Genomic DNA, 66,802 nt, shown 5'->3' on the forward strand with positions numbered 1-66,802 from the left:
TGCTGCTATTTGCATTTGATATAGCGCCTTATTACTGTACAGGGTTAATATAACTTAGCGAGTGCTGCATGAGATGATTTTAGGAGGTTAAGTTCTGTAAGATTAATAATAATCCCTCCAAAAAATAAATCACTCAATCTGTGACTGTTTGTGGGACGCTGCTGTGCGCAATTGGCTGCCGCGTTTTGCCCACAAAAATACAGTAACTACACTTTACAGTATATTCTGTGAAGTGCTTTGAAATGTCTCAACAACGTGATAAGGCGCTGTAACAAATGCAAGGATTATTATTATTATCTGCGAGACTGTTGGCTAGGACACGGCGAGGAACTTCCTTGTGTTTTGGAACAGCATCATGGGATTGGTACAGGCAAAGCTGGGTCCTCGACTCAAGGTTTACCCAAAGGCCAGTAACTCTAACAATGCTGTGCACCACCAGGACTGCACTGGTTAACCAGGTCAGTGAGCTCAACATCCCGCACGTGACTTGGGAATATAGTGGAACCTCACTAATCAGGTCACTTAGTGACTGGGCAAAAGTGACCTACTTTGTGAGGTGACCAATTTACCAAAACAGGATTATATAGGATGAACATTCAACTACCATACTTTGCAATCTCATTAAAATAAAGGCATTAACATATTTGAAACAGATGTTAGGTTTACACAACCTCCTGACCCAGAAGCTAGAGTGTTCCAAGCTGAGCAAGACTCAGCTGTTGGTAAAACCAAATCATTCAAGCTCTCTGAGACGCTACCCTTCATGGAGGGCGCTATGTAAGTACAAGTTGTTGTTGTTATTACTAGCGACACGCATCAGTAGAAATATATAATAAACACCAAGTTATATTATCCTACCAGGAACCCCGACTATTGCAAGAATGGGATGGAAAATTGCTTCAACTTCATAAACCGTTACATATTCCATGTTTTCAGTTTGACAAACATTTGTGGGTTACTTCTGCAAGGCAGCGGGTTCAACAAGTATCTGAGATGGCAGCTTCCTAGAATCTCTTTATTATAACAATCCAAATCTCCAGGGAGGATTGAAGTCTTATCTTCTGTAGGTTTATTTACAGTCACTGAACAAACATATCACATGCACATCATCTCTCTGACATGCAACAAAAATAATCAAAACATAATTATAAATTATCCACTTAGATTTCAGTCTTCAGTTTTGTATTTAATTTTTAAAATATAATGTCATAAAACTTTCTTTTCTAGGTTTACATTCTTCAACTACATTATTTGACCTGAATATGAAAATGATGTTCACACATGATCACTGAAAATATAAAAACATCTAATTCTCTAAAATCCATCCCAAAAATATTGCCTTTCAAAACTGGGGAATACTCACTTCAGGTACTGTTCCTATTGTTAAATGGGGACCAAAATATTCCGTCAATTCAGCAAATGAAAAATCCTCATGTGTATCTGAAATAATGCATTGCCTGTGAACTTCATTCAATAAAACTGTACCAGCTTTTCAATCAGAGTTTTTTTTACGAGTTAACTGCTTCAAATACATAGGGAATATCATACCAAGAAATACATGAACCCAAGTATTTTCATAGCAGAATAACATAAACAAAAAACAACCACAGTCTGTCTCAGATTCAACTCCCTTTCAGGGTGTCATGGTCACCCACCCCCTCCCTTTTACATAACCTGTCTGTCTTTAATAATGATATTTTCTGTTTAATGAATGCGTTGGAAACATTAACCTGTTGAAAGTGTTTAATGTTTCTATTATGTAGTTTAAAGCATTGATTGCTTAAATGTGGTTATTGTCTGACCTGAATGCGCTCATGTAAACCCGTACAAAGACCAAAAGTTTGGAAAAGAACGAGTGCATATCGGTTTTCAATGTAATATTCCTTTAACTACATTCTTAATGTATTTAAATAAGATTGTGACAAGATGGTGCCATCAAGTCTCCAAAGGCATCAACAGTTTGACGGGTGACTTACAACAACAACAAAATTACATTTGTATAGCACCTTTCACGTCAGGAGGACGTCTCCAGGCGCTGGGCAGACAGAGTTACGGACCCAAGCTGGGGAATGGCGTGGGGGGGAGGGGGGAGGGCGGGGGGGAGGGGGGAGCAGGGTAAGCGAAAGCACGGTCGAAGAGGAGGGTCTTTAGGTGGGTCTTGAAGGAGGAGAGGGAGGGGGTGAGACGGAGGGACTGGGGGCTGGGGTTCCAGAGGGTGGGGGCAGAGTGGCGGAAGGCCCGCCCGCTGATAGTGGGGTGAACGAGGCGGGGGATGTGAAGCAGGCCGGAGCCCGCTGAGTGGAAGGAGTGAACAGGGTGGTAGGGGGTGAGGAGGTCGGAGAGCTCGGGGGGAGCGAGACCATGGAGGGCTTTGAAGGTGACTTACCAACCTAATATGCAAATGAAGGATTGGGCAACTGAGGGGAGGATTCTGATTACATCCAGTAATTAGTGCAATCAATTACCATTAGGGGAATTACCCTATTTCAGGGAGGGGCTCAATACCCATAAAAGAACAAGCTTCAGGTGCTTGCAGTTGCTTTTACTTGACAACACAGAAAAGTCTGTGTCTTGACAACAACAACAACAAGATTCCATTTATAAAGGACAAGCTAAAGGTACACACCCTCTGAGTCAAGAATTGGTTTAGTGCACATACATTCAAGTCATATTTAATAGGCTGCTAGTTAGTATTTGTTAAAGTTGATTAGTTATTTGTATAATTCATTGTTATTTGTCAATATTACTCGAAAACTATTTCCGAGGAGTTTGGGATTCTGAACGAACTGTAATAAAAATACCATTGAGTTTTCTTAACCGTATCTCATTCGAGCTCTCTGTTAATTTTGAATATAAGAGGGAGTAACACAAACCGGTTCAGCCTAGGTCACAGAGATTTTCATAAATAAACCTCTGATTGACTGAAGCTTCCCAGCTTGCACTAATTAAAAAGCAATCTGGTAGCATTTGCCATTGTGAAACAAATTCAATTAGCAAGAAACACTTGTTAGTGAGAATTGATTACAGAGGCCACCCAGTACCCTCTCAAGGGGGGAGTGAGCCATATTGTGGAAGTACAAATTAAGATGTAAAATCATCTCAAGGGTCAACCTCTTGGTTATTCTAATTTCTTTACAAAGGAATCCAGCTCCCCCATATCCCACCAGAAGGAATCTACAAGTGTCAGGTGGGTCTATGACCTTTGAATTAGAGGGTCCATGATTCCAGCTCACGTATGTAGCTTTGAGCTAATAGTCCAGGCTGACATTTCAGTGCACTATTGTGTCCATTATATTATATACAATACAAATTATTTGTATATAATACAAATTTACATTGATACAACAACAAAAATTACATGTTTATATAATAATAATCCTTGCATTTGATATAGCGCTTGTCACATCTTCTCGACGTCTCAAAGCGCTTCACAGAATATCCTGTAAAGTGAATTGACTGTATATTTTGGGTGAAACGCGGCAGCCAATTGCATACAGCAGCGTCCCACAAACAGTCATGGATTGAAAATTTTTATCATTGTTTTTGTTTTTTGGAGGGTGTATAGCGCCTTTGACATTGGGAGGACGTCCCAAGGCGCTGGACAATCAGTGTTTCGGACCCGAGCTGGGGGTCGGGATTGCAGGGTGGGGGAAGGAGGGTGATCAAAACCATGGTCGAAGAGGAGGGTCTTGAAGGCGGTGAAGGAGGGACAGCGGGATGGAGTTCCAGAGGGTGGAGGCATAGTGGCAGAAGGCCCACCCACCAATAGTGGGGCAGATGAAGTTGGGGATGTGAAGCAGGCCGGAGCCCGCCGAGCAGAGGGTGTGGGCAGGTCGTTAGGAGGTCACAGAGGTAGGGGGGAGCGAGGCCATGGAGCCCTTTGAATGTGAGGACCAGGATCTTGAACTGTATCCTCTGTGTGATGGGAAGCCAGTGGAGTTGGGTGAGGATGGGGACGATAGGGTCACAGAGCCTAGTGCAGGAGAGGACACGAGCTGCAGAGTTCTGGATGATCTGCATCCTGTGGAGGGAGGAGTTGGGGACCGACAAGCAGGGAGTTTGCTCAGTCAAGCCTGGATATTATGAAAACGTCTATGAAGGTCTTGGGGGCCTGCGGTGTGAACAGTGCCGGAGCCGGGTGATGTTGTGGAGGTGGTGGAAGGCAGAGCGGGTCATGGCGTGGATGTGGAGTAGACAGGACAGTTGAGCGTCAAACAAGACCCCAAGGTTCGGGACTGGCTCAGTGAGGGGGAGTGAGCCCCATGGATGGTGATGCTGTCAGCGCCTGAGGTGAGGAGGCGCTGACGGGAGCCAATCAGGAGCCTCGGTCTAGTTGACGTTCAACTGAAGAAAGTTAGCTCTCATCCAGGGCTTGATGTCTGACAGACATTGTGTCAGGATAGCAGTGGGTCCTGGAGGCAAGCGTGGAGACAGAGAGGGAGAGTTGGGTGTCATCTGCATACATGTGGAAGTTGACCCCATGTCTGCGGATGATGTCACATATAGATGTTGAAGGGGAGGGGACCAAGGACAGAGCCTTGAGGTACGCCGCACGAGACAGTGGGGGGAGATAGAGGAGAAGCCGTTTGTGGAGATAATAATAATAATAATAATCCTTGCATTTGATATAGCGCTTTTCACGTCGGGAGGACGTCCCAAAGCGCTTTACAGAACACACTGTAAAGTGAATTGACTGTATATTTGTGGGCGAACGCGGCAGCCAATTGCGCACAGCAATGTCCCACAAACAGTCGTAGATTGAAAATGACCAATTTATTATTGTTTTTGTTTTTTGGAGGGATTATTATTAGGCTCTGTGTGGAGTAAGGAAACTTGCCCAAGGTTTCGCCCTCTGCCTGGAATTGAACTCAGGTCTCTTGCTTGCTTGCTTGCTTGCAAAGTGAGTGCTCTCACCACTGAGCTACAGGACTCCATGTGTAGGCGGATGAAGTGTAGGCGGTGTGTGAGGTATGATCTGAAACAGTCAAGGACAGAACCATGAACATTGAGGTGAGAGGAGAGGCAGTGGAGGAGGATAGAGTGGTCAATTATGTCGAAGTCAGTGGAAAGGTCAAAGAGGACGAGGAGGCAGAGGGAATCGTGGTCGCAGATGGACAGAATGTCACTTTGACCAGGGCTGTTTCTATGCTGTGGGCAGCACAGAAACCCGATTGGACGGGTTCATGAAGGGAGGGCGGGAGAGGAAGGAGCGAAGCTGGTTAGCAACAACTCATTCCAGGACCTTGGGGAGGAAGGGGAAGTTGGAGATGGGGCGGTAGTTTGAGCGTAGAAATGGGTCCAGGGAGGATTTTTTAAGGATAGGAGTGATGATAGCTGTTTCTAAAGGGGTGGGAACCATACCAGAGGACAGGGAGAGGTTTATGATGTCTGTGAGTAGAGGGGCAAGGATGTGGAGCTGGGAGGTAAGGAGAGGGGTAGGAATGAGGTCGATGGAGCAGGTGGTTGGTTTCATGTGGGTTGTAATGGTGGTGAGAGAGGATGGGTGGGGGCCGGGGTGGGAGCGGGAGATGGGGAGGATGGGGATCTGTCTTCAGATCACACATAGAATCATAGAAGGCCATTCTGCTCATTGTGCCTGTGCTTGCTCTTTGAAAGAGCTATCCAATTAGTCCCACTCCCTGCTCTTTCCCCATCGCCTGCAAATTTGTTTTCTTCCAATTCCTGTTTGAAAGTTATTATTGAATCTGCTTCCATCACTCATTCAGACAAATCACACCAGAAACTCGCTGAGTAAAAATCAGTCTCCTTGTCTCCCCTCTGGTTCATTTGCCAAATATCTTAAACCTGTGTCCTCTGGTGATCAACAGACCTGCCAGAGGAAACATTTCCCCCTTATTTTCTCTATCAAAACACCTCATAATTTTGAACACTTTATTAAATCTCCTCGTAATCTTCACTGCTCCAAGGAGAGCCATCCCATCTACTCCCGTCTCTCCACATAACTGAAGTCCCTCATTCCTTCCTCTTTGACCTTGCAAATCGTCACCTTGCTCTGAGATGATTCCCTGTGTGAAGGGCGCTACATAGGAGCCAAAGAGGGTAGGGTGGGTAAAGGTGACAGAAAGTGCAGTTAAAAGTTACGTCTTGAAAACATTACAATGCTTTGGAATAGTTTTACAATATAGAACTTTGATTTGTTTAGCTAATTTCATGTTTAGTTTTGAAATCATCGCTGACTACAAAAAAGTCACAAGAAACTGAAAAATGAGTACTGACAACCTTGAGGACCTTTGATTTATATTGTAATATCAGGCAGACGTGTGGAAAATTCTGAAATTTCAGTCTCAGTATTTGGAGCTTTGCTCTTTACGACTGATAGAAAAAAAACAGCTCCCGATTAAGAGTGAATTTAGAAATGTTCCAAACTACTCGGTGATGTTAAACTCTAACCCCAGAAGATCTCAGCTGAAGGTTTAGTCCGTGGGATAGTATTGCAGAGACACGTTTACAGAACAGTTGGTGTTGCAGATGCTGTGCGAGGCACTGGGTGGGAGTCTGTCCTCCCTTGTGGGGTGCTTGGGATGGGTTCCCGTGTGGGGTGCTTGGGATGGGTTCCCGTGTGGGGTGCTTGGGATGGGTTCCCATGTGGGGTGTTTGGGATGGGTTTCCATGTGGGGTGTTTGGGATGGGTTCCCGTGTGGGGTGTTTGGGATGGGCTCCGTGTGGGGTGTTTGGGATGGGTTCCCGTGTGGGGTATTTGGGATGGGTTCCCGTGGGTGTGGCTTCACCGGGAGCGGGACTCCTGTCGGGATCACCGGGTGATCTTCATGTTGGCGCAGCAGCTGAACTTCTCCAAACCTCTGAGAGGGGATTTACACTCAGAGCCTCGACGTTTATAACTCGTTACAGTTCTGTAATGTTTGTGATGTGCGACCGACGCCGTCCACCGTAACACAGAGCCCAGTGGTCCCGGGAGGGGTGGTTCCCGGTTCTCTGCCTCCCGCCCCGCAGTGTAATGTGTGGAACCGTCAGAGCGTTTACAGCAAATCAACACGAACCGAATCAAAGGGTTTGCTCAATCTGCTCAAACAGTGAATGCCATCCTCTCGGTGGCTGCAAGTCATTTCTTTCCTAAAACAGCACAAACCCTGTCAGTGTAAATATAAGGGAACATTTTCCAAACAGAATAAACCGTCAATCCCTGTATTCCCGGTATTCCAGCTATTCCCGGTATTCCCGCCCGCGGCAATATTATCCTTCCAGTTTCTGACAACAAATGGCTATGAAGCGATCAAAGGTGCGACAGAAGAACAGTCTGAGGAGACCTGCGGACAATCAGCAAATCTGCCGCAGAATCACATCAGAGAAAATCCCATCAGATCAGCACCGCCGCGGTCCAGGGAGTGAGCGGGTCATCCACTTGGACAGACCGCACATTTCGTGGTCACAATCGCCAGGATATTAACTGCAAAAAAGAAAAGCATTGAATTTAATAATCAACATTAATTGTGTGGGAAAATGTATCTAATTGCTGACCAGTCATAGAATAGGATATTACTGCACAGAAAGAGGCCATTCAACCCATCCTGCCTGTGCTCTTGCCGCCCAATCAGCCCCACTCTCTCCCCATATCTTTACAAACATTTCCTTGTTAAGTCCCTGTCCAATTCTCTTGTGAAAGTTGTTATTTGAATCTGTTTCAGACGCCCTCAGAATCACTGAACCCGGCACAACTTAGGCGTCAGGTTTGATCCCCAACTTTCCTTTCCACCCCACATCCGCTCCCTGATCAGGACCTCACACCCACAGCAGACGAAACCCTCGTCCACTCCTTTGTCACCTCCCGGCCTCCTCGCTGGTCTCCCCAGCTTCACCGTACACAAAATACATTTAATTCAGAACTCCTCCGCCCGGATACTCACCCACATAAACCTCCGTGCCCCACCACTCCAGTCCTTGCCAGGCTCCACTGAATTACTGAACGTATCGACATCAAGATCCTCGCACTCATTTTCACATCCCTTCGTGCCCTCACACCTCCCTACCTCTCCGATTTGCTCCCCCCCCCCACCCCACTCCACCACCCACTGCCACCACTCAGCCTCCTGTTCATCCCTCGCCCCCTCCGCTTCCCCCCCCCCATCCCACTCCACCACCCACTGCCACCACTCAGCCTCCTGTTCATCCCTCGCCCCCTCCGCTCCACCAGCGGAGACCGTGCTTACACCCCGAAACTCTGGAACTGTCTTCCTCAATTCCTCCACCTCGCCCCCTCCCTCCCCAATTTCAAATCTAGCCTAAAGACCTTTTTTTGATTGTGCTTACGGTCACCTTCCCCCTCCCACTGCACTTGGCTTGGGGTCAGTCTCTACCCCGCGTGAACAGCACTATATAAATGCAAGTTGTTGTTTCCACCACTCTTTCAGGGAATGCATTCAAGACTGTCACAACTCTCTGTGTAAAGAAAATTCTCATCTCCCCTCTGGTTCTTTTGCTAATTATCTTGAATCCATGTCCTCTGGTTACAGACCCACTGGCCAGTAGAAACAATTTCTCCCTATTTACTCTATCAAAACCCTTCATAATTGTGAACACCTCTATTAAATCTCCCCTTAACCTTCTTTGTTCTAAGGAGAACAATTGGGCAGTATTCATCTGCAAAATAAATAATAAGTACTCTTTACACTAAATCCTAAAATAAAACAAAATCACTCACAAAATTTACAGAATCAAAGTGCTTCACAGAATACCCTTTACAGTATATCCTGTGAAGCGCTTTGAGACTTCTCCAAGACTTGAAAAGGCGCTATATCAAATACAAGGATTATTATTATTGTCAAAGGCAGTTTATAAAAGGCACATATTACTTTTATTATGACAGTAAAATGAATTAATTGACAACAAACCTTATTAGCTGCTCCATGTGGAGAAATGTTTCCAATATTAAATGAAAATTGTATATAAGAATACAAATGAAAGTATCAAAGACTTAGATCAAATAAAGTAAAAAATTAAAGGTTTAATGACATATTATTGCATACAATTATATCATCACAGAAGAAGCCAATAGTCCTGTTGTGTCTATATTGGTTCTTTGAAAGCCCCATCCATTGAGATGCATTTATTTTCCTTTTATTTTTACCCCTACAGATTAATCCTCTCTCAATTTCTACATTATTTTTTAAAAGCTGTTACGATTCCTCCTTCAAGTGCAACACATAGTGCGACACTTTCCAAAGGTTAGCAAAACCTCTATAAAATAATTCCCATTTCTTTGTTTGCTCACGACATGAAATTCATGCTCCCTCCAGGTGGAAATAATTCCTGTCAGTCTCTTTCAAAACCATTCTTGTTTAAATATCTTTATCAAGTCTTGCTTCAACCTTCTCTGTTCCAACTAAAATCAGCTCAGTTCTTCCAGTAGCAGTTCATACATCAACCCACTCATCAATAATAAAATATGCTTCAAAACTTTGGTTACACCCTCTCTATGTGTAAAATATTCTTCCTAATGTGGAAAGACCAAAACTGGTCAAAAGTGCACAAGTTGGGGTTAACCAATTATGTATGTATGTTAAGAATTACCTGTGCAGGATTTTGTAGTAATTATGGCATGACTCACATTGAGATAGAATAACCTGGTGTGCTCTGCTTACAATCACCAGATTAAAATTTCTCATTCACTTCATTGATGTTATGGGACATTGTTACGTACAAATAATAATCCCTCCAAAACCAAAACCAATAATAAATTGGTCATTTTCAATCTACGACTGTTTGTGGGACATTGCTGTGCGCAATTGGCTGCCGCGTTCGCCCACAAATATACAGTCAATTCACTTTACAGTGTGTTCTGTGAAGCGCTTTGGGACGTCCTCCCGACGTGAAAAGCGCTATATCAAATGCAAGGATTATTATTATTATTAAATTGACAGCCACAAATTGAGTATTTGTTGCCTACAAATACTCAATCACTAAACTTCATAGAAAATTCCATTAAATGCTTTGAGACGTTCTTGAAGTTTTAGGGATATTAAGGGATAAGGAAATGTTACTTTTTAAGCAAAGAGCAAACTTTACAATAAAAGTTACAATTCTCTAAATCTAAAATATAGTGAATTCACCAACATCTCCTTTATATCCATAAAGCACCAGGTAAAGCAGACTATAATTTCAGTAACAACAAACATATTTAGTAAAACAATTTTGGATCGATGTGATATTACAGCAATAAGGTTTCTGGCCATTGATATTGTTCAAACTCTGTGGTAAAATATACTTTAAAATGTACATTTTACACTCTCCAGCATCCAGCGAGAAGATAAATATAAACAACTTGTGCGATACAGAAAAAATAATAATTATAAAGACACACCTGGAACTCCAACAGCTGCAAGAACAGGATAACAAATAACTTGTTCTTCCAGCAATCTTGATCGTCTGTGCATTCCTGAAAACTGCAATGGCCTTTCTTATGATGACAGGTTCGCCTTTTGCACACTGAGCTAATGAAACCATCCTTTTTATAGAATGTAGGAAGCTCCCGAGAGCCTGTTAGATGGTTTCATCATCATGTTAGTTACAGATGGTAGAACAAATAACCTCAGTATCAATTAGATAACACTTTCCAAAAACTGATATCAATATATAATTTAAAATTCCATTTAATGGAACACATTTCCATTCAATCAAGATCATCTTATTGATAAGCATTAGTTATGTATGCATGAGGGCGAGAGCCAATACTTTTCTCGATACGTTATGTCACTGAGGCTGGATTATATCAATCAATCTGATACCTGCCCTGTGCTACCCGCTACAACAGGACAGTTTTTAGATTAATTCCCAAAAGGCAAGTGTTGATTTTCAGGGATCACGGCCAAATCTGAGGCAAATCTGACTTAAGAAACTTCCTCATTCATTGCCAGCAGATGTCACTGAATGTGACCTTAAGTGGCTGATATTCCTTTCTCGTGGTTATGCGCTCTGGGACACTCCCTGTGTGAAGGGCGCTATATAAATGCAAGTTGTTGTCGTCATGGTCACCAGCAGCACAAAGGGCTTCATAGTCTGACAACAGGAGTTCTGTACACTCCAGAAACAGAGATTGTGATAATTAGGTTTGAGTATTTGCTTCTGCACAACAACTATAGATAGTTTGAGTTCATAAAATGAATGTATCCCAAAGTGGTTAGAACCCTCACCTTGCAAGCAACAGGACATGGATTTGATTCTCGGGTCAGGGCGAAACATTGGGCAAGTTTCCTTACTCCACACGCCTCTGTTTACCAGCAGTAAGTAGGAACCCAGTTATTAGTCGATTGGCTTTTCCTTCAAAAAAAATTATAATAATAATTTGGTCACTTAATCCACGACTGTTTGTGGGACTTTGCGGTGCGCAATTGGCTGCCACGTTTTGCCCATAAGAAATGTACAGTCAATTCATTTTATAATATAATCTGTGAAGCACTTTGAGGCGTCTAGAAGATGTGATAATCGAATGCAAGGATTATTATTATTTAGATTTTTTTCCTTTTAAGATAGTATTGGAGCAATTTGCCTTATATAGAATCACAGAACAATAGACATTTATAGCCCAGCACAAGGCCTTTCAGCTTATTGTATCTGTGCTGAAACACAGCAATTTATTCAGTTCCAACCATCTGCCTTTCCTTATTCCCTTGAAAATTCTTCCTTTCTAGAAACATTGTATGTCAGCCTGGCTAAATGTGTAGCACTCTCTTCCCATATCCAGATTTGAACTCACAGAGTCTAAGCTCACACTCCAATGGGATTTGTATTGTAGGAGGTGCATCCATTGGATGAGATGTCATAGAATCATGGAATCATAGGCTTATACAGCACACAAGGACTCCATTTGGCCCATCATGGATCCAAAGCCACTATTCAAAAAGAGAAGGAATGGAGTTTATTCCGGTGTCCTAGCAAATCCCAGCAATTCTGCCAAATAGAAATTGTTGATTTGTTTCATCGCTGGTGGAGTGTCGGTCAGACATCAAGTCTTGGATGAGAGCTTGTGTAGTCCTGTAGCTCAACGGTTAGAGCACTCGCTTTGCAAGCGAGAGACCTGAGTTCAATTTCCGGCAGAGGGCAAAACCTTGGGCAAGTTTCCTTACTCCACACAGAGCCTAATAATAATCCCTCCAAAACCAAAACGATAATAAATTGGTCATATTCAATCTACGACTGTTTGTGGGACATTGCTGTGCGCAATTGGCTGCCGCGTTCGCCCACAAATATACAATCAATTCACTTTACAGTGTGTACTGTGAAGCGCTTTGGGACGTCCTCCCGGCGTGAAAAGCGCTATATCAAATGCAAGGATTATTATTATTATTAAAAAGAGATTTGCAGATAATACAAAGATAGAAAAAGTAGTAAACAGTAAGGAGGATAGTAACAGACTGCAAGAGGACATAGACAGACTGGTAACGTGGGCAGACACGGGGCAGATGAAGTTTAATGTGGAGAAATGCGAAGTGATGCCTTTTGGGAGGAAGAATGAGGAGAGGCAATATACGCTGATGATCCAATCTTAAAGGGGGTGAAGGAACAGAGAGACCTGGGAGTCCACATCAGCAAATCTCTGAAGGTGGCCGGACAGGGAGGTACAGCTGTTAAAAAAGCATAGGGATACTATAAAAATAGGGGCAAAGAATACAACAGTCAGGAAGTTATGATGAACCTTTATATAAAACACTGGTTAGGCCTCAGCGAGAGACTGGGTTCAGTTCTGGGCCCCACACGTTAGGAAGGATGTCAAGGCATTGGAGAGGGTGCAAAGGAGATTGACCAGAATGGCACCAGGAATGAGGGACTTCAGTGATCAGGAGAGGCGAGAGAGGCGAGGATTATTCTCCTTGGGGCAGAGAAGATTAAGAGGAGACTTAATAGAAGTTTTCAAAACGATGAGGGGATTCGATCGAGTGAACAGGGAGACACTATTCCCACTGGCGGGTGGGTCGGTAACCCGAGGGCACCAATTGAAAATAGTTGTTAAAAGAAACAGAGGGGAGGGGAGGAGAAATGTCTTCACACAGCGAGTTGTTGGGATCTGGAATGCGTTGCCTGAAAGGCCGGTGGGAACCGATTCTATAACAACTATGATTTTCCAGGCCTTGGGACGTCCTCCTGATGCAAAAGGTGCCATGTAAATGTAATTTGTTGTTGGTGCTGTTACTCCATTTTTATTAATGACTTGAATACCTTGCTGATAATTGACGTTTAAATGACCGGTCTGAGGTTTCCTGGATTAGCTCTGCAAACCCCCTGGTTAGCTCTGCAACCTCCTGGATTACAATAACAAGATTACATTTGTATAACGCCTTTCATGTCGGGAGGACATCCCAAGGCGCTGGACAGAGTATAGCATTTCAGACCTGAGCTGGGGTCAGGAGGGGAGGGGAAGGGGGGTGGCGATGGCATGGTTAAAGAGGAGGTTCTTGAGGCGGGACTTGAAGGCTAAGGAGGGGGTGAGGCGGAGTGACTGGGGGATGGAATTTCAGAGGTTGGGGGCAGAGTGGCCGAAGGCTCTCCCACCAATGGTGGGGCGGGTGGGTCGGGGGACATGGAGCAGCCAGAGCTGGCTGAGCGGAAGGAATAGGCGGCTTGGTAGGGGGTTAGGAGGTCGCAGAGGTAGGGTGGGGCGAGGCCATGGAGGGCTTTGTAGGTGAGGACCAGGATCTTGAACTGGATCCTCTGAAGGATAGGGAGCCGATGGAGTCGGGCGAGAGTGGGGGAGATGGGGTCACGGAGTTTGGTCCGGGAGAGGACACGGGCTGCAGAGTTAGTTCTGGATTATCTGCAACTGTGGAGGGAGGAGTTGGGAAGGCCGACACGCAGAGTGTTTGCATAGTCGAGTCTGGAGGTGATGAAGGCGTGAACAAGAGTTTCAGCGGCCTGAGGGGTGAGGTAGTGGCGGAGTCGGGTGATGTTACGTAGGTGAGGGGAGGCAGAGCGGGTCATGGGTTGAATGTGGGGAAGAAAAGACAGTTGAGAATCGAACAAGACACCGAGGTTCCTGACTGGCGGTGAGTTGGTGAGTTGAAGTGTGCAACCATGGAGGTTGATGCTGCCGGAGCCTGAGGTGCGAAGGCGCTGGTTTGAGCTAATCAGGAGGGCCTCAGTCTTGTTCACATTCAACTGTAGGAAGTTTGCCCTTATCCAGGACTTGGTGTCCGACAGACAGTCTGTCAGGACAGCAGTGGTCCTGGAGTTGAGGGTGGGGGCAGAAAGATAGAGTTGTGTGTCATCCGCATACATGTGGAAGTTGACCCCATGTCTGCGGATGATGTCACCGAGGGGGACCATGTAGATATTAAAGAGGAGAGAAGGACAGAGCCCTGGGGGACACCAGACATGACAGTGCGGGGACTGGAGGAGAATCTGTTAGAGGCAACAAAGCGGAGATGGTGAGAGAGATAGGAATCGAACCAGACAAGGGGCAGGTCCGCGAAGATTGAGTGAGGAGGAGATGCGGTGTATGAGTATGGAATGGTTGACAGTTAGCTCTATAACTTCCTGGATTAGCTCTGTACCCTCCCAGGTTAGCTCTGTAACCTCCCGGGTTAGCTCTGTAACCTCCCGGGTTAGCTCTGTAACCTCCCGGGTTAGCTCTGTAACCTCCCGGGTTAGCTCTGTAACCTCCCGGGTTAGCTCTGTAACCTCCCGGGTTAGCTCTGTAACCTCCCGGGTTAGCTCTGTAACCTCCCGGGTTAGCTCTGTAACCTCCCGGGTTAGCTCTGTAACCTCCCGGGTTAGCTCTGTAACCTCCCGGGTTAGCTCTGTAACCTCCCGGGTTAGCTCTGTAACCTCCCGGGTTAGCTCTGTAACCTCCTGATTGATTGATTGGTCGGTCAGCTTTTTAAAAATAGGTATTATATTGTCCATCCTTTGACACAATTTTTTTCTCTACAGAATTCACAAACATATACATCAGTTATCTCCTTACCCGTTTCTCTAAGGATCCTTGGATACAGTCGATGAACTCTAAAGCCCTTAAGCCAATGAGCTACTCGTCCATTTCTGCAGTTTCAATTGTTAAAATTGGCAATATTAAAAACTGGGTGCTTATCGATTTGTTTCACATTCTCAGAATTTTTTAACAACCTTCACAATGATCTTATAGAGCAAACGTAGTTCTTTCGTCACAAAGCTTTCCATTTAATCAGTTGGCAGGGCTGTGGCAGACACATGTGGAAGCAACAGTCAAGAATCAAACCTGGCTCACGAGAATGGGAATTGTGGACAATGCCACTAAATCATTGCCACTGTAATCACACATTTTACCCTATCGAAATAGCCATTTCCTACATTCATGTCAGCCTGATCATTTACCAGTTCGAAAACATAGTTGTATTGATAACTGTGGGAAATAAGAGCAGGCTTCCCCAGGACTTGAACTGGGAGCTCTCTCAATTCTTATTCAATTGCCCATCTCCAAAGTCAGAATCATTACCCGAGATCCAAGAGGCACACATCCACAAGTGGTTGCAAATTTAACGGATATAATTGGCAACAGCAAAATAGACAGATTCTGGTGATCTTTGAAACCATTGTCACCATCAAATCAAATCCCCAACAGAATTGGAATGTTTAAATAGTGCTGATTTTCTAGTATTTTAGGATGTCAGTATGGCTCAGTTGGAATTGCTCCTCCCTCACTTCTGGGTTAGAAGGTTGTGAGCTCAAAGCCCAATATTGGGTCTTGAGATTAATAGTCTAGACTAACAGTCCAGTGAAATGTCTAGTGAATGCTGAATTATCAGAGGTGCGTCCACCGACTTTTGGGATAGAGAAAAGATCTCTTTTTTGTGCCTATTTTAGAATTCGTTAGAATATTTGTGGAGTCCTGTAGCTCAGTGGGTAGAGCACTTGCCTCTCAAGCGAGAGACCTGGGTTTGATTCCCACCAGGATGAAACCTTTGGCAAATTTCCTTACCCCAAACACCTAATAATAATCTCTCAAGAAAAAAATAATAAATTGGTCACTTCAATCCACAACTCTTTGTGGGACGCTGCTGTGCGCAATTGGCTGCTGCTTTTCGCCCACAAAGCAAAATACTTGCTTTGAAATATTGGATAGGACAGACAGATATCATCACTGCTCCAGCCTGGAATCAAACCCGCTCACAAGAATGAGAATCTTGTATGACCACTGCACTTACTTAATTCCCCAGTTGAATTGACCACTCATATTAATCCTTGCATTTGATATAGCGTTTTTCAAGTTATCTAGAGTCTCAAAGTGCTTCACATTTTCTGCATTGATCTCAGCAGGATTTGTTTCAATAATAATAATAATAATAATAATTCTTGCATTTGATATAGCGCTTTTCATGTCAGGAGGATGTCCCAAAGCGCTTCACAGAATATGCTGTAAAGTGAATTGACTGTATATTTGTAGGCGAACGCGGCAGCCATTGGCGCACAGCAATGTCTCACAAACAGTCATGGATTGAAAGTGACCAATTTTTTATTATTGTTTTTGGTTTTTTGGAGGGATTATTATTAGGCTCTGTGTGGAGTAAGGAAACTTGCCCAAGGTTTTGCCCTCTGCCTGGGATTGAACTCAGGTCTCTCACTTGCAAAGCGAGTGCTCTAACCACTGAGCTACAGGACTCCATTATACAATACACAGTCTAGTGAGAAAAGTAGCTTAAAACGTGGGTTCGTCTGAGATTTAAACCCAGGACCTCTTACAACTTTATTCAGTTGATAATCTCACCGCGAGAATCATACCCCACAGGCCACATATGCATGATATAGTTGCAATTTCAATGGATAAACTTGGCAATCTAAAAATGAAGGTTTAATTGTTGATTTCTTCACATCTATCAGAAATCATCATAATCTTCAGACAAATAACAATATTAATCCTTGCATTTGATACAGCGCCTTATCACATCTTCGAGACGTCTCAAAGCGGTTTACAGGATACACTGTAAGTCAATTGACTGTATATTTTGTGGGCGAAATGCAGCAACCAATTATGCACAGCAACGTCCCACAAACAGTTGTGGATTGAGTGATCAATTTTTTTTAAGGAATTATTACCCCCGGAAAAATGATCTGCCAATCGACTAACAACTGAGTTCCTACTGACTGCTGGTAAACAGACGTATGGAGTAAGTGCCCAACATTTCTCCTTGCCAGGGATGAAACCCAGATTTCTCACTTGCCAGGCGAGTGCTCTAACCACTGAGATATAGGAGTTTACAACAACAACAACAATGACTCTAGTGTGTTTAAGGTGGTGAAGATGTCTGAAAGTTCTTGAAAAAACTCTGGTGTAGAGTTCCATTAGATTGGGAGCAGAATGACTGAGAGCTCCCCCAGCAATGGTGGGACAGATCAGGTGGGGAACATGAAACAGGCCGATGATTGTTGGGCAGAGGGAATGGCTGGTCAGATCTAGGGTGGAGATGATTCCATGGAGGGATTTCAAACTGAGGTATTCAATTCTCTTGTGCATGGATATGGAGGCTGTATGGGTGAGATTGAATGGCTGAGCCTGTTGTGAGAGAGGACGTGAGCTGCCGCCACAAGCTAAAGTTAATGTTACAGCTGCATTGCAACATTTGGCATTCTAAGATTTTTAAAACTTTCTTTCCTTTCCTTTGTTTAAGCTCTGAGATGCTAACCTGACTGAAGGGGAACCAAATTATTATTTTACATTTATTTTGAAGGAATTATTACCTCCGGAAAAGCGATCCACCATTCGACGTAACAACTGGGTTCATACCTATTGCTGGTAAACAGAGGCGTGTGGAGTAAGGAAACTTGCCCAACGTTTCGCCCTGCTCGGGAATCAAACTCAGGCTTGCGAGGCGAGTGCTCTAACTGAGTCCTGGAGCTAAGTGGTTAGTGCACTCATCTTGCAAATGATCAAACAGTGCTCTTTATTCACTTAGACTTAGTGTGACAAGAACCAACATCCGTCAGTTAATGAACTGACATAAACATTTCATTACAAATAAGTTGTTGGCTTATTGCTAAAGAGTTGATTAGGTTATTTTATTGCATTGATTTTTAAAATAGTGTCAGTCTAGCTAAGTTGCTTCAGATCTCACAAGATGCATCACCCTGCTACCTAAACATCCAATGTCTGCAATTTTTTTAAATTTAACGGAAATTAAATCAAATGTGGATTTAATAAACGAGACTCGGTGATAACCATAAAAAATTACTCTGCAACCTCCATTGTTGTTCACAGATGCAACTCACTAAATCTGTAAACCTGTTGGCAAAATAAATGGAATGAAAAGTTCTACTCTAGAGGATCGAATTCACAACTTTGAAACTTCTCAAGGAAGTCCTATCATGTAAGTACCGCTCACTAACCTATTACACCACTTAGAGATTCTTTAATATGTACATTAGTTCATTATTTTAGAGTTTTGTTTTCAACAACACCTTCCATTTTATATCAAGCCTTTCACCTGAGGTTGGGGCTTAGGCCGTTAGGGGCAGAGGTCGTTTGATTGTTATAAGATGGTCAAAAGGGTCATTTGTTGTGTTTTCAGAATCATTTAGATGCCAACAGTTATGCTGAATATGTTTGATTTCACAGTTTTTTAGTTGTGGAGGGGATAGAGTGGTAGAGCATCTGACTGAAGATCAAAAAGTCTTTGGTTCAAATCCAGGCGTCCCCTCATATTTGGACCATTTTGCCCCCCAAAAATTCTGTCCTGTGGTCATATTTTGACATGACCAACAGATGATTGGAGAAAACAAGGGAACTCCAGGACCTCGAACATCAACATTATGTGCACTTATCAAAGCAGCATATGGCCTGTAGAGGGAATGGACCAGCGACATTGATGATGATATGATATTATTTATTAAATCAACTAGCCTTACACCAGCATATATGTCATCCACATCACTCCCACCCTCGCTCGCCTCCACTGGCTCCCCATCCCCCAGAGGATTGATTTCAAGATCCTCATCCTCACCTACAAGGCCATTCACGGCCTTGCTCCCTCCTACCTCTCCAACCTACTATCCCCCTACCTACCTGCCCGTACCCTCCGTTCCTCTGGCTCTGGTCTGCTCCACGTCCCCCGCCCCAACCGCCCTACCATCGGTGGTCGGGCCTTCAGCCTCTCAGCCCCCAGGCTCTGGAACTCCATCCCCCAGTGCCTTCGCCTTGCTTCCTCCCTTTCCTACTTCAAGGCCGGTCTCAAAACCTTTCTCTTTGACCGTGCCTTCAGCTCCCCTCTCGACTCTCTTCCCCCTCCTCGCTCCCTCCCTTCCCTCCCCTCACCCTGACCATTTCCCCCTCCTCGCTCCCTCCCTTCCCTCACCCTGACCATTTCCCCCCTGCTCGGGTCATGACCCAACTGTGCAGCGCCTTGGGACGTCCTCCTGACGTGAAAGGCGCTTTATAAATGGAATCTTGTTGTTGTTGTTGTTGTCATACTGAATATTAATGACTAATTTACAACAGGCAACTTTCATCAAAGTACAATCCTTCGGGATCTGTTGTGCACAGGGAACCACATCCCTGCTCAATCCTTCCAAAAGGCCACAACATAACCATAGTCCACTTACTGTTGATATTAAGAGACGTTGTTACAACATGCATTTCAGGTTGTGTGTTCTATGTGTTGGGCTTAACTTTTCAACACATTTTTGCCAGTTTCTTTCATTCTAGTTTGATTGTTTACCCAAAATGCTTCGTTTGTTAACAAATTTGAGCAGTCATGTTTCAGTCAGGAAATGTAATTCATGTTTGTTGTTTATGTGCAAAGTCACAATGTCAAAACTCCTAAGAAAACATTTTTTGGTAATTTTTAATAATAAAAAAATAATTTGTTAACATTGAAATTAAGCTCTTTTCAAAGAGTCGGCACGGACACGGTGGGCCAAATAGCCTCCTTCTGTGCAGTATAATTCTACGATTCTATGAAATAATGTTGATGAAGAGATTTTATGATTGCTGACATGAGAAATACTGATATGTAATCTGGTTAAATGGCAGTCGGTGACTGATTGTTCAGGCATCAGCCTGGCTCAGTTGGTAAAACTTCAACAAATAATCCTGTTGCAATTTTGATTTTGATTTGGGAACCACACCTCAGAAAAGATATGTTTGCCCGAGAGGGAATGTAGTGCAGATTCACCAAAATGATACCAGTTCTTAAAGAGTTAAATTATGAGGACAGGTTGCATAATTTGGTCTCTACTCTACTCAAAACTCTGCTTTGAGTTTAGAAGATTGGGGGGTGATCTGATTGAGGTGTTTAAAATGATAAAGGAATTTGAGAGGGTAGATCCAAAGAAAGTATTTCCTCTGGTGGGGAATCCAGAACAAGGGGGGCATCATCTTACAATTAAGGCTAGGCCATTTAGGAGTGAAATCAGGAGGATAGATGTTTGTCAGGTCAGGGTATCATGGGGCAAAGGAGGGTAAATGGAGTTGAGGTACGGATCAACCATGGTCTAAAGGAATGGCTGAACAGGCTTGAGGGGCTGAATGGCCTCCTCCTGTTCCTATGATCCTAGGAAAACAGGAGTTGGGAAGTGAGGTCAGGGTGAAGGGGAGGCGAAGAATGCTGGATAATTGGCCAAGACAGCAGGACACACGTTTTGAATAGTAGCGTGACCCTTTCAAAATCAACCTGAGCAAGGAATGATCTTCTTGTCCAGCAATTCCTCAGCTCCTAATGATGGCAGCAAGGACTGGGGTGATGGGTAGGCAGATTGTGGTGGGGTGAGGATATGGGCGGCAGAGTTTGGATCAACAAAACAATACTTCATAGAATCATCGAATTATACAGCACAGAAGGAGGCCATTCGGCCCATCGTGTCCATGCCAACTCTTTGAAAAGAGCTTCCAATTCAATCCAACTCCCCGCGCTCTCCCCATAGCCCTGATCAACCCCACTCCCCTGCTTTCTCCCCATAGCCCTGATCAACCCCACTCCCCCACTCTCTCACCATAGCCCTGATCAACCCCGCTCTCTCCCCATAGCCCTGATCAACCCCACTCCCCACTCTCTCCCCACAGCCCTGATCAACCCCACTCCCCCGCTCTCTCCCCATAGCCCTGTTCCCTGGCAAGCCTTGTGCAACCCCATCTCAATCGTTCCATTTACCCTTTCTACCTTCCCTGAGCTTTAGGGATGGTAGGTGTGGTACATGCATGTTATGTTTGATGCCAAATTGCTGCATGACTTCCTGGGTTAATGTTATAATAATAATAATAATAATCCTTGCATTTGATATAGCGCTTTTCACGTCGGGAGGACGTCCCAAAGCGCTTCACAGAACACACTGTAAAGTGAATTGACTGTATATTTATGGGCGAACGCGGCAGCCAATTGCGCACAGCAATGTTCCCGTGAAATGTGAATTTATCAGATTCCATAATAGTCATCATGTTGAGGTATGATGGTCCCCACTAATTGTTCAGCCACTGTTTAAGCAGCACAATGTTTACAGAGAGTTACCCCCACATATCCTGACATCTGGTCTACAAGAACCAAGATGTATTTGTTTCCTTTCCTTGTTGTAGGCAGAGGACCTACAAAATCCATGTGTACATGATACCACACTGGCCCATATGGTGCATGTTCATATTGTTTGGTTGGTTTCCCAGATTTATAATCAAGTATCTGTGGCAGTCATCAATAATTATTTAAATTGCCAATTGTTCCTTTTGCCAATTATACCTGCACCACAGGTAATCCATAATAAATAATAAATAATAAAGGTAATCCAGAACTCTGCAGCCTGTGTCCTCTCCCACACCAAACTCCGTGACCCCATCTACCCCACTCTCCCCGACTCCATTGGCTCCCTATCCTTTAGAGGATCCAGTTCAAGATCCTGGTCCTCACACAACATAACATAACATAACATAATAATAATAATAATAATCCTTGCATTTGATATAGCGCTTTTCACGTCGGGAGGACGTCCCAAAGCGCTTAACATAACATAACATAACATAACATAACATAACATAACATAACATAACATAACATGTAGGAGCAGGAGTAGGCCATTCGGCCCTTCGAGGCTGCCCCGCCATTCAATCATGGCTGATCTTCTAATCTAACTCCAGCTAATAACCTAACCCTACCTTACCCCCATATCACCCCCCCCCCATTTCACCCCCCGCCCCCCCCCACCCCCCCGCCTTATCCCCATATCCCTTAATCCCTTTTGCAACAAGAAATCTATCTATTTCAGTCTTGAATATGTTCATGGACTGAGCGTCAACAGCCCTTTGGGGTAGTGAGTTCCATACATTCACTGCCCTTTGAGTGAAGAAGTTCTTCTTCAACTCAGTGCGAAAGGGTTTTAATTTTAAGGTTGTGACCCCTGGTTTTAGTTTCTCCAAACAGGGGAAACAATCTCCCACTATCTACTCTAACATGCCCTTTGATGATCTTATAGGTTTCTATAGAGAATATAGGCCCAAATTGGTCAGCCTATCCTCGTACCTCAACCCCTTTATCCCTGGTCCTAACCTAGTAAATCTACGCTGCACCCCCTCCACGGCGAGTACATCCTTCCTTAAATGAGGAGACCAAAACTGGACACAGTATTCCAGGTGTGGTCTCACCAGGCCCCTATACAGTTGCAGCAAGACTTCCCTACTCTTATACTCTAATCCTTTCATAATGAATGCTAACATACCGTTCGCCTTTCTAATTGCTGCTACACCTGCAGACTAACTTTCTGTGATTGGTGTACAAGGACACCCAAGTCTCTCTGGGCGCCAACACATTCCAATCTCTCCCCTTCTAAAAAATAACCCGCTCTACTGTTTTTGCTCCCGAGGTGGATGACTTCGCACTTCCCTACATTATACTTCATGAGCCACCTACCTGCCCAAACACCTAACCTATCTATGTCTCGCTGCATTTTTTTAATGTCGTCCTCTGTGTTGACACTTCCTCCTAGTTTTGTGTCATCCATGAATTTAGATATATTAACTTTGATGTCCTCATCTAGATCGTTCATGTAGATGGTAAATAGCTGAGGCCCAAGGACACTCCACTAGTCACATCCCGCCAATCTGAAAAGGACCCGTTTATCCCTACTCTTTGTTTCCTACCTGTTAACCATTCCCCAATCCACGTTAAAATGCTCCCCCTAATTCCATGGGCCCCTATCTTTTGGACTAACCTTTTATGCGGCACCTTATCGAATGCCTTCTGGAATTCCAAATAGACCACATCCACTGATTCACCCTTATCTAGTTTGCTGGAAATATCCTCAAAAAACTCGTAAGCTCCTCTTTTAAAACCCTGGGATGCAAGCCGTCCGGACCGGGAATTTGTCACTTTTTAGTGCTCACAGTTTCCCGAGCACCAATTTTCTACCGATGAAAATTTCCCTAAGTTGCTCCCTGTCCTTATCCCTTTGGTGCATCTCTATTGTTGGTAGACTTGTTGTGTCTTCTATAGTGAAGACAGATGCAAAGTACCCATTTAGGGACTCTGCCGTGTCCTTGTCCCCAATTACAACTTCTCCCGTCTCTGACTGTACTGGACCTTCATTTACCCTCACAGCCTATTCCTCTTAATGTACTTGTAAAAACTTTTTACAATCAGACTTAGTGTTCCCAGCGAGCTTACCTCATACTCCTTTTTCTCGCTCTTAATGAGCTTTTTAGGTTTATTTTGCTGGTTTCTAAAACTCTCCCAATCTTCAGATTTGTCACTTTTCTTGGCAGTTTTATAAGCCTTTTCTTTTAATTTGATGCTTTCCCTAACTGCTCTGGTTAGCCACGGATGAATTGCGTTCCCTGTGGTACTCTGATTCCGCAAGGGAATATGCGACCGCTGAGAATTATGCACTACATCCTTAAATATTTGCCACTGTTGGTCTACATTTTTACCTCTTAATCTTATTCTCCAGTCTATTTTACCCAAATCTTTCCTCATACCAACAAAATTAGTCCTATTTAAATTCAGAATACTTGCCTCGGATTTAACTATATCCCTCTCTAACTTAATGCCGAATTCAATCATATTGTGATCACTCTGCCCTCGAGGAGTCTTAATACCTACACCGCCAACTTGCCCTGTTTCGTTACACAAAACAAGGTCTAGGATGGCCTGTTCCCTGGTCGGTTCCTCGGCTGCTCTAGAAAGTTATTTCTCATACACTCAATGAACTCTTCTTCTGACCTCTTTTTGCCGATTTGGTTTTCCCAATCTATGTGAAGATTGAAATCACCCACTATTATCGCTTTACCTTTCCTACACGCTCCACTGATTTCTTGATGGATACCCTGTTCTATATTGTGATCGCTGTTTGGGGGTCTATAAACCACTCCCATTAATATTTTCTGCCCTTTATTATTTTTTATTTCCACCCATATTGTCTTGACATCGGATTTCAGATCTTTCCTCTCCACTGCTTTTATTTCATCCCTAATTAACAGGGCTCGCCCCCCCACCCCCCCCCCCCCCACCTCGTTTCCTATAGTGCCTATCTTTCCTGTAAACTGAGAACCTACAAAGCCCTCCATGGCCTCACCACACTCTACCTCTGCGACCTCCTAACCCCCTAGCAAGCCGCCCGCTCCCTCCGCTCAGCCGGCTCTGGCTGCTCCACGTCCCCCAACCCACCCGCCCCACCATTGGTGGCAGAGCTTTCAGCCACTCTACCCCCAACCTCTGGAATTCCATCCCCCAGTCACTCCGCCACATCCACTCCTTAGCCTACTTCAGTCCCGCCTCAAGACCCTCCTCTTCAGCCATGCTATTGCCACCCCCCTTCCCCTCCCCTCCTTTCTGCCCCCCTGACCCCAACTCGGGACAGAAATGCTGTCACTGTCCAGCGCCTTGGGACGTCCTCCTGACGCGAAAGGCGCTATACAAATGTAATCTTGTCGTGTTGCACCAGGTCCTTTGTATGCCATGGTGATTAAGTAGTCTCTCTCATCTTCCACAGGGATTATCTTTTCCCAAACTTGGGGACTCCCAAACGAACCCTCCATCCCTGTCAGACTGCATCTTTCGTTGCCAGCAGGGAGGTAATTCCTTGGGGTTGTTGGAGTACAATTGATAAACCATTTTAAGGTTATTATCCATGGATAGGCCTTCCTGCCTCACCTTCTGTCCTTGAGTGAGTACAGAGACTTCCGGTTTGGTTTTAACCCAAAGCAGGCTGCTTTGTTCAGCACATCAGAGCGCACATTTCTTCTTATATGGATAACCATAGTTTGACACCCCATGGTATGTATTATATAATAATTATTGCTATAAGCTCCATTTGGGATGTTTCTGCTTCAGTTCCAAAATTCCTTTCCATATTTCCCCATGAACCAGGGGTTTTTGCTTGTGATTGTCCAGCCACAGATCTAGAGACTCCTCATACGCTATCCAGACATTTACTGAGTCAGTAACAATTACAGTCGCCTCAGATTTAGCAATATGCTCTAAGGCCTTTTTTAGGGCAAGAACTTCTGCTTTCTGAGTGGATTGACATTGTAGAGTCACCGAGTGTGCAGATTGTTCTTCAAAAGACCCGCTAACAATCCTGACGATCACGATTCCTGTTCCTGTAACCCAAGTCTGACAAGATCCATTGCAGTATTATCACCTTTAGCACCTTATACGAGGTAGGGGGTGGTTTTGAGAGTCCATAAATGAAATCTTGTGTGTGTATGTATTCTTCTTCTTCTCCAAATTGTGGCAGGTGATAGTGCTTCATTCCCTCCCCGCTCCGCCTCCCCTCCCCTCACCCCTCCTCCCCCAAGGAAGACAACTTGGTCATTTGAGGAATCGACTTGTGGAGTCCTGTAGCTTAGTGGTTAGAGCACTCACCTCGCAAGCAGAGGACCTAGGTTCGATTCCTGGCAGGTTAAAATTGTTGGACAAGTTTCCTCACTCCGCACACCTCTGTTTACCTAGCGGTAAGTAGGAACCAGGATATTAGTCGACTGGCAGATCGTTTATTCGGGGGTAATAATTCCTTCAAAAAATAATAATAATAACAAATGTAATTTTGTTGTTGTTTTGTTGTTGCTGTAATAAACTTCAATCCATGACTGTTTGTGGGACACTGCTGTGCGAAATTGACTGCTGTCAATTGCCACTCTCTCGGCATAGCCCTGATCAACCCCACTCCCCCGCTCTCTCCCCATAGCCGTGATCAACCCCACTCCCCCGCTCTCTCCCCATAGCCCTGATCAACCCCACTCCCCCGCGCTCTCCCCATAGCCTGATCAACCCCACTCCCCCACTCTCTCCCCATAGCCCTGATCAACCCCACTCCCTCGCTCTCTCCCCATAGCCCTGATCAACCCCACTCCCCCGCTCTCTCCCCATAGCCCTGATCAACCCCACTCCCCCGCGCTCTCCCCATAGCCCTGATAAACCCCATTCCCCCGCTCTCTCCCCACAGCCCTGATCAACCCCACTCCCCCTCTCTCTCCCCATAGCCCTGATCAACCCCACTCCCCTGCGCTCTCCCCAAAGCTCTGCAAATGTGCCTCCCCAAATAATTATCTTTAAAGTTGTCATCGAATCAGCTTCCACCCCTCCTTCAGGCAATGCATTCCAGATCCAAAAAAATTCTCCTCACATCCCCAGGGTATTTGATAGGGTGAACTGTTTCCAATTGTGGGTGGGTCGGTAACCCTTTTAAAACAGTTGTTAAAAGAAACAGATATTAGCCTTCCTGGGCTAATTTCAATGAGTTAAAAAGGGACGTAGCCAAGGTGGACTGGAAAGAAAGATGGAAGCTAACGAGCAATGGGAAGTCTTCAAGGAGGAGATAGTTCGGGGACAGAATAAATACATTCCCACGAAGGGGAAAGGTAGGGTATCAAACTGGGATTGGGATTAAATTGGGATTAAATTAATTGGGATTAAAATAAAACAGAAAAAGGAGGTTTATGATAAATGTCAGGTCAAAAACACAAATAGAATACAGAAAGTACAGAGGAGAACTGAGAAAGGAAATAAGAGGGGCAAAGCGATTGTATGAGAAAAGGTTAGCGAGTAACAAAAGGGTATTTTGTAAGCATATAAAGAATAAAAGGTTAGTCAAAGGTAGGATGGGTCCAATTAGGGACCAAAGAGGAAATCTTCCTGTGGAGGCAGAGGGCGTGGCTGATGTACTGAATGAGGACTTTGCATCTGTCTTCACAAAAGAAAAGGATGGAGCCAATGCCACGGTATCGGAGGAGAGAGTAGAGAAATTGGATAAGATAAGAATAAACTGAGAGGAGGTACTAAAACGATTGATGGTGCTCAAGGTAGATAAGTCACCGGTCTGGACGAGATGCATCCTAGGTTAATAATATTAATAATAATCCTTGCATTTCATATAGCGCTTTTCACGTCTTCTAGACGTCTCAAAGCGCTTCACAGAATAGATTGTAAAGTGTAGTGACCGTATATTTGTGGGCAAACGCAAATGTTACTCCCTGTACAAAAAGAGACAAAAGGATAAACCCAAGAACGACAGACCAGTCAGCCTAACGTCAGCAGTGGGGAAACTTCCAGAGACGATAATCCGGGAGGAAATAAATTTTCAGTTGGAAAAATATAGGTTAATATAGGAGAGCCAACATAGATTTGTAAAGGCAAATCATGATGGACTAAAACAAACCTGATAGACTTTTTGATGAAGTAATGGAGAGGGTGAATGATCAGTATTGGGACCTCTGCTATTTTTGATCTGTATAAATGACCTGGACTTGGGTAGAGGGAGTACAATTTCCAGATGATACTAAGTTAGGAAAAGTAGAAAACAGTGAGGAAGATAGCAGCAGACAGCAAGGGACATAGACAGACTGGTAACGTGGGCAGACACGGGGCAGATGAAGTTTAATGTGGAGAAATGCGAAGTGATGCATTTTGAGAGGAAAAATGAGGAGAGGCAATATAAGCTGATGGTACAATCTAAAAGGGGGTGAGGGAACAGAGAGACCTGGGGGTCATATAGTAAATCTTTGAAGGTGTCAGGACAGGTAGATAAAGCTCTTAAAAAAGCATAGAGGAATCCAGGCTTTATAAATAAGCGCATAGAATACAGCTTTTAAGAGAGAAGTCGATAATTATTTGGGGAGGACAGGTTTGCAGGGCTATGGGGAAAGAGTGGGGGAGTGGGATTGATTTGGATAGCTGTTTTCAAAGAGCCGGCAGAGACATGATGGGCCAAATGGCCTCCTTCTGTGCTGTATAATTCTATGATTCTATAAAGTCCAGCACCTTGTTGACATCCCAACTGCTTTGAAAAACATTTGTTGAATGTCTTCTTTCACTCTTCTTGTATTTATCTCTTAGCACATTAACAAGTTGATTCGGTGGAGTCCTGTAGCTCAGTGGTTAGAGCACTCGCTTTGCAAGTGAGAAACCTGAGTTCAATTCCAGGCAGAGGGTGAAACCTTGGGCAAGTTTCCTTACTCCACACAGAGCCTAATAATAATCCCTCCAAAACCAAAAACAATAATAAATTGGTCATTTTCAATCTACGACTGTTTGTGGGACATTGCTGTGCGCAATTGGCTGCCGCGTTCGCCCACAAATATACAGTCAATTCACTTTACAGTGTGTTCTGTGCAGCGCTTTGGGACGTCCTCCTGATGTGAAAAGCGCTATATCTAATGCAAGGATTATTATTATTATTATTATTCCTCCACCAAAGCCACTGTACTGATCTGATCAACTCATTTTAGTGAACTTTACTAACCCATTGGAACCATTAATTTGATTTAATGAGACGTAGATCTTTCACATGCATAAGCTTACTGATCTTTTATTACAGTTTACTACTTAAAAGGAAACTTGTGTCAACTCATACTGCACTACAGAGTCATAAATTTAATGAAACCCTTACAATTGGCGCTCAAACAGGAACCCAGTTGTGTTGAAGTTTGACAAATACAATTTTTTTCTGACTATCGTTTAGTAGTTGTTGTAGTAGACCACTCACGGTTAGTACAACTGGAGGATTGATTGTTTGCTAATTATGGAAGAACTAATAAGTCTCTATAAACAAAAGGTTACCTAAACATGAGGAGCTATTCGAAGATAGTCCTATCTAGACCTGCAGTAGAATTTTTGCTGAGCTAAAATAAAGCATGCAAAAGCAAAGAAGGTTAAAACTAAATGGTTTAAGTCCTAACTGGTGTCAATTGTCACCAGAGGGTCACAGATTTAAGTTACCCTAACAGTTTTCCTGTGCACTTTACACAAATGATCAGTGAAGGATTTTGAGAGGCTTCCACTTTTTTGAGGTGGTATCAAATGTAGGGATTATTAACAATAAATGTTAAAATACGTACATCGTATAACCAGCCTCATCTCAGCAGCGAGCAATGCAGTAAACATGGATGGGATACAATAGTTTCAGAGTGTTAAGAGTTTTATTTTATATTTCCACAAAGTAACAAACATTCAAAATATACAACAAAAAGTTGGATTTATTTGGCCTCCTTCTGTGCTGTATAATTCTATATATTTGCCCTTCACATGGGATATGGTCTGAGAGCGCCTCACAGTGGAGGGATTGGGTATCCAGCAAGGGAGAGCAGATTGATTGACAGAGACAGAGAGGGATATGGCAGCGAGATAGAGGCAGGAAATCCCAGAGATTAGTGGTAGCGAATTCAACAACAATAAACAACAAATTGCATTTGAACAACACCTTTCACATCGGAAGGACATCCCCAGGCACTGGAAAGTGAAAGATATGCACCAGTTCCGGGAGTTAGAATCAAGGGGGCGGAGGGGGAAGATGCCTGAAGGTGTGGTCTAAGTGCATCAAATCCAAGGATTATTATTAGTAATGTAGTTATTAGTAATGTAGCAGAGGCCTTGGACAGGGACCAGAACCACAACAATACAGCTGTGCCTTTGTCGACCATAATATTGTGGATATGCTGTCAAATTTAATTTTGCAATCAGGTAAGAGACAATATTGCCCACAGGAAAACTCTCATTATGATTGACGTCCAAATTGGGCATAGCATCAAGACAGAAGTCTGCTCCAAAGAGAAGATACTATTACTTTTGTCACTTCTTTGATTGAACCAATTTTAGAATGCAAATAAATGGATATTTTGCTAAGTTTCTCAATTCCTCCCTGAATTTGGCCTGAGTCACCACATAAATAAACATATTTGTACAAGAACTCAAGAGTTGCAACATATCGCCTGAGTATTTTAAGGCAAATGCAGCATCATTGAAATCTCTGTCGGAAAAATTGCTTGTTATGTAATAATAGAAAAAATCGATAACTCGAGTCATCCATAACAGTATAAAAATGCCTGATATGGTGAAGAGTAAAATGATGGATTTTCTACGGTTCTTTATCTCAGGGTCATTTTGACTTTGCGGTTTTGTGATTCGGATTCTTCTGCGAACTCTGCTGGCCACTGAAATGTACCGAACTGTCATGGAATTTAGCAACAAAATTAAAAAGAAAGGTATCAATGGAGTCAATATGTAGTCAATCCAATCAAATGCAATCCATTCTGGTGCAGTGAAGACTATTTCTTTGAACTGGCAAAACCATGGCACATTCTTAATTTTTATTTGAGGTTTAAAGGCAAAGAAAATCGGAATATTTTTTATGCTAAACAGCACATATATGATAAGCGTTACCACGCGGGCAGTTCTCCAAGTGCAGTATTTTGTCTTCAGTTTGTGGCAACAAATAGCAATGAAACGATCAAAGGAGAATGCCACTGTAAACCAAACAGAAGTGTCTTTAGCTAAGTAAAGTAGGACCTTATTTAGGCTACACAGCGGTGTGATATGTAGGAATGACTCAGGATGAAATATGAAAATAATGCGTCCAAAGAGGACCGCAAAGACAAGCACCATCAGATCCGAGGCAGACATCATCACCAGATAAAGGGCGACACATTTGGAGAGACCACACTTTCCTCTGAGGAGAATTACGATTGCCATGATGTTAGCTATGAAAAAGAAAAATTCAACAGAAAATTACTCTTCTGGTCAACAGCAAAAACGACATGAGATTATGAACTTGCGCATATTGCTTTATCATCACAGACAATAATACATTGCATTCATATTCATATTTCATTCTTATTCATATATAATACATTCCATTCATATTGCCATGTGCCAAGAAAAGGAAAAATGCGATTTAACAGACAAAGTTATTTGTGGGTGCAATGTCTTAGCTACGTTAAGATGCAGATCCTATCAATTAATTATAATAGTAATCCTCGCATTTGACGTAATACCTTACCTCATCATTGAGACATCTCAAAGAGCTTCACAGAATATATCATAAAGTGTAGGTACTATGTATTCTGTGGGCAAAAGTCAGCAGCCAATTGTGCACTGTAGTGTCCCACAAACAGTCTTGGATTGAGTGACCAAATTATTATCTGCCAATCAACTAACAACCGGGTTCCTACCGATTAGGTGAACAGAGGAATATGGAGAAAGGAATCTTGTCTAAGGTTTGCCCCGGAATCAAACCGGGACCTCTTGCTTGCGAGGCGAGCTCACTAACGACTATGCTATAGGATTCCACATTTTTATTTTGAATTGGAATCAACACTTGTATAACACAATCCTTTTCAAGTGTTTACACCCTCCAAGAATCCACCCATCCTCATGGCATTCCCTGTTCTTGCCCCGTATCCTTCCTAAGGTAAATAATTCCAATGCAAAGATTATTGTTATCAATCTCTGACAGAATCGGAGAAAGGGGGGAGCGTTCCAAACCTCTACATTTGGCTCCAAGTCCCAATTTCCTTGTGTCCCTCCCACAATGGCAACTCTCTCACCTCTGAGTCAGAGGGTGTGGGTTGCCGCACTTTGGGACTAGAACTCACATTGTCTGAGATGACGCTCCAATGTAATGTATGTGTGGGGTTGGGGGATGGGGGGAGTGTGGGTCCATTGTCAGTGGTGCCGTCCTTCACATGAGACATTCAACCAAAGTCCCCCAAATCATCCCCCAAATCAAATTGGTTATTGGTTTCAGGGCTGTTAATAGGCTGTTACCTGCTGCGTTTTGCCCACAAAATACACTTTTTGCACACTTCACTTTTTTGGCCCCTGCATTCGCCTACAAATATAGTCACTCCATTACACAGTAAATCCTGGAAGTGCTTCGAGATGTCCTTCCAACTTGATAAGGTGCAGGGATTATTAATATTTTAGTTACATCTTTTATTCACATTCCTATCCAGCTGAGCCGAGATTGCACCCTTTCTGTATTATTTTTTAATTTAATTTATCATGCAATTGGCTGCCGCGATTCCCAATCAATCCACTTTACAATATATTCAGTGAGGGAGGCACTTTGAGATGTCTCAATGAACAGATAAGGGAAAAATAATAGCTATAATAATAATCCCTGCATTTGATATATCGCCTTATCAGGTCTTCGAGACGTCTCAAAACATTTTATAGAATATACTGTATAGTGAATTGACTGTATATTTTGTAGACAAAATGTGCCAGCGAATTGCACACAGCGGCATCCCACAAACAGTCAATACAATACATTCTGTTCAACAGGAAAATGGACATGAGATTATAAACTTGCTTTATCATCACAGTTGATATTGCAAGGATTATTATTATTTAATATAGAGCCAACAAACTGCATAAAATATTCCAGTTACGGCCCAACCATATTGGCCCAACCCAACAGATTCACCATAAATCCCTTCATTTTAAATTTAAAATCATGTCTGCTCTTTAGCAAACCCACTTTAACAATCCTTTGTTCCTCCACTCATTGACAGAATATGACACTATATAGAATATTCTGTAAAGCGCTTTAAAGCGTCTCAAAGATGCGATAAAGAGCTATATCAAATGCAAAGATTATTATTATTATTATTATTTAATCTCTATATTTTAAAATACATCCTTCACTTTGGTTTCCACATTTTTTCTGATTGTTCACCATACCGACCAATCGCTGTAGCTCCCTGCAATCTTTGCCACAGTTATTGATAATTCCAAATTAAGTATAATCTAAAATTGGTGGCTCACCCCACACCTGTTTATGGGATGCTGCTGTGCACAAATTGGCAGCCACAATTCGCCCACAAAATACAATGAATGGCTTTGAGACGTCTCAACGATGTGATAAAGCACTATCTCAAAAACAGGGATTAAAATAATCTGCTAATTTACGTATTATTCATTATTTTTAGTCAGCCAGTTTTCTGGACAAACCCAACTTTTAATAATTTCAATAATTTTGAACCAAAAATTTTGGTTCACTTTTTTGACAGGATAGGATATAATAATAACAATAATAATAATCCATGATATAGCCTCTTATCGCGTCATTCAGACAACCTAAAGGCTTCACAGAATATACTGTAAAGTGAATTGACCGTATATTTGTGGGCGAAACGCGGCAGCCAATCGCACACAGCAATGTCCCACAAACAGTCGTGGGTTGAAAATGACCAAGTTATTAATGTTCTGTTTTGGAGGGATTAATATTAGGCGTGTGGGGTAAGGAAACTTGCCCAAGGTTTCGCGCTGCCTGGAATTGAACCCAGGTGTCTCGCTTGCAAGACGAGCGCTCTACCACTGAGCTACAGGACTACCCTATGCAATATACATGCATAGAGTGACCAATTTCTTTTGAGGGATTTATACCCACGGAAAGCGATTTGCCAATCGACTAAGAGCCAGGTTTCTACTTACTGTTTGGTAAACAGAGGCTTGTGGACCTCGTAAACTTGCCTAAGATTTCACTTTGTCCAGGAATCAAACCCATGTCTTTTCGCTTGCAAGGTGAGTGCTCTAACTACTGAGCGACACCACCATATCTGGAGCATCAGAGTATCTTATTGGAACTTTTATTATTATTGTGAGAAGCTGATTTATGCTAATCTTATCAAACCCGATGGAAACAAGCCTCAACTATACGATCTATCCAATGCTGTACTGTTTCCACCAGTGCCTTTGTTACAGGAACAACAATAAATCGTCAGGAGAATGTCGCAAGACACTAAACAGTGAAAGGTTTGCACCCGAGCTGGGGTTCAGGGTTAAATGGCTGGGTGAGGTGGGGTGGGGTGATGACCGGAAGGCTGTTGAAGAGGGAGGTTTTGAGACTGCCCTTGAAGGAGGAAAGATAGCGGTGATAAGGCGCTATATCAACGTGTAGATTTTTTTATTGTTATTATTGTTATTTATTATTTTGTGGAATCCTGTAGCTCAGTGGTTAGAGCACTCGCTTTGCAAGTGAGAGACCTGAGTTCAATTCCAGGCAGAGGGCGAAACCTTGGGCAACTTTTCTTACTCCACACAGAGCCTAATAATAATCCCTCCAAAACCAAAACAATAATAAATTGGTTATTTTCAATCCACGACTGTTTGTGGGACATTGCTGTGCGCAATTGGCTGCCGCGTTCGCCCACAAATATACAGTCAATTCACTTTACAGTGTGTTCTGTGAAGCACTTTGGGACGTCCTCCCGACGTGAAAAGCGCTATATCAAATGCAAGGATTATTATTATTATTATTATTACTATTGGCACTAGACCAGTACAATTATTTTTAGTTTCAGAAAACTTAACACAATTTGGTTCAAAAATGTCTATGAAGAAAGGACAGGCAATAGAACAAAATCCTGGTGCAGTTTCAGATTTACTCCCGAAGTGAGAGTCACCAATCCTGGATGAAAAGTGCAGGTGAACACTAAGTTAAACGGGTGGTAATCATTAGAGTAAAAGCGTGATTAAAAGCAACTTACCAGGAATTCCAACTGCCACGAGAATTGGGAAGTAAGTAATTATGACTAGCAAGATTAACGGTTTCTTCATCCTGCGTGTAGAGAGGTTGCTGTACGTCCAGGAGGCTTCCAATATCCCCACTGAGGAAACACGTTCAAATGCACCTTATGTAAGAAGGAGAAAATCCTCCTGAGACGATTAACTTGGGCAACAGTTGATATTAGTGACAACTCTATGAACAAACACATTAAAAATAACTTATTATGTGATAACCATTACTGGTTATATTCCATTTGATTTGGCACCTGATCATGTTGTTGAGATGCTTCGCAGGCTATATTGTAAAGTGCAGTGACTGTATATATTGCAGGTGAAACACAGAAGCAAACCTGTTCCCCCAGCAATGTCCCACAAACAGCCATGAAGTGACCAACTGTGGGGGGTAGGGATTGTTGGCCGGGACACCGGGAGAGAGAAACATCCTTCTCTTTTCGAATAGTGCCGTGGGATCTTTAACAACCACCTGAACAGGCAGATGTGAGCTTGGTTTCGTATTTCATCCGAAAGACGGCATCTTGTATAACACGACCCCCCCCCAGGACTGTTATGGAGTATCACTCTGACTATCTAATACCTATTCCCGACATGGGACTTGAACCCACAACCTTCTGACTCAGAGCCGAGTCATGTAATAAAACCCATCATGAACCAATTTGAAAGGGTTGAGGTCTTTGTTTTCGATGTTTTTTTGCTTCCAGATTCTCACCCCCGCCCTCGCCCGGCTCCAATGGCTTGCCATTCCCAAGAGGATAGAGTCCAAAATCCTCATCCTCACCTGAAAAAGCCTTCCGCAGCCTTACTCCTCCCTATCTCTGTGGCCTGCTTACTCCATATAGACCTGTCCACTCCCTCCATTCAACAGGTTCTGGCCTGCTCCACGTGCCCCGCCCAGCATGCCCCCACCATAGGCTCCACTGGCTTCCAATTACCAAACGGATCGATTTCAAGTTCCCCTCACTCATCTTCAAATCCCTTTATGCCTTGGCACCTCCCTGCCTATCCAACCTGCTTACCCCCCACTCCACCACCCGCTGCCTCTCCTTGGCAGGCTCCGGCCTTCTGTTCGTACCTCGTACCCTCCGCTGCACCATCGGTGGCCGTGCTTTCAGCCACTACGCCACAAACTCTGGAACTCTCTCCCTTTATCCCCCTCCCTCCCCATCTTCGAATCCCACCTAAAGACCTTTTTTAATCGTGCTTGTGGTCACCTCCCCCTCCTTCTCTCCTGGCTCAGGGTTAGACTCTGCCACTGTCAAGCGCTCCGAGATGCAATGCCACATGAAGGGCACTATACAAATGCAAATTGTTGTTGGTGTTCAATGCCAGTCTCAAGACCTTCCTCTTTGGTCGCCCTCCTATCCCAACCCTCCCTGCCCTCTGTACCTTTTGATCCCAACCCCCAGCTCAGAAGGATGACCGATCAAAGAAGAAGGCCTTCCTCAAGCCCCCTCTATTCTCACATCAAGCACCTAGAGTGAAGAGGTCCTAGACTTCTTCACCTCAAAGATTGAAAACATCCACTTCACTGCATCATCCTCCACCCCCATGTCACCTTCCACCCCACCCAGATCATCCACACTGCTTTCTCCCTCCACCACGGCTCCTGCCACTCCACACTCCTTTGCCCCCATCTCTCCCTCCTCCCTCTCAACCATAATCACCCAGATGAAGTTCACTACCTGCTGCCTCGACCCCCGCCCCACCCAGCCACTGGTCACTCAACTCAACTCCCCCTCCTCTCCCCCTGCTGGCCAACACGGTCAACCAGTCTCTCTCCTCAGGCTCTATTCCACTCCCCCTGAAAACCGCTGTCATCACCCCCTCCTCAAACCCCACCCTCGATCCCTCTAAACTCTCACACTACCATCCCATCTCCAACCTGCCCTTCCTTGACAAAGTCCTGGAACGTAGTTTTGCAGGTCAACTTTAGTCACACCTGAGGGCGGTAAGTTAATTAGGACTTTAACCATACGAGTGCGATCCCACTAAGGTGGATGAGGGACAGGAGGCAGTGGAGGAGGACCACACTTCCTCGAGCCCCTGCAGTCTGGCTTTCGCCCAATTAGAGTTATGACCAGAGTTCCCTCTGCCTCCTTGTCCTCTCCACCATGTTTGACACTGTCGATCACGCCATCCTCCTCCACTGCCTCTCGTCCCTCATCCACCTTAGTGGGATCGCACTCGTATGGTTAAAGTCCTAATTAATTTACCGCCCCTAAACTTCCACATGTGAGTGACACACAAATCTACTTTGCCTTCTCCAGCACCAACTCCAGGTCCCTCCGATGTTCTATCAGCTTGTCTGGCAGATATCAGGGCCTGGATGAGGTTAAACTTCCTGCAGCTGAATATGGACAAGACAAAAGCCATATTTGTTGGCTCCAATCAATGTCTTCATTCCAATGGATCTGAACTCCTCAACCTCCCTGGGTTCTCCCTCAGACTCACCGAACCAGTGCGTAACCTAGGTGTCCTTTTCGATTCCAGCTGTCCTTCCTCCCCCACATCTGATCCCTGACCAGGACCACCTTCTTCACCTCCGCCGCTGACCGTACCTTACCCCAAGTGTAGCCAAAACCCTCGTGTGTGTGTTTGTCACCTCCCGCCTGGATTCCTCCAACCCCCTCCTCACCAGTCTCCCCAGCTCCACCATTCACAAGATCAGCTCATTCAGACTCTGCCGCCCACATACTGACCCCGACCAAACTTCACCCCCACATCTCCCCAGCTCTGGCCCAGACTCCACTGGCTCCCCATCACCCAACAGATCCACTTCAAGATCCCCTCACTCTCGTGTTCAAATCCCTTCATTCTCTTGACACCTCCCTCCCTTCCTCCCTCCCACTCTGACCTCCTCTCTCCCCAGTCCACCACCCGGCGCCTCCACTCATCTGGCCCCTGGCTCCTGCTCTTCCCTCACACCCTCCGCCCCACTATCAGAGGTCACGCTTTCAGCCACTATGGCCGGAAATTCTGGAACACACTCCCTCAATCCCTTTGCTTTGACCCCTTTTCAAGTCCCACCTGAAAACCTTCCTCTTTGACCTTGCGCCCCACTCCTCGGCCACCTCACCCCTGCCCCCCCAACCCCCCCAACTCAGCTTGGAGTCAGGCTCCACCACTGTTAAGTGCTCTGAGACAGTACCCTGTATGGAGGGCCCTGTATAAGTGCAAGTTGTTATTGTTGTCTTGTAATGGGCTTTGAAGATTGCAAGAGAGGGTCAGGCAGAGGGGTTCTGGCATGAACTTCCAAAAAGAGGGGGGGGAACTTGATATTTGCCAGGCAGTCTGTCAGGACATCAGTGGACCTTGAGTCAAGGATGGAGACGGAGAGATAGAATTGGGTGTCATCTGCACACATGTGAAAATTGATCCCATGTTTGTGGATGATGTCACCAAGAGTAAGCACGTGCAGGTTGAAGAGAAGAGGATCGAGGACAGCCCTGAGGAACACCACACGAGACTACATGGTGCGGGGGCTGGAGGAGAAGCCTTTTGTGGAGGTAAAGTGGAGCCGTTGTGAGATATAGAATTTAAACCATTCAAGTACAGAACCTTGAAAGTTGAGGAGAGAGAAGAGATGGTAGTGGAGGATAGAGTGGTCCACAGTGTTTAAGGCAGCAGAGAGGTCGAGGAGGACAAGGAGACTGAGGGGGCCCTGGTTACAGATGAACAGAATGTCATTAGTCACCTTGACCCACGACTGTTTCCCTACTGTGGGCAGCATGGAAATCCAATTGGAGGGGTTCATAAAGGGAGTGGCAGGAGAGGAAAGACTGAAGTTGGGAAGCAACAACTCTTGGAAGATGGGGTTGATTGGCTCTTGGAGCTTGGTGTGGGAGAGGATACGAGCTGCAGAGTTCTGACTAATCAGCAGCCTGTGGAGGGAAGAGTTTGGATGTCTGAGGAGCAGGTGGTGTGGGCCTAGCTAGACATGTCTGGTGGACAGGACCATCAAAATCAACCTTTGTGGTTCAATCAGGTTAAACTCCAACAGTTACCCAATATGCATTTGTTTGAACACGAGAGTGAGGGGATCTTGAAGTGGATCTGTTGGGTGATGGGGAGCCAGTGGAGTCAGGGACCAGATGTGGAGGAGGAAAGAAGGACAGCTGGAATCGAAAAGGACACCTAGGTTACGCACTGGTTCGGTGAGTCTGAGGGAGAACCCAGGGAGGTTGAGGAGTTCAGATCCATTGGAATGAAGACATTGATTGGAGCCAACAAATATGGCTTTTGTCTTGTCCATATTCAGCTGCAGGAAGTTTAACCTCATCCAGGCCCTGATATCTGCCAGACAAGCTGATAGAACATCGGAGGGACCTGGAGTTGGTGCTGGAGAAGGCAAAGTAGATTTGTGTGTCACTCACATGTGGAAGTTTAGGGGCGGTAAATTAATTAGGACTTTAACCATACGAGTGCGATCCCACTAAGGTGGATGAGGGACGAGAGGCAGTGGAGGAGGATGGCGTGATCGACAGTGTCAAACATGGTGGAGAGGACAAGGAGGCAGAGGGAACTCTGGTCATAACTCTAATTGGGCGAAAGCCAGACTGCAGGGGCTCGAGGAAGTGTGGTCCTCCTCCACTGCCTCCTGTCCCTCATCCACCTTAGTGGGATCGCACTCGTATGGTTAAAGTCCTAATTAACTTACCGCCCTCAGGTGTGACTAAAGTTGACCTGCAAAACTACGTTCCAGGACTTTGTCAAGGAAGGGCAGGTTGGAGATGGGATGGTAGTGTGAGAGTTTAGAGGGATCGAGGGTGGGGTTTGAGGAGGGGGTGATGACAGCGGTTTTCAGGGGGAGTGGAATAGAGCCTGAGGAGAGAGACTGGTTGACCGTGTTGGCCAGCAGGGGGAGAGGAGGGGGAGTTGAGTTGAGTGACCAGTGGCTGGGTGGGGCGGGGGTCGAGGCAGCAGGTAGTGAACTTCATCTGGGTGATTATGGTTGAGAGGGAGGAGGGAGAGATGGGGGCAAAGGAGTGTGGAGTGGCAGGAGCCGTGGTGGAGGGAGAAAGCAGTGTGGATGATCTGGGTGGGGTGGAAGGTGACATGGGGGTGGAGGATGATGCAGTGAAGTGGATGTTTTCAATCTTTGAGGTGAAGAAGTCTAGGACCTCTTCACTCTAGGTGCTTGATGTGAGAATAGAGGGGGCTTGAGGAAGGCCTTCTTCTTTGATCGGTCATCCTTCTGAGCTGGGGGTTGGGATCAAAAGGTACAGAGGGCAGGGAGGGTTGGGATAGGAGGGCGACCAAAGAGGAAGGTCTTGAGACTGGCATTGAACACCAACAACAATTTGCATTTGTATAGTGCCCTTCATGTGGCATTGCATCTCGGAGCGCTTGACAGTGGCAGAGTCTAACCCTGAGCCAGGAGAGAAGGAGGGGGAGGTGACCACAAGCACGATTAAAAAAGGTCTTTAGGTGGGATTCGAAGATGGGGAGGGAGGGGGATAAAGGGAGAGAGTTCCAGAGTTTGTGGCGTAGTGGCTGAAAGCACGGCCACCGATGGTGCAGCGGAGGGTACGAGGTACGAACAGAAGGCCGGAGCCTGCCAAGGAGAGGCAGCGGGTGGTGGAGTGGGGGGTAAGCAGGTTGGATAGGCAGGGAGGTGCCAAGGCATAAAGGGATTTGAAGATGAGTGAGGGGAACTTGAAATCGATCCGTTTGGTAATTGGAAGCCAGTGGAGCCTATGGTGGGGGCATGCTGGGCGGGGCACGTGGAGCAGGCCAGAACCTGTTGAATGGAGGGAGTGGACAGGTCTATATGGAGTAAGCAGGCCACAGAGATAGGGAGGAGTAAGGCTGCGGAAGGCTTTTTCAGGTGAGGATGAGGATTTTGGACTCTATCCTCTTGGGAATGGCAAGCCATTGGAGCCGGGCGAGGGCGGGGGTGAGAATCTGGAAGCAAAAAAACATCGAAAACAAAGACCTCAACCCTTTCAAATTGGTTCATGATGGGTTTTATTACATGACTCGGCTCTGAGTCAGAAGGTTGTGGGTTCAAGTCCCATGTCGGGAATAGGTATTAGATAGTCAGAGTGATACTCCATAACAGTCCTGGGGGGGGGTCGTGTTATACAAGATGCCGTCTTTCGGATGAAATACGAAACCAAGCTCACATCTGCCTGTTCAGGTGGTTGTTAAAGATCCCACGGCACTATTCGAAAAGAGAAGGATGTTTCTCTCTCCCGGTGTCCCGGCCAACAATCCCTACCCCCCACAGTTGGTCACTTCATGGCTGTTTGTGGGACATTGCTGGGGGAACAGGTTTGCTTCTGTGTTTCACCTGCAATATATACAGTCACTGCACTTTACAATATAGCCTGCGAAGCATCTCAACAACATGATCAGGTGCCAAATCAAATGGAATATAACCAGTAATGGTTATCACATAATAAGTTATTTTTAATGTGTTTGTTCATAGAGTTGTCACTAATATCAACTGTTGCCCAAGTTAATCGTCTCAGGAGGATTTTCTCCTTCTTACATAAGGTGCATTTGAACGTGTTTCCTCAGTGGGGATATTGGAAGCCTCCTGGACGTACAGCAACCTCTCTACACGCAGGATGAAGAAACCGTTAATCTTGCTAGTCATAATTACTTACTTCCCAATTCTCGTGGCAGTTGGAATTCCTGGTAAGTTGCTTTTAATCACGCTTTTACTCTAATGATTACCACCCGTTTAACTTAGTGTTCACCTGCACTTTTCATCCAGGATTGGTGACTCTCACTTCGGGAGTAAATCTGAAACTGCACCAGGATTTTGTTCTATTGCCTGTCCTTTCTTCATAGACATTTTTGAACCAAATTGTGTTAAGTTTTCTGAAACTAAAAATAATTGTACTGGTCTAGTGCCAATAGTAATAATAATAATAATAATTATCCTTGCATTTGATATAGCGCTTTTCACGTCGGGAGGACGTCCCAAAGTGCTTCACAGAACACACTGTAAAGTGAATTGACTGTATATTTGTGGGCGAACGCGGCAGCCAATTGCGCACAGCAATGTCCCACAAACAGTCGTGGATTGAAAATAACCAATTTATTATTGTTTTGGTTTTGGAGGGATTATTATTAGGCTCTGTGTGGAGTAAGAAAAGTTGCCCAAGGTTTCGCCCTCTGCCTGGAATTGAACTCAGGTCTCTCACTTGCAAAGCGAGTGCTCTAACCACTGAGCTACAGGATTCCACAAAATAATAAATAACAATAATAACAATAAAAAAATCTACACGTTGATATAGCGCCTTATCACCGCTATCTTTCCTCCTTCAAGGGCAGTCTCAAAACCTCCCTCTTCAACAGCCTTCCGGTCATCACCCCACCCCACCTCACCCAGCCATTTAACCCTGAACCCCAGCTCGGGTGCAAACCTTTCACTGTTTAGTGTCTTGCGACATTCTCCTGACGATTTATTGTTGTTCCTGTAACAAAGGCACTGGTGGAAACAGTACAGCATTGGATAGATCGTATAGTTGAGGCTTGTTTCCATCGGGTTTGATAAGATTAGCATAAATCAGCTTCTCACAATAATAATAAAAGTTCCAATAAGATACTCTGATGCTCCAGATATGGTGGTGTCGCTCAGTAGTTAGAGCACTCACCTTGCAAGCGAAAAGACATGGGTTTGATTCCTGGACAAAGTGAAATCTTAGGCAAGTTTACGAGGTCCACAAGCCTCTGTTTACCAAACAGTAAGTAGAAACCTGGCTCTTAGTCGATTGGCAAATCGCTTTCCGTGGGTATAAATCCCTCAAAAGAAATTGGTCACTCTATGCATGTATATTGCATAGGGTAGTCCTGTAGCTCAGTGGTAGAGCGCTCGTCTTGCAAGCGAGACACCTGGGTTCAATTCCAGGCAGCGCGAAACCTTGGGCAAGTTTCCTTACCCCACACGCCTAATATTAATCCCTCCAAAACAGAACATTAATAACTTGGTCATTTTCAACCCACGACTGTTTGTGGGACATTGCTGTGTGCGATTGGCTGCCGCGTTTCGCCCACAAATATACGGTCAATTCACTTTACAGTATATTCTGTGAAGCCTTTAGGTTGTCTGAATGACGCGATAAGAGGCTATATCATGGATTATTATTATTGTTATTATTATATCCTATCCTGTCAAAAAAGTGAACCAAAATTTTTGGTTCAAAATTATTGAAATTATTAAAAGTTGGGTTTGTCCAGAAAACTGGCTGACTAAAAATAATGAATAATACGTAAATTAGCAGATTATTTTAATCCCTGTTTTTGAGATAGTGCTTTATCACATCGTTGAGACGTCTCAAAGCCATTCATTGTATTTTGTGGGCGAATTGTGGCTGCCAATTTGTGCACAGCAGCATCCCATAAACAGGTGTGGGGTGAGCCACCAATTTTAGATTATACTTAATTTGGAATTATCAATAACTGTGGCAAAGATTGCAGGGAGCTACAGCGATTGGTCGGTATGGTGAACAATCAGAAAAAATGTGGAAACCAAAGTGAAGGATGTATTTTAAAATATAGAGATTAAATAATAATAATAATAATAATCTTTGCATTTGATATAGCTCTTTATCGCATCTTTGAGACGCTTTAAAGCGCTTTACAGAATATTCTATATAGTGTCATATTCTGTCAATGAGTGGAGGAACAAAGGATTGTTAAAGTGGGTTTGCTAAAGAGCAGACATGATTTTAAATTTAAAATGAAGGGATTTATGGTGAATCTGTTGGGTTGGGCCAATATGGTTGGGCCGTAACTGGAATATTTTATGCAGTTTGTTGGCTCTATATTAAATAATAATAATCCTTGCAATATCAACTGTGATGATAAAGCAAGTTTATAATCTCATGTCCATTTTCCTGTTGAACAGAATGTATTGTATTGACTGTTTGTGGGATGCCGCTGTGTGCAATTCGCTGGCACATTTTGTCTACAAAATATACAGTCAATTCACTATACAGTATATTCTATAAAATGTTTTGAGACGTCTCGAAGACCTGATAAGGCGATATATCAAATGCAGGGATTATTATTATAGCTATTATTTTTCCCTTATCTGTTCATTGAGACATCTCAAAGTGCCTCCCTCACTGAATATATTGTAAAGTGGATTGATTGGGAATCGCGGCAGCCAATTGCATGATAAATTAAATTAAAAAATAATACAGAAAGGGTGCAATCTCGGCTCAGCTGGATAGGAATGTGAATAAAAGATGTAACTAAAATATTAATAATCCCTGCACCTTATCAAGTTGGAAGGACATCTCGAAGCACTTCCAGGATTTACTGTGTAATGGAGTGACTATATTTGTAGGCGAATGCAGGGGCCAAAAAAGTGAAGTGTGCAAAAAGTGTATTTTGTGGGCAAAACGCAGCAGGTAACAGCCTATTAACAGCCCTGAAACCAATAACCAATTTGATTTGGGGGATGATTTGGGGGACTTTGGTTGAATGTCTCATGTGAAGGACGGCACCACTGACAATGGACCCACACTCCCCCCATCCCCCAACCCCACACATACATTACATTGGAGCGTCATCTCAGACAATGTGAGTTCTAGTCCCAAAGTGCGGCAACCCACACCCTCTGACTCAGAGGTGAGAGAGTTGCCATTGTGGGAGGGACACAAGGAAATTGGGACTTGGAGCCAAATGTAGAGGTTTGGAACGCTCCCCCCTTTCTCCGATTCTGTCAGAGATTGATAACAATAATCTTTGCATTGGAATTATTTACCTTAGGAAGGATACGGGGCAAGAACAGGGAATGCCATGAGGATGGGTGGATTCTTGGAGGGTGTAAACACTTGAAAAGGATTGTGTTATACAAGTGTTGATTCCAATTCAAAATAAAAATGTGGAATCCTATAGCATAGTCGTTAGTGAGCTCGCCTCGCAAGCAAGAGGTCCCGGTTTGATTCCGGGGCAAACCTTAGACAAGATTCCTTTCTCCATATTCCTCTGTTCACCTAATCGGTAGGAACCCGGTTGTTAGTTGATTGGCAGATAATAATTTGGTCACTCAATCCAAGACTGTTTGTGGGACACTACAGTGCACAATTGGCTGCTGACTTTTGCCCACAGAATACATAGTACCTACACTTTATGATATATTCTGTGAAGCTCTTTGAGATGTCTCAATGATGAGGTAAGGTATTACGTCAAATGCGAGGATTACTATTATAATTAATTGATAGGATCTGCATCTTAACGTAGCTAAGACATTGCACCCACAAATAACTTTGTCTGTTAAATCGCATTTTTCCTTTTCTTGGCACATGGCAATATGAATGGAATGTATTATATATGAATAAGAATGAAATATGAATATGAATGCAATGTATTATTGTCTGTGATGATAAAGCAATATGCGCAAGTTCATAATCTCATGTCGTTTTTGCTGTTGACCAGAAGAGTAATTTTCTGTTGAATTTTTCTTTTTCATAGCTAACATCATGGCAATCGTAATTCTCCTCAGAGGAAAGTGTGGTCTCTCCAAATGTGTCGCCCTTTATCTGGTGATGATGTCTGCCTCGGATCTGATGGTGCTTGTCTTTGCGGTCCTCTTTGGACGCATTATTTTCATATTTCATCCTGAGTCATTCCTACATATCACACCGCTGTGTAGCCTAAATAAGGTCCTACTTTACTTAGCTAAAGACACTTCTGTTTGGTTTACAGTGGCATTCTCCTTTGATCGTTTCATTGCTATTTGTTGCCACAAACTGAAGACAAAATACTGCACTTGGAGAACTGCCCGCGTGGTAACGCTTATCATATTTGTGCTGTTTAGCATAAAAAATATTCCGATTTTCTTTGCCTTTAAACCTCAAATAAAAATTAAGAATGTGCCATGGTTTTGCCAGTTCAAAGAAATAGTCTTCACTGCACCAGAATGGATTGCATTTGATTGGATTGACTACATATTGACTCCATTGATACCTTTCTTTTTAATTTTGTTGCTAAATTCCATGACAGTTCGGTACATTTCAGTGGCCAGCAGAGTTCGCAGAAGAATCCGAATCACAAAACCGCAAAGTCAAAATGACCCTGAGATAAAGAACCGTAGAAAATCCATCATTTTACTCTTCACCATATCAGGCATTTTTATACTGTTATGGATGACTCGAGTTATCGATTTTTTCTATTATTACATAACAAGCAATTTTTCCGACAGAGATTTCAATGATGCTGCATTTGCCTTAAAATACTCAGGCGATATGTTGCAACTCTTGAGTTCTTGTACAAATATGTTTATTTATGTGGTGACTCAGGCCAAATTCAGGGAGGAATTGAGAAACTTAGCAAAATATCCATTTATTTGCATTCTAAAATTGGTTCAATTAAAGAAGTGACAAAAGTAAAAGTATCTTCTCTTTGGAGCAGACTTCTGTCTTGATGCTATGCCCAATTTGGACGTCAATCATAATGAGAGTTTTCCTGTGGGCAATATTGTCTCTTACCTGATTGCAAAATTAAATTTGACAGCATATCCACAATATTATGGTCGACAAAGGCACAGCTGTATTGTTGTGGTTCTGGTCCCTGTCCAAGGCCTCTGCTACATTACTAATAACTACATTACTAATAATAATCCTTGGATTTGATGCACTTAGACCACACCTTCAGGCATCTTCCCCCTCCGCCCCCTTGATTCTAACTCCCGGAACAGGTGCATATCTTTCACTTTCCAGTGCCTGGGGATGTCCTTCCGATGTGAAAGGTGTTGTTCAAATGCAATTTGTTGTTTATTGTTGTTGAATTCGCTACCACTAATCTCTGGGATTTCCTGCCTCTATCTCGCTGCCATATCCCTCTCTGTCTCTGTCAATCAATCTGCTCTCCCTTGCTGGATACCCAATCCCTCCACTGTGAGGCGCTCTCAGACCATATCCCATGTGAAGGGCAAATATATAGAATTATACAGCACAGAAGGAGGCCAAATAAATCCAACTTTTTGTTGTATATTTTGAATGTTTGTTACTTTGTGGAAATATAAAATAAAACTCTTAACACTCTGAAACTATTGTATCCCATCCATGTTTACTGCATTGCTCGCTGCTGAGATGAGGCTGGTTATACGATGTACGTATTTTAACATTTATTGTTAATAATCCCTACATTTGATACCACCTCAAAAAAGTGGAAGCCTCTCAAAATCCTTCACTGATCATTTGTGTAAAGTGCACAGGAAAACTGTTAGGGTAACTTAAATCTGTGACCCTCTGGTGACAATTGACACCAGTTAGGACTTAAACCATTTAGTTTTAACCTTCTTTGCTTTTGCATGCTTTATTTTAGCTCAGCAAAAATTCTACTGCAGGTCTAGATAGGACTATCTTCGAATAGCTCCTCATGTTTAGGTAACCTTTTGTTTATAGAGACTTATTAGTTCTTCCATAATTAGCAAACAATCAATCCTCCAGTTGTACTAACCGTGAGTGGTCTACTACAACAACTACTAAACGATAGTCAGAAAAAAATTGTATTTGTCAAACTTCAACACAACTGGGTTCCTGTTTGAGCGCCAATTGTAAGGGTTTCATTAAATTTATGACTCTGTAGTGCAGTATGAGTTGACACAAGTTTCCTTTTAAGTAGTAAACTGTAATAAAAGATCAGTAAGCTTATGCATGTGAAAGATCTACGTCTCATTAAATCAAATTAATGGTTCCAATGGGTTAGTAAAGTTCACTAAAATGAGTTGATCAGATCAGTACAGTGGCTTTGATGGAGGAATCAACTTGTTAATGTGCTAAGAGATAAATACAAGAAGAGTGAAAGAAGACATTCAACGAATGTTTTTCAAAGCAGTTGGGATGTCAACAAGGTGCTGGACTTTATAGAATCATAGAATTATACAGCACAGAAGGAGGCCATTTGGCCCATCATGTCTCTGCCGGCTCTTTGAAAACAGCTATCCAAATCAATCCCACTCCCCCACTCTTTCCCCATAGCCCTGCAAACCTGTCCTCCCCAAATAATTATCGACTTCTCTCTTAAAAGCTGTATTCTATGCGCTTATTTATAAAGCCTGGATTCCTCTATGCTTTTTTAACAGCTTTATCTACCTGTCCTGACACCTTCAAAGATTTACTATATGACCCCCAGGTCTCTCTGTTCCCTCACCCCCTTTTAGATTGTACCATCAGCTTATATTGCCTCTCCTCATTTTTCCTCTCAAAATGCATCACTTTGCATTTCTCCACATTAAACTTCATCTGCCCCGTGTCTGCCCACGTTACCAGTCTGTCTATGTCCCTTGCTGTCTGCTGCTATCTTCCTCACTGTTTACTACTTTTCCTAACTTAGTATCATCTGGAAATTGTACTCCCTCTACCCAAGTCCAGGTCATTTATACAGATCAAAAATAGCAGAGGTCCCAATACTGATCATTCACCCTCTCCATTACTTCATCAAAAAGTCTATCAGGTTTGTTTTAGTCCATCATGATTTGCCTTTACAAATCTATGTTGGCTCTCCTATATTAACCTATATTTTTCCAACTGAAAATTTATTTCCTCCCGGATTATCGTCTCTGGAAGTTTCCCCACTGCTGACGTTAGGCTGACTGGTCTGTCGTTCTTGGGTTTATCCTTTTGTCTCTTTTTGTACAGGGAGTAACATTTGCAACTCTCCAGTCCTCTGGCACCACCCGGTGTCCAAGGAGGATTGAAAGATTGTGGCCGGAGTCTCCACTATTTCCCCCTCACTTCCCTCAGTAACCTAATAATAATCCCTCAGTAACCTAATAATAATCCCTCCAAAACAAAACAATAATAAATTGGTCATTTTCAATCTGCGACTGTTTGTGGGACTGCTGTGTGCAATTGGCTGCCGCGTTCGCCCACAAATATACGGTCACTACACTTTAAATTTGGTAACAATGCAAATCAATGACCATATTCAAGAAAAGCTGGGTTATTCACCATTTGAAATATTCTTTGGGAGGAAAGTGAATCCTCCAATTCTCTGCAAAAGACAGACAATATCCCACAATATTTGGCTACATCCAAAAAATACAAAATGACATTCAAAAGATCAGAGGAGAAGCATCCACTGTTCCTGATGAAATGAAGGCTGGGGACCCAACATTGGAGAATGAGTCCAATGGAAAAGATTTACCAAATAGGCAAATCGCTTGGGCCCAAAGTTCCACACCCCAACTCGGGTGCTAAAGATTCTTAAACAACAACAGTTGTTATTACACATAAACAGGTGGCAGTCACGGTGGCTTTGGGTCAACTCAAGAAACTACGATCACAACTCCAGCCAAAGACATGTGAGCAGGAGACTGTGGACAGTGAGCGCTCGGACAATGGTGAAAAGGAACAGGAGGAAGGGGCAATCTCTGCCTGGGTTTGGCCTCATTACTGATGCTGTGTTGAAGTCACAAAGTGCTGCTGACACAAGCAAGGAAAGCCGGGAGAATCAAACATCTCAGAGGAATACGAGTGATCTTTCTGAAGTCAGGATGAAAAAGAGTTTAACAACTATTGGACAATTGGACTCTGACGTCTTGGTTGTGGTTGGTTTAATCCACGGCCGTGCTAGGTTGCAGAAGATGACACTGGAGTCCTGTAGTTCAGTGGTTAGAGCACTCGCCTTGCAAGTGAGACACCTGGGTTCAATTCCAGGCAGCGCGAAACCGTGAGCAAGTTTCCTTACTCCACACACCTAATAATAATCCCTCCAAAACAAAACAGTGATAAATCATTATCAACCCACGGCTGTTTATGGGACGCTGCTGTGCGCAATTGGCTGCCGCGTTTCGCCCACAAATATACAGTCAATTCACTTTACAGTCTATTCTGTGAAGCGCTTTGAGACATCGAGACATGTGAAAAGCGCTATATCAAATGCAAGGATTATTATTATTACTGATATTAATCGGGACTGTGATAAGGTCACTGCTATGTTGAAGCGTCTGGCTGATTTGTTATTCCTATGTGTGTTCTTATATTATTGCATGTGATGGGACGTTTGATTTATTTTGTCCAGATCGTTGCCCGGTGGCTAAAATGTATCTTGATTCATAGTTCCTGTTGAATACTCAATTAGGATTAATTGGTCAATTGACTAGGAGCCAATGAGAGGAAGTAAAAAACGACTGGCAGTGAGACAAGGGGAGTGTGATGTAGAGAGTGGCTTTATTGAGGGGTTGGAAAGACAAAATAAAGAAGTTACTAACACACTGTGACTTGGATCGAGTGATCTTACATAGTGTCAGAAGTGGGCTGAATTTGAACTGAATTGGACTACGAGATTTAAAGTCAAATTAAAGCAACAAAATGCAAATGGGAACAAAAGAATATGATGCCATAGCGAGGTACATAAAAATACCAAGGCCACTGAAGTTAACTGGCAACCTGAGGCATGATTGGAACCGGTTTGAAAGGGATGATTTCACAATATTTGCCTTAGTCATCAATATGCTGCAGCTGCCAAGAAAACAGCAAGAAAACAGCAAGTAAACAACAAACTGTTAATCTTCTAAATGTAGCCGGGGAAGAAGCCAGAGATTACTTTGAGACCCTAGAAAGGGACATTGGCATGGCTTTATCATAGAATCATAGAATTGTACAGCACAAAAAGAGGCCATTCGGCCCATCGAGTCTGTGCGGCTCTTTGAACAGAGTAATTAATGGCAGTCCCACTCCCCGGCCCTTTCCCTATCACCTGCAAACCCGTCCTCCTCAGATACCCGTCCACCGTGTTTTTAAAAAAAGTTATCGAATCGGCCTCGACCGCCCTTTCAGGCAATGTTCCAGATTCAAACAACTCACTGCGTGAAAACATGTCTTCTCACCTCTCCCCTCGGCTTCTTATAGAGACTATTTTGAATCTGTGACCTCGAGTCACTGACACACCCACCAGTGGGAACAGTTTTTCCCTTTCTAACCTATCAAATCCCTCATGATTTTGAAGACCTCGTAACCTTCTCTGCTCCAATGAGAATAATCTCGGCCTCTCCAGCCTTTCCTCATCATCACGGTCCCTCATTCCTGGTCCCATCCTCGTAAATCTCCTCTGCACTCTTTCCAATGCTGTAACATCCTTCCTATAGTGCGGTGCCCAGAACTGGGGCAGTATTCTAACTGAGGCCTAACCAGTGTTTCTATAGGTTAATCATCACCTCCTGACTCTTGTACTCTCTGCCCCTATTTATAAGGCCTGGTATCCCATATGCCCTTTTTACAGCTGTATCTCCCTGTCCTGCCACCTTCAAGGATTCATTTACCTGCACCCCCAGGTCTCCCTGTTCTTTTAACCCCTTAAGATTGTATTACCGCCTATATTGCCTCTCCTCATTCTTTCTACCAAAATGCATTACTTCGCATTTCTCCACATTGAAATTCATCTGCCATGTGTCGCCCATTGTACCATTCTGTCTGTCTTCCTGCAGTCGGCTCCTATCCTTCTCACTGTTTACCCCCTCCCTAACTTTGTGTCGTTCACAAACTTGGAAATGGTACTTGCTATACCCAAGTCCAGATCATTTATGTATATTAAGAAGACCAGTGGTCCTAATACCGATCCCTGGGGACACCACTGTACACTTCCCTCCAGTCAGGAAAGCAGCCGTTCACCACAACTCTCTGTTTTCTGTCTCCCAGACAGTTCTGGATCCGCTGCCACTGTCCCTTTTATACCGTGGGCTTCTATCTTTCTTACAAGTCTTTCATGTGGCACTTTGTCAAATGCATTTTGAAAGTGCATATAAACTTAGAACATAAGAACATAAGAATTAGGAGCAGGAGTAGCCCATTCGGCCCTTCGTGCCTGCTCCGCCATGGCTTCATCAACTGAACAACCTTTATCCACCCTCTCCGTTACCTCGTCGAAAAATTCTATTAGATTTGTTAGACAAGATTTGCCTTTAACAAATCCATAACAAAACATGGCTGTCCCTAATTAACCCATATTCTTCTAAGTGAAGATTTATTCTGTCCCAGAATATAGTCTCCAGGAGTTTCCCCACTACTGATGTTAGGCTGACTGGCCTGTAGTTCCCAGGTTTGTCCTTCTGTCCCTTTTTGCAAGGGTGTTGGGATATAGGGATTCCCCTATAATCATTTAGAATAGAACAAGATTTTTATATCCATTCATTTAAGATATGTTCAATTAATTGTATTAACATGTCAAAATGGCTGCCAAATTAGCTTTCTTACTATTGGAATGTGGCACAGACTGGAACCACGGTACCCGTTATCTCTCCTCTCTCCAGATGCACTTTGCTAACTGTTATTGTAACCTTGGGTACAATAACAGGAGGATGGAGGAAAGGTCTGCAAAACATTATGTGCTAGGCCTAGGAAGATAAGGAGTAGACTTGTAGACAAGACAATGGAGACCCACTTTATCAATTTCAGGCTGGCGCCAGGCCAATGATTGATTAGGATGAGTACGTGCAGGACAAGTTGTGAGAGGGAAGAAGGTATCTGGCAAGAGTCCAGAAAAGGGGTTAATTAGTGAAGAGAGAGAGAAGTCAGTTGGGCCTGACTGGCAGGAGGAAAGTGAGGGAATTACACCAGCGAAACCAGGGCAAGCGCGGGACGACAGCCAAGAAATCTTTTTCGACTTTTGTTCTACGCGAATTAACCGGTAGTATGCTCTTCTTTACACACTATTAAGCTCACTGTCTTATAATAAAAGAATTATTGCACCATTTTGGATTGTCGGGTCATATTTCGAAATCTCGGGATCAGAAATCCCAACACAGGGGAGTCACATTGGCCACTCTCCAGTCCTCGGGCACCACTCCTGTGTCCAACGAAGATTGAAAAATTGTAGCCGAAGCCTCCGCTATTTGTACCCGTGCCTCCCATAGTAACCTCGGCTGCATCCCGTACGGACCGGGGGACTTATCACCTTCAGCCCAGTCAACCTTTTCAGTACTTCCTCTTTGTTTATACTTATTCTATCCATTTCCTCTCCCCTCTCCTCCGATACTGCGGCATTTGGTGCATCCACTTCTTTTGTGAAGACAGATGCAAAGTACTCATTCAGCACATCAGCCATTGCCCTCTGCCTCCACAATAAGATTTCTGCCTTAGTCCTTAATTGGCCCCACCCTACCTTTGACTAACCTTTTTTCCTTGATATGTTTGTAAAATATTTTAGAATTCCCTTTAATGTTACCCGCTAACCTTTTCTCATGTAATCTTTTTGCGCCTCTTATTTCCTTTTTCAAACCTTTTCTACACTTTCTATATTCTATTTGTTTGTCTTCTGTATCTTGGGTTTGACATTTGTCATACGCCTCCTTTTTCTGCTTCATTCTAGATACAATTACCTTCGGCATCCAGGGAGGTTTGGAAGCCCTACTTTTCCCTTTTGTGGGAATGTATTTATTCTGTCCCCGACCTATCTCATCCTTGAAGACTTCCCACTGTTCTTTAGTTGTTTTACCAGCCAATCTTTCTTTCCAGTCCACCTTGGCTCGGTCCCTTTTTAACTCACTGAAATGTGCTCTCTTCCAGTTGAATATCTTTACCTTAGATGGTTCCTTATCTCTTTCCATATGTACTCTGAATCTAATGATGTTGTGATCACTATTGCCCGATGTTCTCCCACTGAAACCTGCTCCACTTGCCCTACTTCATTCCCCAGAACTAGATCTAGCACTGCTTCCTTCCTCGTTGGGCTGGAAACGTACTGATCAAGAAAGTTGTCCTGTATGCATTTTAGGAATCTTTCCCCCTCCTTGCCCTTTGCGCTGTTGTTTTGTCAGTCTATGTTGGGATAATTAAAGTCCCCCATTATCACAACTCTATTGGCTTTGCATTTGTCTGAGATCTGCTTGCAGATCTGCTCATCTATTTCCTTCCCACTATTTGGTGGTCTATAGTATTAGATTATATAATGAATATTATGAAAGGAAGGTGTAATGGACATAATAATATAACTGTTGACAGATACAAGTTTGGCACACGGAAACAAGGGCCTGCGAAACTATATGCACAATATTTTGCAGTTTATAAACACTAAACAAAACATGCAGCAACAAAATTACATTTGTATAGCGCCTTTCACATCGGGAGGATGTCCCAATTATGGAGGCTTGAGAGAGGAAATGATAAGAGATCAAATTGTGCTGGGGATTAAAGACAACAGAATAAGGAGCAAGCTTCTGAAACAGGAAGACTTGAGGATGAGTGACTATCAGAGAACTAGGATTGCACAAGTGCAATCAAGGCAGAGGGACATGGTGCACAGCTCAGAGGTGGAATCCAAATAGCAGGAGGAGGAAGAAGAATATAATATTCATACAATAAAAATTTCGGAAAATATAGATAGAGAATAAAGTCTGAGAAGAAAGAGAGTCAATGAAAGGGGAGGATGAGATAGAGATAAAGAACAACGTAAATCTGGTAATACAGCCACTGAGATGAGTGCCTGAAGCCATGCAAGAAAGAATGAGAGAAACACTAAAGAAAATGGAAATTGAGAAAATCATAAAGAAAGTAGAAAAACCTAGTGATTGTGTGAGTGCAATAGTGATTGTAGAAGAGCCAGAAAAGCCATATAAGAATATGCTTAGACCCACAGCAGCTAAAGAAAGCCACATGTAGGGAGTATTGTGCAGTATCTATGTTAAAGGACATACATGCCATGTTTCATGGAGCAATTTTTTTTCGACACTTGATTGTTCTTCAGGTTAAATTGACAAAAAGCTGTGTGTACTTAACAACATTCCTGACACCTTTCGGGAGATATTGCTTTAGAACAGGGGTGGGCAATTATTTTGGCTGGCAGGCCATTTCACGAGTTTTGGTAAGCTTCGCTTAATAATAAACTTAATAATAGCTCAAAATCAAGTCTTACACTTGTACATGCATAAAATAAAGTCTATATAATTTACATTCATTAAAATTAGGTTAAATAAAAACAACTCATTGAGCAGACATTTATTCGATATTTATTAATTTATTCACATTGATGAGAATGCGAGACGCTCACTCAATGAGAAGAATGAAAGCGCTGATGTGCGATAACCAGACAATTGAAGTCCGGCATCGTCTCCATTATTGCAATGTGGAGTACTGCTGCAAGGTGGTCATCGGTCATCACAGATCTATGATTTGATTTATTGAATTTCATCACAGAAAATGTCTCCTCACATGTGAATGTTGATCCAAACAGCACAACCATCCTCTGGGCATGAGCCTTTATTTTTGGAAAGGTATATCCATTAAGAGAGGCGTAAAAACTGGGAAGTGACACTGATTTGAATTGCTCGGCAAGCAGTAAGCTCGAGGTCAAATGGGGTTTTGTCAACATCAAATGGGAAAGGTGAAGAGACCAAAGACAGGTCATTTTCGATCAAATTGAAATCCTGGAATCAGCGAAAAAATTCAGCATGTAAGTCAAATAGTGACGGAATATACTTTCTAAGGCTTTGATCGTAAACAGCAATCTGCTGCAAAGTTGGAAAGTGGGCGAACAATCTGTTTCCTATCTGACGCGATAAAAGAAATAATTTCATCATTTGGCGGCCGGATATGGCCCGCAGGCCATATTTTGCCCACACCTGCTTTAGAAGAATGCCATGTGGAATAAAGTCAACGCAGGAGATATTTCAGAGGAAATTAGCACAGATATTGGAAGGGCTACCAGGGTTATAAAGTACATAGATGATATATTAATATTTGGAAGGACAAGGGAAGAACATGATGAACTTCCGGAAAAAGTACTAAAGAAAAGTTTAGAGGAGAATGTAAGTTAAATAGAGAAAAGTGCAAAATAGAGTTGATAGAGGTCAAATATCTAGGACACATACTAACACAGAAAGGGTTAAAAATGGATTCAAAGAAGGTTGAAGCAATAACAAAGATGTCAGAGTTAGTTAGAGACAAAGCTAGAGAGCAAGCTAAAGAGAGAGAGCGAACTAGAGACAGAGCTAGAGAGCGAGACAAAGAGAGTGCTTACAGACAGAGAGAGCTGGAGAGTGAGCTACAGAGAGCGAGTGAGTTACAGAGAGTGAAAGCGAGCTGAGACAGAGCGGCCGAGGTCAGGAGGAGAGATTAAATGACCGGCAAGATTAATTGAAAGTTTAAAAAAAAGAAAAAACTAAAGAAAAGAAGATGTTGAATAATCAATTCGGATTAATGGGACAATTGATGCGGAGCCAATGAGAGGAAGTATAAAGCGACACTGGGAGTGGAACAAAGGTGGGGGTAATGTAGGAAGGGGCTTTATTGAGAGTTTGGAAAAACAAAATAAATAAGCTACTAACACACCGTGACTCGAAATTCATTATATTACAGTTCATCGTGTGGCGCTTGATGTAATGGCCGGGGAGCCTACAAACTGGGTTGAACGCTGGTTTGAATGAAGACTCAATGTGTCAGAATGTTGCCTTCCTGTTTGCATGGTATTGTTTTGCTCTTTCACACCCGAGAACAGGAACTGTCTCAGAGTCTCAGTTGGTAGCAATGTTAACTTGTTTGCACTGTCTCAGTTAAAGGTTGTCTGAAGGGGGCCTGATTTGCATGGAAACTCATTGTCTGTAAGAATGTGGTTTGTATAAGTGTGAGAGGATGGGAAGAGGATAAAACACCAGGTGTTTGAGCAGGAGGACGAGTTGGTAGGACGTCTAACAGGAAGTGGGTCAGCTCGCTCACCCTGCTCAAAAGTGCCTTTATTTTATGTATAATGACTCTGACTTAATTTAAAGCTTTGGGGTGTCGTAAATGATATGTTTTTGGTTTGGATACTTTTAAACATGGTGATGGGGTCCCGCATGTGTCAGACACTCGGCTGGCCCCTCCCTCCAAAAAAAATGCAATTAACTTTGGTTCCTTTGTTCACAAGTTCCTAATTTAAAATTTGTGTTGTACTTAATACGATGGTCTTTTCTTTTATTCAGACTTCAATCAACAACAATGACTTGCACTTATAGAGCAGCAGGTGAACATAAGAACATAAGAGTTAGGAGCAGAGTAGGCCATTCAGCCCCTCCAGCCTGCCCCGCCATTCAATAAGATCATGGCTGCTCTATTCTATCTCCACATACCCGCCTTATCCCCATATCCCTTAATCCAGGGTGCGGCAGCTCAGTACAAAAACACGACCACCACCAAACTGCATTTTTATAGCGACTATCATGTCGGGAGGACATCCCAAGGCACTGGACAATCAAGGGTTTGCACCCGAGCTGGGCTGTTGGGATCAGGAAGGGTGGAGGGCAGGCAGGGTAGGGGTAGGAGGGTGACCAAAGGTGCGGTTGAAGAGAAGGGTCTTGAGACGGGCCTTGAAGGGGGCAAGTGATGGAGCGAGGCGAAGCGACTGTGGTTTGAAGTTCCAAAGGGTGGGGCCAGAGAGGCTGGAAGCCCGACTGCTGATGATGGGAGGTAGGAAGGACCAAGGCCAAGGAGGGCTATTAAGATGAGAATGAGGAATTTAAACTCTATCCTCTGGGGGATGGGAAGACAGTGGAGCCAGTGGGAGTGATGGCGTCATGGAGCCTGGTGCAGGAGAGAACACGAGCTGCAGAGTTCTGGATGATCAGCAGCATGTGAAGCGAAGAGTTGGGAAGGATGACAAGCGGGGAGTTGGCATAGTCGAACCAAGATGTGATGAATGCGTGGATGAGGGTCTCGGCGGCCTGAGGGATGAGGCAGTGGAAGAGCCGGGCGATGTTGTGGAGGTGGGGAAGGAAGAGCGGGTCATTGCACGGATGTGGGGTAGACAGGACAGTTGAGGATCAATCAAACGCCAAGATTCGGGACTGGGTCAGTAACAGCAACATGATTACATTTGTATAGTGCCTTTCACGTCGGGAGGACGTCCCAAGGCGCTGGAGAGTGTATAGCATTTCAAACCTGAGCTGGGGTCAGAGATAGAGAAGAGAGGGGGGGGGGAAGGGGGTTAGCCGATGGCATGGTCGAAGAGGAGGATTTTGAGGTGGGACTTAAAGGAGGCTAAGGAGGGGGTGAGGCGGAGTGACTGGGGGATGGAATTCCAGATGTTGGGGGCAGAAAGGCTGAAGGCTCTCCCACCAATGGTGGGGATGGTGGGTCGGGGGACGTGGAGCAGCCTGAGCCGGCTGAGCAAAGGGAACGGGCGGCTTGGTAGGGGGTTAGGAGGTCGCTGAGGTAGGGTTGGGCGAGGCCATGGAGGGCTTTGTAGGTGAGGACCAGGATCTTGAACTGGATCCTCTGAAGGATAGGGAGCCGATGGAGTCGGGCGAGAGTGGGGGAGATGGGGTCACGGAGTTTGGTGCGGGAGAGGACACGGGCTGCAGAGTTAGTTCTGGATTATCTGCAGCTGTGGAGGGAGGAGTTGGGAAGGCCGACAAGCAGAGGGTTTGCGTAGTCGAGTCTGGAGGTGATGAAGGCGTGAACAAGAGTTTCAGGGCCTGAGAGGTGAGGTAGTGGCGGAGTCGGGCGATGTTACGGAGGTGAGGAAAGGCAGAGAGGGTCATGGGTTGAATGTGGGGGAGAAAAGACAGTTGAGAATCGAACAAGACACCGAGGTTCCTGACTGGTTGGCGAGTTGGTGAGTTGTGGTGGGCAACCATGGAGGGTGATGGTCCCAGAGCCTGAGGTGCGGAGGCGCTGGTGTGAGCCAATCAGGAGCCTCAGTCTTGTTCACATTCAACTGTAGGAAGTTTGCCCTCATCCAGGACTTGGTGTCCGACAGACAGTCTGTCAGGACAGCAGTGGTCCTGGAGTTGAGGGTGGGGGCAGAAAGATAGAGTTGGGTGTCATCCGCATATATGTGGAAGTTGACCCCATGTCTGCGGATGATGTCACCGAGGGGGACCATGTAGATATTAAAGAGGAGACAAGGACAGAGCCCTGGGGGACGCCAGACATGACAGTGTGGGGACTGGAGGAGAAACCGTTAGAGGCAACAAAGTGGAGACGGTGAGAGAGATAGGATTCGAACCAGACAAGGGGCAGGTCCACGAAGATTGAGTGAGGAGGAGATGCGGTGTATGAGGATGGAGTGGTCGACAGTGTCGAAGGCGGCAGAGAGGCAGAGGGAGCCCTGATCACAGATGTTCAGAATGTCATTAGTGATTTTGACCAGGGCTGTTCCGTGCTTTTTTTTCTGGATGGGGGTGATGACGGCTGATGGGAACCATGGATGGTGAGTACCTGAGGTGTGAAGGCGCTGATGGGAGCCAAGGAAGAGGGCCTCAGTCTTGTTGATGCTCAAGTGGAGAAAATTAGGTCTCCTCCTGGACTGGATATCTGGCAAAACAATCCTTGTGGGAGTCCTGTTGCGTATTGTTTAAAGCGCTTGCCTTTCAAGCGAGAGGACCTGGGTTCGATTCCCGGGCAGGGTGAAACGTTAGACAAGTTTCCTCCTCCACATGCCTCTGTTTACCTAGCCGTATAGGAAGCCAGTTGTTAAGTCGATTGGCGGATCGCTTTTCCCTCAAAAAATGATATTGTAATAATAATTTGGTCACTCAATTCACGACTGTTTGTGGGACACTGCTGTGTGCAATTGGCTGCTGTGTTTTGCCCACAAAATATAGTCAATTCACTTTACAGTGTACTGTAAGCATTGTGATGTGTTTCTGCCTGTATGAGATAACTGGCTGACCAAAAATCAATCAACAACAAATTGCACTTGTATAGCGCCCTTCCTTCACGTCAGAAAGATGTCCCAGGGCACTGGACAATCAGGGGTGAGCTGGGAATTGGAGTCCAGGCTAATATGGGGTTATGAGGTCAGAGAGGTGGGGGAAGCAAGACCATGGAGGACTTTGAAGATAAGAACGAGGGTTTTGCACTCAATTCTCTGAGGAATGGGGAGCCAGTGAAACTAGACAAGAATGGGGGTGATAGGTTCCCGGAGCCTGGTGCGGGAGAGGACATGAGCTGCAGAGTTCTACATAACCTGCAGCTTGTGGAGGGAAGAGTTGGGAAGTCCAGAGAGCAAGCAATTGGTGTAGTCAAGCCAGGGCGTAATGAAAGCGTGGATCAGGGTCCCGGTGGCCTGCGGTGAGAGGCAGTGGCAGAGGCGGGCAATGTTGTGGAGGTGTGGAAAGGTGGAACGGGTCACGTTGTGAATGTGGGGTTTGAAGGATAGCTGAGGGTCGAAAAGGACACCAAGGTTTTTGATTGGCTCAGTGATGTGAAGAGACCAGCCATGAATGGTGATAGTGTCAGCGGCTGAGGTGAGCAGGTGCTGCGGGAGCCAAGCAGGACAGCCTCTGTCTTGCCAACATTGAGTTGGAGGAAGTTGGCTTTCGTCCAGGCTTCGGTGCCAGACAGACAATTAGCCAGGACATCAACAGACCTGGTGTTGAGGGTGGAGGTGGCGAGATAGAGTTGGGTGTCATCTGCATACATGTGGAAATTGACCCCATCGAGCGGGACCATGTATAGATTGAAGAGGAGGGGACCGAGGACAGAGCCCTGAAGGACGTCACACGTGACAGTGTGGGGGCTAGAGGAGAAGCCATTGGTGACCACGAAATGCAGATGGGAAAGGTAGGATTGGAACAAGGCAAGAACAGAACCATTGAGGTGGAGGTGAGGAGAGGGGATGGAGAAGAACAGAGTATGTGGAGTCCTGTAGCTCAGTGGTTAGAGCACTCACTTTGCAAGCGAGAGACCTGAGTTCTATTCCACGCAGGTCAGGGCGAAACCTTGGGCAAGTTTCTATTCTATTGGGACGTCCTCCCAACGTGAAAAGCGCTATATCAAATGCAAGGATTATTATTATTATTAATAGTATCAGGATCCTCAACAGTATCAAAAGCGGTCGAGAAGGACGAGGAGACAGGGAGAGCCCTGGTCGCAGGTGGATAGAACGTCATTTGTCACTTTGACCAGGGCTGTCTCTGTGCTGTGAGCAACACAAAACCCAGATTGTGGGGGGGGGGTTCATGAGGGAATGCTGGGAGAGGAAAGAGCGAAGCTGGGAAGCCAGGACTTATTCCGTGACCTTTGATAGTAAAGGAAGATTTGCAATGGGGCAGTAGCTGGAGAGCAGAGATGGGTCAAGGGTAGGTTTTTTGAAGGTAGGGGTGACGATGACTGTCTTAGGAGGATGGATACGGTGCCAGTAGACAGGAAGAGGTTAACAAGGTTTGTTAGTAGTGACAAAGAGGTGGAGTTGGGAGGTGAGGAGAGGGTTAGCGATGGGGTCAAGGGAGCAGGTGGTGGGTTTCATACGGGAAATGATGGAGGTGAGCGAAGAGGGGGAGACTGGGCCAAAGTGTGGAAGGGGGATGGGAGGTGGGAATGAGGTGCTGGTAGAGGGGCTGGAGGCAGCAGAGCAGATCCCCTCAATTTTGGGCTCGAGGAAATCCATCATTTCCTTGCATTTGGTGTTGGAGGAGAGGATGGCAGAGGCATGGGCGGGCAGGTGGATGGAGGAGTTGATTTATACAACAACAAAATGACATTTGTAAAGTGCCTTTCATGTCCCAAGGCACTTATGGTAGAAAATAGGAGTCTGGGGTTGTCCTTAGCTTCCAAGATGATTTTGGAATAAAGGTATGACGTAGTTGGGGTGAGGGCAAGGTAGGGCTTGGTGCAGTCCTGCCAGATTTGCTGGTGAACCATTAATTTGGATTTGCTCCAGGTGCATTGGGCGGAGCACACCTGGTGTCATTGAGGTCCATTGCACACCTGAGGGAGAGTGCCTGATTTTCACATGGCTGAAACTCATCAACGATCATGTGGTAAAACTGCCCAATAAAGTTTCCACTTTGAGATAAATAAGACCCCGTTTTATGCTTTTGAGCCCCACCCCATCAGTGTGAGCTGCTGCCTGGACCCAGAGGAGGGGGTCAGCATATCTCGGCGAGGATGACTGTTATGCTGACTCCCAGATTAGAGGACATTTACTGCCTGATCCTTGTTGCTGTTGGCATTACTGGCAAAAGATTTAAACAATTTATTATTTAGATAATGGTATAATAAAGATTCAGTTTGTAGCCTCATCAAACCTACCAAACCGTTCGCTCTCTCCGCTTCGCCAGCACCTGTGTATTTCATGTCGCTCATTCACTCCCCATCAGCATATCTGTGGGACAACATCTCGTAGTCACCTACCTCCCGCCTCCTTCAAGGTCATCCTCAATACCTTTGTCTATGACGGCGCCTTGTGTCATGTGTAGCCCTCTCCCCTGTCAATCAGAAACTTGTGCATCTCACTCCATGTTAGTACTTGGAGCTGACACTGAAGCTGGAGCTGGAGGTTGATGCTGGAGGCTGACCGGAGGCGTGTTGGGCGCCTGATCATTCCAGTTATTGTCATAGAATGAGAAATGAGAGGGTCTGGTCTCTACCTCTTTAGGTGGATGTTAAAAATCTTATGGATCTATTTGAAAAAGGAAAGGGATTTCTCTTGGTAGTAAAATTGGTCATTTATTTGATCGCTGTTGATGAGCTGTTTAGCTTCCATGTTTGCCAACAATCTTTGCAGCAAATCCTGGGTAACGGTAAATCCTTTAGCGCTTTTGAAATATTATAATTTGTTGTTGTTGCTGGTAGAGAATGCTATATCGAATGCAGAGATTATTACTAGCAATTGAAGTAGCAGCTAAAAGTACTTATGTGTTAATGTAACTTGTCACTGTAACATGCCCTTTGCATGTTGTCATTAGAACAGGATAATTTGTGTTAGTTAACCAATAGGAATTATTCAAGTGCAATAAGGTTCAAAGTAAAGATTTGTGTGAATGATTGCTTTAATAGTTGAAGGCCTGTGATTAATGATGGATCAAAAATTGCTGGAGAAGCAACTGCAGAGGAATTGATATATTTACCAAGATCCCAAGATAGTGCTTGATTGTAAATGCAAAAAATGGTATATTGGAATGTCAAAGGTGCCATCCTTCAGATGTGAGATTAAACAGAAATCTCCATTGTGGAGGCTTGTAGCTGTAGTAGACCACATGCGTCGGTCTACCAGTAGTAAGTAGGAACCCAGTTGTTAATTGGTTGGTGGATCGCTTTTCTGGGAGTAATAATCCCTTCAAAATAATAATAAATTGGCCACGACTGTTTGTGGGACACTGCTGTGTGCAATTGTCTGCTGCGTTTCGCCCACAAAATACACACTGTCAATTCACTTTACAATGTATCCTGTGAAGCTCTTTGAGACGTCTCAAGGATGTGATAAGGCGCGATGTGAAATGTAAGGATCATTGTTATTATGATTATCTCGTCCGCCTGTCCCTGATCAGGACGATTCAGATCCCAGTGTGGAATGATTGGAAAAGATGGTCTCTGTCTCTCTCCTGCTGCCCTAACCGCCAATCCCTTATCTAAACCTGGTCGTGCAGTTCCTGGATGTGGCCACGAGCAAATCTGCAGCTTGTTTTCCAATAGAAAACACGCTTGGCGGTCAATTCACGTCAACGATGCAGCTTTTCCTGAACCAACTGGGAGCTTGAGGAATCTCTCCCCATCTCCGCAATCAAATGGCAAACAACACAAAGCACTTAGGTATGTTTGAGGAGTTGCCGGTTATCGGCTAAAAAGTTGACCTGACCTCTGGACCCCTGCCTTTAGGCTCGACCATGAAAAAGCCCGGCTTGTTGGCCTCCCACCTTCTCCCTCCACAGACTGCAGATCATCCAGAACTAACTTTGCAGCCCATGTTCTCTCCCGCACCAAACTCCGTGACCCCATCTCTCCCATCCTTGCCCCACCAGGCTCCGTGACCTATGACCCCCATCCTTGCGGGTTCCCATCGCACAGAGGATACGGTTCAAGATCCTGGTCCTCACCTTCAAAGCCCTCCATGGTCTCGCTCCCCCCGAGCTCTCCGACCTCCTCACCCCCTACCACCCTGTTCACTCCTTCCGCTCAGCGGGCTCCGGCCTGCTTCACATCCCCCGCCTCGCTCACCCCACTATCAGCGGGCGGGCCTTCCGCCACTCTGCCCACCCTCTGGAACCCCATCCCGCAGTCCCTCTGTCTCACCCCCTCCCTCTCCTCCTTCAAGATCCACCTAAAGACCCTCCTCTTCGACCGTGCTTTCGCTTACCCTGCTCCCCCCTCCCCCCCGCCGTCCCCACCATCCCCCCCCCCCCGCCATCCCCCTCACCCCCCCTCCGCCGTCCCCCTCCCCCCGCCGTCCCCCTCCCCCCGCCCGTCCCCCTCCCCGCACGCCGTCCCCCCTCCCGTCCCTCCCGCCTCCCATCCCCACCCCTTCCCCTCCCCCCTCCCCCCCCCCCCCAGCTCGGGTCCAAAACACCGTCTGTCCAGCGCCTTGGGACGTCCTCCCGCCGTGAAAGGCCTTACACCAGATCATGTTGTTGTTGTTTATGTGACCCCCCCTCCCCCCCGGTCTCTGCTCCTTTCAGCTGACATGTAGGTTTGCGAGTCTCCGAGACCTGATCAGACGCTGCGATCAAATGCATCAATGATGGTTATTGTTGTTGTTCTGTTGTTGTTGTTGTTGTGTTGTTGTTGCGTTGTTGTTGTGTTGTTGTGGTGGTGTTGTTGTTGTTGTTTTGTTGTGGTGGTGGTGTTGTTGTTGTGGTGTTGTGGTTGTTGTTGTTTTGTTGTGGTGGTGGTGCAAAGAGACTGTTGTCCCCTCGATATATTGGACCATGTCTCATAGTTGATAAAGTCTGCTCATCAGTGCACCGACTGTTTAAAGGCTGCACTAACCCTGATTCCAAACTGGCAACACCACCTCAAATGTGTGTCATGGTCATTCTGTCACTGTCCACCCCACCTGATCATCTCCGTGATTGGGATGATTCAGAGCTTGAGCAGCTCTTTGTGTCCAGAGGGAGAATGAGATCCTGGAAAACAAACAATTGAAATAATGCATGGACAATAATGCAGCTGAATCCCAGATTGATAGCGATGTAAACAGAGATGCCAATCAAACTGTGGGAGGAATAAACAGTGGTCTACGGACGAGGTCCATGATAAAACAGGATGATCAACATGGGAAATAAAATGAAGCAAACAAGTTGACTACTGGTCATGTGCATTGTAGGAGATTCCCGAAATCACCTTCAGAGCAGGGGGAGAATGAGATTCATTTTCTTTTTTATTATTACACAAAACAAAGCTTTGGAGTGAAAAAAATAAACCATGAAAGAGGGTGATTAATGCAATGATAAAATAGATATGCCTCAGTTTTATGTGTTCATGTAATTAATGTGTTAAAATGAAAAAAGGACCACGATGGGTAGGTGTGACTTTGCTCTGGACACAGAGTACAAGCCAGATCCTACGGTCCATGTGTACTGGATAATAACAAGGTAAAAATAAAGGAAACAAGGTAAAGATAGAACAAGGCTCTACAGCAGAGAATGTGACAACTTGAGATGGAGAGATAGAGAGAACAGGAGAGGTTAAATGAGCACAAAAAAACAGCAAGACAAAGAAATTCAACATGAAACAGGACAGCGAGACCACCAGAGAAGGCAAAAGTTTTAAAGAACAAACATAATCTCATTTGGAAAAAATGATGCAGCTTTGTGCTGAAAAGCTTTTATTACACAGCGACTGTCATGAATGCACTCACACCCTCCCTGTTCCCCACCTTCTCCCCTCTCTCCCCTCCTTGTTCCCGACTTGATTCTCTCAGATTTTGTGCAGATTTTCATCAACGGCTCCAGGGTTTGCGTCAACGACAAACCATAAATATCCCGAAGCATTTGGTTTGTATCAACTCATCTGTTGATAAAGTAAAGAGTTGTTTCAAGTTTGTCCACTTTCACTCTGAAAATTGTCCGTCTGTCTGTCTTTGCGTCTCCCTCTGCTCTGAACGCCTCCTCATCTTAGGCGACTTTAACCTCCACTTCACCCCCTCCTGCTCTACCTCTGCTGACTTCTCCCTCCTCTCTTCCCTTAACCTCTCCCTCCCTCATCCACTCCCCCACCCACGACCATGGCCACCCCATTGATCTGGTGATCACCGCCTCACCGTCTTGGACATCACCATCATCGATAAAGCCATCTCAGGCCACCACTTCATCTCCCTCAACACCTCTGTACCCTTCCCCTTTTCAACCCTCCACTATCACATGCGGTCCGTGGAATAAAATTTCCTCCCTCTCCCTCTCCACTGCCCTGGAGTCATCTGAGCTCCTGCACCTCTGGCACTCTCTGACCGATCTCCCCTCCTCACTCTCCTTTCTCCACAACTCCCTCTCCTCAATTCTGGACTCCTTGCCCCCCTCACCTCCCGAACAGCCTCATAATCCCGTATATTCCCCTGGTACACCAGCCATCTCCGTTCCCTCAAGGCACAAGTGTGAGCTGCCGAACGCGCCTGGACCAATTCCAAACTAACGGTCCATCAGCAGATCTGGCTTCACCATACCAAGATCTACCGCTGCGCTCTTGCCTCCGCCAAATCCTCCTTCTACTCCAAGTTATCTTGGAGGCAAAGGACAACCCCCGGCTTCTCTTTTCCACCACAAACCGTCTCCTCGGTCCACCGTCCCACGTCTCACCCATCCTCTCCTCAAACTCCAACTGTGAGGAGATGCTGGATTTCCTCGAAACCAAAATCGAGGGGATACGTTCAGCCACCTCTGCCCCATCCACAGCCAACCCCACGTCACCTCTCTCTCATGACCCACCCCCACCCATCCCCCTATACTCCTTCGACCCTATCTCTCCCTCCTCCCTCTCTGCGATTGTTCGCAAACTCAAACCCACCACCCGTTCCCTCGATCCCATTCCCACCTCTCTCCTCGTCTCCCAGCTCCACCTTCTGGCCCCTCTCCTGTCCGACGTCATCAACCTCTCCTTGTCCACCAGTTCAGTTCCAACCTCCCGAAAAACAGCTGTCATCACCCCCATCCTGAATAAACCTTCCCTGGATCCATCGCTACTCTCCAGCTACTGCCCCATCCTAACCTCCCATTCCTCTCCAAGGTCCTGAGACGAGTCATTGCGTCCCGGCTCCGCTCCTTTCTCTCTCGCCATTCTCTCTTTGAACCCCTCCAATCCGGCTTCCGCGCTGCCCATAGCACGGAACAGCCCTGGTCACAGTCACTAATGACATTCCGAACATCTGTGATCAGGGCTCCCTCTGCCTCTCTGCCGCCTTCAACACTGTCGACCACTCCATCCTCATACACCGCCTCTCCTCCTCACTCAATCTTCGCGGACCTGCCCCTTGTCTGGTTCGATTCCTATCTCTCTCAC

At 44.7% G+C, this 66,802-nt stretch overlaps 2 protein-coding genes across 2 annotated transcripts; one reads left to right on the forward strand and one right to left on the reverse strand.

The window, feature by feature from the left end:
* Window positions 1-29,975: 29,975 nt before the first annotated feature.
* LOC121850937 (probable G-protein coupled receptor 139) lies at window positions 29,976-34,812 on the reverse strand. Its single transcript, XM_042344274.1, has 2 exons — window positions 34,676-34,812; window positions 29,976-30,883 (listed from the first exon to the last, which is right to left on the reverse strand). The coding sequence occupies exons 1-2, from the start codon at window positions 34,743-34,745 to the stop codon at window positions 29,976-29,978; spliced, it is 978 nt and encodes a 325-aa protein (XP_042200208.1). The 5' UTR covers window positions 34,746-34,812.
* Window positions 34,813-41,217: 6,405 nt separating this feature from the next.
* On the forward strand, window positions 41,218-46,623 carry LOC103172608 (probable G-protein coupled receptor 139). The gene is made up of 2 exons (XM_007885353.2): window positions 41,218-41,354; window positions 45,147-46,623. The coding sequence occupies exons 1-2, from the start codon at window positions 41,285-41,287 to the stop codon at window positions 46,052-46,054; spliced, it is 978 nt and encodes a 325-aa protein (XP_007883544.2). The 5' UTR covers window positions 41,218-41,284; the 3' UTR covers window positions 46,055-46,623.
* Window positions 46,624-66,802: the final 20,179 nt, after the last annotated feature.

The sequence above is a fragment of the Callorhinchus milii genome, unplaced genomic scaffold, assembly GCF_018977255.1.
Source record: "Callorhinchus milii isolate IMCB2004 unplaced genomic scaffold, IMCB_Cmil_1.0 Scaffold27, whole genome shotgun sequence".
In the NCBI taxonomy this organism is placed as follows: domain Eukaryota; kingdom Metazoa; phylum Chordata; class Chondrichthyes; order Chimaeriformes; family Callorhinchidae; genus Callorhinchus; species Callorhinchus milii.

What these genes read in the sequence shown, in the direction of transcription:
- LOC121850937 (XM_042344274.1), bottom strand. Translation starts at nt 34,745, where the DNA reads ATGAAGAAACCGTTAATCTTGCTAGTCATAATTACTTACTTCCCAATT. An exon ending in CGTGGCAGTTGGAATTCCTG is followed by an intron (nt 30,884 to 34,675) that starts GTAAGTTGCTTT and finishes TCTTTTTCATAG; the next exon opens with CTAACATCATGGCAATCGTA.
- LOC103172608 (XM_007885353.2), top strand. Translation starts at nt 41,285, where the DNA reads ATGAAGAAACCGTTAATCTTGCTAGTCATAATTACTTACTTCCCAATT. An exon ending in CGTGGCAGTTGGAATTCCTG is followed by an intron (nt 41,355 to 45,146) that starts GTAAGTTGCTTT and finishes TCTTTTTCATAG; the next exon opens with CTAACATCATGGCAATCGTA.